The 65,135-nt window shown below is 42.9% G+C and overlaps 6 protein-coding genes across 6 annotated transcripts; 3 read left to right on the top strand and 3 right to left on the bottom strand.

Annotated features, from left to right (window-relative positions):
- Positions 1-1,423: 1,423 nt before the first annotated feature.
- Positions 1,424-3,175, bottom strand: LOC306712799 (parvalbumin, thymic-like; the record flags this gene model as incomplete). Its single annotated transcript, XM_079182220.1, has 4 exons — positions 1,424-1,488; positions 2,509-2,618; positions 2,810-2,942; positions 3,115-3,175. The coding sequence occupies 4 exons, from the start codon at positions 3,173-3,175 to the stop codon at positions 1,460-1,462; spliced, it is 333 nt and encodes a 110-aa protein (XP_079038346.1). The 3' UTR covers positions 1,424-1,459.
- A 9,794-nt stretch (positions 3,176-12,969) lies between these two features.
- Positions 12,970-17,024, top strand: LOC306713227 (serine/threonine-protein kinase LMTK2-like; the record flags this gene model as incomplete). The annotated part of the gene is made up of 4 exons (XM_079182875.1): positions 12,970-12,976; positions 15,503-15,738; positions 15,871-15,940; positions 16,633-17,024. 4 exons carry the CDS (start codon positions 12,970-12,972, stop codon positions 16,815-16,817), a joined length of 498 nt encoding a protein of 165 aa, XP_079039001.1. The 3' UTR covers positions 16,818-17,024.
- Positions 17,025-19,487: 2,463 nt separating this feature from the next.
- bhlha15 (basic helix-loop-helix family, member a15) lies at positions 19,488-20,985 on the top strand (the record flags this gene model as incomplete). Its single annotated transcript, XM_079182031.1, has 2 exons — positions 19,488-19,659; positions 20,359-20,985. Exon 2 carries the CDS (start codon positions 20,419-20,421, stop codon positions 20,983-20,985), a length of 567 nt encoding a protein of 188 aa, XP_079038157.1. The 5' UTR covers positions 19,488-19,659; positions 20,359-20,418.
- Positions 20,986-21,060: 75 nt separating this feature from the next.
- Positions 21,061-34,731, bottom strand: tecpr1a (tectonin beta-propeller repeat containing 1a). Its single transcript, XM_079182118.1, has 24 exons — positions 34,596-34,731; positions 33,200-33,439; positions 32,537-32,719; positions 32,307-32,429; positions 31,948-32,067; positions 31,180-31,354; positions 30,987-31,087; positions 30,755-30,856; positions 30,448-30,596; positions 29,023-29,630; positions 28,529-28,674; positions 28,258-28,413; positions 27,856-28,005; positions 27,418-27,575; positions 27,106-27,336; positions 26,738-26,834; positions 26,194-26,273; positions 26,013-26,069; positions 24,990-25,164; positions 24,551-24,686; positions 24,283-24,375; positions 24,079-24,185; positions 23,613-23,732; positions 21,061-23,365 (listed from the first exon to the last, which is right to left on the bottom strand). The coding sequence occupies exons 2-24, from the start codon at positions 33,422-33,424 to the stop codon at positions 23,225-23,227; spliced, it is 3,633 nt and encodes a 1,210-aa protein (XP_079038244.1). The 5' UTR covers positions 33,425-33,439; positions 34,596-34,731; the 3' UTR covers positions 21,061-23,224.
- Positions 34,732-35,691: 960 nt separating this feature from the next.
- Positions 35,692-58,598, bottom strand: baiap2l1a (BAR/IMD domain containing adaptor protein 2 like 1a). Its single transcript, XM_079182123.1, has 14 exons — positions 58,377-58,598; positions 56,797-56,872; positions 56,505-56,591; positions 47,530-47,591; positions 46,464-46,535; positions 46,106-46,240; positions 42,967-43,119; positions 42,736-42,879; positions 42,047-42,170; positions 41,549-41,762; positions 39,798-39,857; positions 39,568-39,715; positions 37,058-37,098; positions 35,692-36,909 (listed from the first exon to the last, which is right to left on the bottom strand). The coding sequence occupies exons 1-14, from the start codon at positions 58,425-58,427 to the stop codon at positions 36,837-36,839; spliced, it is 1,440 nt and encodes a 479-aa protein (XP_079038249.1). The 5' UTR covers positions 58,428-58,598; the 3' UTR covers positions 35,692-36,836.
- A 966-nt stretch (positions 58,599-59,564) lies between these two features.
- tmem130 (transmembrane protein 130) lies at positions 59,565-63,527 on the top strand (the record flags this gene model as incomplete). Its single annotated transcript, XM_079182874.1, has 7 exons — positions 59,565-59,811; positions 60,064-60,235; positions 60,317-60,462; positions 60,749-60,833; positions 61,118-61,320; positions 62,896-63,002; positions 63,387-63,527. 7 exons carry the CDS (start codon positions 59,565-59,567, stop codon positions 63,525-63,527), a joined length of 1,101 nt encoding a protein of 366 aa, XP_079039000.1.
- Between the last annotated feature and the right edge of the window lie 1,608 nt (positions 63,528-65,135).

Raw genomic sequence — 65,135 nt, 5'->3', positions numbered from 1 at the left:
AGACAGCAAAGGACCACCCCCCCCCCCCACCCCTCCTTCTTATTCTAAACTTTAGATTTGAAATGAGCATTTGAAAAAAGAGTTCAATATTTGAAAAGCTAAACCTCAACTTTTTGAGCGATCAACAACCAACGTGATCAGACTATCGCGCTGAGTAGCTCGAAGCTGCCGCGGATACTTATTTTGCACCTCCTGTGTGATCAAATGTTCCACCTGAGAGCAGGAGTTTGTTCCAGGAATAGAAGCGCCTATATATTCTCAGCCACCTGAGAGAAAGTTTCAAATAAATGTGCCTCACTGACAGAAGTCCTGCACAGAAACTCTATCCTGTCCCAGAGTTTCTCACTGCAAGCACTCCTTGGACCAGCACATCTGAGGCTCTGCCAGACACCCCAGTCCTCCCATCACAGAGCTACTTCTTTGTCTGCCAGAGCCTCTATTCCAGCTGTGTCAAAAATGCAAAATGGTTGAGCAACATATTTTGTGGTATTCTCCCCCATCTCTACTTGCTGTAGCACCATTTTGTGGTACTTGTACTTGATGTGAGTATTTCCATTTAATTCCACATTATCTTTTTTAATAGTATACATTATAGATATGTATGTGTGTATTTGATCGCTGCGGAAAGCAGTCAAAATGACCTCCATCTTAGCCAACTGTATGATAATGACCAAGATATTACACTGACAGGAGCTTTTCTGCATAATGAGAAGTTTTACTTTATTACTTTAAGTACTTTTTGTTGCTAATACTCCTGCACTTTTACTTTGCCGTAGTGCAATACAGTATTTCACATTGATGTACTCTTACTCCAGTAAATACTTCTTAGTTACAATAAATTAGCTATAAATAAATCATTTTCACAGTCAAATCTCAGAGCAAAGACATTGATGTCTGAGCTTGTTACAAATCAAATTCAGTCGGCAGAAGCAAAGTCTGAATTGATTTGGTTGTGGTGATGAATATCAAAGTCATCTTTCAATTGTCTTTAAGAACTATTTCGAAGAAAACAGTTGATATGTTGAGTTCATGTTGTCTAAGTGGAAACATTTAATTCATGCCAAATAACCCCGTCTAAGGTGTTGAGGTTGCCAGAATGACAAACATTCATTTGCTCCGTTAATTGGAGAAACCTAAGCCTCCCAGTGCTCGATATAACATCATAACACGAGGTACATGACAGGATTCTGCTCATGTCTGCGAGAGAGAAGAAACACACACTGCAACGTCTCACAGAGAAAAGTGCATTTATTTCATCACTTTTCTGGCAAGGGAAAGACACATAGCATGTTTTTAATTACTTTATTCCGTTACTTTCTGTTAAAACTACAACTTATTACTCCAAACACATAAAATCCCTGGATGACTCTGTGTAATTTACTGCAGCTAGTTAACATTACAAAAAGAGGTCCGCCCTGAGATTGTCAGCATACAACACATCATATGGGTCACGCATGTTTTATGAAGACTTGACCAGCGCAGAAAACTCTGAAAAAGAAGACGGACAGAAGACGTTTTTTTTTATTTGCTCTTTCACATTCACCAGGCAATCGTCACTTATTCATTTCATTAAAGCCCAACGACGACAAACACAAAACAGACTGAAGTGTTCAGCTCTGGCAGTGACACTTTGTATGAGGTCATTGTTGTAGCTGCACTCAAGCTGCCTAGCAACACAGTCAAAAACACCATCGGGATAAAAGAGTGACGACGGATAACAGAGTTTTTAAATTCAGTTTAGTTTTTTTACTATTGTGCTGATTGATTCTGCTCTTTTCTTATATGTATTTCAAATGGCTCACACTAGTATTTATCAAAGTGCTCAAAGTGAAAATTTGTAAAAGACAAAAAAGTAAAAAACTTTATTTTCACTCGTGCCGACAAATTTAAGATTAAAAATAAATGTCTATCACATCCTGCAGTACAGAAACAGAAGTGAGTACACACCTTCTGAGATATGTTTTGGAGTGACACATTATTTTTGCTCATGATGAATACACAACATGTATAATTCACAACGAGACACCTTTCCTGCAGTATCTGTTTTCGCTGATGAAGTGATGGTGTTGGTTTTCTTTTTGTTTCTATTTCTCTATTATTTCTTCAATTGTTTTTTATATTACTATTATTATCACAATTTAATTATCACTTGTTTTATATCATTCAACTTCATTTCCAGACACATGAGCCCATATAACCGTCTATTTATGCTGCATAACATATCACAGATTAAAATGTAAAGATAATGAACAATATGGTAGATGCAGGGTGAATCCTCGTATCTGATTGGCTATTTTTGCTCTCAGCATAAATATGAAAAATCACGTGATCACTCAGATTGCTCTCAAAGGTTACTCCTACACTTTATTGTGAGCAGTAATAAGTAGCTTGATAAATGTATGGTATTCTTCACTCTCAGCTTGAACTCATGGGATTCATGGAGTTAGTAAGAAATGCCGTGCTCCTCTTCCTCATGCCGTCTACTGTTACGTGCTCAGACCTTCTTACCTTCCCAGCCTATCTTCCCGTCTCCGTCCGCGTCGCCCTCTAGCAGGAAGCCTCTGGTCTCAGCTACGGTCAGGTGCCTCGCTCCTTTGGAGAAGTTCTGCAGGAACAGTCTGATGAACAGGGATGAAGCGCCACATTGAGAAGAAGAAAAAAAGACACCAAACACACGGGAACAGAATGTTATGAGACATTAAATGTGCTTAATTTGCGGAAAACTACCAACCGCCTGGTGAGATACATCAGCTCTACTTGTGAATTATAGATGGGACAGAATATATATTTTCTGTGTATAAAACTCAACTGTAACTCATCCTGTTCAATGAAGCCACTTTTGTCCTGGTCCAAAATCGTAAAGACCTTCTGAATCTCTGTCGGAGTTTTCTTGGATAGACCCACTGTCTTGAAAAACTCCTTCGTGCTAAAGGAATCCTTCGCTGAAAGTCAAACCACAGGTAAAACTCAATTAGACCCAAGCAGTTAAAATGATGATGTTACTTTGAGGTTTCAACAAACTACAGTGAACTGCAGAAACAAAGGCCTTACGTCCCGTGACAAAGAGCAAGACACGGGACATGCTCATCCTAATCTCCACGAGCATCTCCTCACCTTTACAAGCGTTAATAGCCGATGTGATGTCCGAGGCTGCGAGATAGTCGGTGATAGCCATGGCGGTGGAGACTCTGTTGTGGTGGATGTGGCAGCCTGGTGCAATATGTGACCACTGGCGAGCAGAAAGAAACTGCTGGTTACAAATGACTGGGTTTTCACCCCCACCTCCCCCCTACACCCAGTGTCAGAAACCACCAGTGTCCTTCTGTCCACTGTCATCTGCAGCTGACCACTTCAGCAAACAGTGTGTGTGCGTGTGTGTGTGTGTGTGTGTGTGTGTGTGTGTGTGTGTGTGTGTGTGTGTGTGTGTGTGAAAGGGAGGCTGAAAGACGGAGAATCTTGTCACTGCACAACTGTGCTTTCAAGAGAACTTTCTCGAGGGGTCAGAGGTCAATGTGGTAACATCTGTGTATACACAAGTCAGTGAGGTCATATTTGGTGCATCTGGGGGGTACCTGGCTGGCCTGCATTTCCTCGCTGCTCGCTGCCTGCTTGTGGACATCCCTGGCAGCGTTTCCACAGGCTGTAAACATCCTGTTATTATGGCCTCTGTCACTTTCAGGCTGCGCTCAATGGAGCTGTCTCCACTCACAGTCACCTTGTTCCCACATGCTACATTTAGCACACAAGCTCTCAAACGAGCAGGTGTTCATCTTAAGAAGATGCTAAACCTGCTACAGACATATCGTGACAGTCACGCTCACACACTGTGGATTCATTTGGGTAAAATAATATTAAAGTGCATAACAATTACCTATATGTACATTATTATTACATAACTTTTATCTAGGTTAAAAACTTACTTGATCAGGTTACACCATTAAGGAATGAAGTAAAGAGTGTGAATCAGACTAGAAAATATTCATAGCACCGTCCAATCGAAAGCAGTCAACCATGTGAACAGGAAGTCACAAGCTGCAGCAAACCTCCCAGAAATGACTGAAAACTGTGTTTTAGAGTTTGTATCGTTCATTTATTTAGATTATAATGAAGCTGTCGTTGGTGTGGAGCAACCAGATATATCATATGTTAGATGAAAACATTTTAATTACTGGTCTAATAAAGAGATTTCTTTTTAAAAGTATGAACTTTTCTATTCAATTTAAAGTTATTATCTGACTATCGGGGAGGTTTAAATGAAATTAAAACCTAAAATTACCTCATGGTGACCGCCTATTGTTGAGTCATGTTGCTGTGTGGGGCAGAGCCATATTTCTTTTATATTTTTCATTTTAACATTGAAACTGCAAACAAAAGACAGCAAACCCAAGTGGTATAGGTACATTTTTTGATTTGCAATAACGATGGAGTCTCTGGAAAACCACCTGCTGAGGAATTCCCACACTTGCAGATGGTTTGGCAGTTTGCAACTATTAAATATAGGAAATGGAGGGTGGTTGATTGGCAAAGTTATAAACTTTTGTTCTGGCAAAACACACGCCCTCCTCCCAGTATCTCTCCTCAGCACATTTGACCCCTTTTGTGTAACTGAAATGCACTCGTTGTGAATTTGTGTCGACCCTTCCTGCTTGCTAATGCCACCAGGATTTGAAAAGCAGTGTTTTCCTAAGTTTTAAACCCACATATGTCTTTACAGCTCCCATGTGTGAGGGGCTGCTGGAGCGCTGCAGCTGCTGCGTCAAACCGGCCGTAACAGGCAGCCCCGTTGGCTCAAGGCCTTGTTAGAGTGACGTGAGCCTGGTTTCCTCAGGATGGACTACAGTGAGGCCTGCAGCAACCAGAGGGGCAGAGGAACGACAAAAACATCCTCTGCTCGCCCTCACGTACCTGCCCCCCCTCAGCCTTGTCCCTTTCTACGCTCCAATACTTGTTTTCAGGAAGACCAGGCTTCCTGCGTGATGGAGCGTTGGATGAGAGGAGGAAGAGGGGGATGGGACAGAGAGGAAGAGACAGACACAGAGAGAGATGGATAGAGATGAGGGTGACGGTCCCGTGCATGTAGTGATGTGGTTTGTTGCATTGGCTGTAAGGAGTGTGAGAACCATGAACGGGGAAGACCACAGTCAAAATCTTGTGCCTTGTTAGACAACTTTTACTTTCTTTGTGTCTTGCACTTGAAGGGAGGTCTTGTCTTTTGCGAGCAAAGCGGGCAGGAAGCAACCTAATGCGCTTCTGTGCTTAATTTGAGGGAAAATAAATCCATTTAGTGTGCATATCGAAATCACGCAGGACCTGGAATTTTGTACTTTTACATGCCTGACATACAAACTGTCCTGTTTTATTCCATTTGTGTTGGGAAATAGTGAGCAATGGGACAATCCGCACACGGAAACCAGCAGAGGTAAGTATTACAAGAACAGAAGGTAGGTCGCAAATTTTACACAAATGAAAGAACTAGACAGTATTGAATACATTCTTGTTTTGCACTGAATTGGTTTGTACAAAGTCTGCCTATCTATAGAAACAAAGCTCATGTTATCATTGAGTGAGCTGGTAGACATTCAGTGTGTTGCCCAAGGACACTTTGACAGGATGTATCATGTATGAATTCACACATATTGACATATAAAGGAATTTATTATGTGGGATTTGGCTGGTTTTACCCCTGTAGCAACAGTCAACATTTTATCCTAAATTAACAAGTAGTCTATTATTATATCATGCATCATCTAGGTAAAAGCTACACTTGATTAATTACAAAGTTAGTTGAACAGCAGCAAATTGTTCACTGTAGAAAACAGCCTGTGGGTTTTATTTCTCACGCTATTCACCAGTATCTTTGCCCTTTTTGTCCTTCCCGTTCACCCCATCACACTTTAGGTGACTTTTGCAGATTGTGTTGCATCATTATAGCTCATGCCTTTACAACAGATGCAATGAACGCGGATCAAGTAGTTGAGGGGGTTGTCAAGTAATCAACTAACTAACTGTAGGTGTGGTTGTTTGAGCCCTGTCTCCTTCTGTCCATAAGTCAAAGTGAGCCTGACTAGACCAGCAACTTATGAAAGCTTCGCCACAGTCAGTAAGTGTGTGTTAACCCCATTAACCATTAAATCATTTTCACGAGTACTTTGAATATTTCTCAGTGAACCTTTTTATTTGATTGTGTCGTTGTGGTTGTTGATGTATATCCTGACAGGTTCAGTGACCTGTTCATAACCTTCACATATCTTTGCATTATGGGGAAAAAAAAAAAAATCTATTTTAATGAGACATTCATGAGAGAACGCATGATGTTTCCCTTGATGGTCACAGTGACCTCTGTGTGGAGAAATTCAATAATTAAGATATTTACAACTGCAGATTTCAAACGTCACTCTGTGTTTAATGCCTTCGGTAGAAGCAATTTCTCTTGTAAGCCCCCTTAATTCAGATGGATGATAATGTCATCAGGTTAAACATAATATCCTGCTGCATGCTGAACTAAATCTCTAAGTCCCCCTGCAACGACTGAAGCGTTTGACTTCTCAGACAGGGAGACTTGTTCATCCATACATGCGTCCCCGAGGAAAGTGGTTGCTCCTCCGTTTTCCTGGGCTCAGTTACGGCCTCTTCTATTTCTATCTACAGCTGTGTTGTGGGCATGCCAGTGACACTCTTAAATACAGCCAAGACGCCCCCCTCCAACACACATTCTAAGCTCCACCCTCGCTAACAGTTTATTCTCTCTCCTCTGTGTTGGCCTCAATCTTTCAATCTGTGTTGCTGTTGTCTGTGGCATTCAATGCGTCAGTGTCTGTTTGCATGTAACTCTCCTCACTGCTCTGTTTTGACATGAATCAATCAAGGCTGGATGTGTGAGAGTGTTGGCCTGTATATGCATTTATTTTGAGTATGTATACTGTCCCATGCATGTATCATGTGCATGTTGTTGCCTTTCAGTTGACGTCTGCTCCAGTATTTGGCTTTAATTAATTGACTGTTAAAATAAAAACGTAAAAAATAAATGTAAATCTAAAGTGGTCTTCACTTAATATGTAAAAATAACTCAAGTACTGTACAATATTTTGTGCTAAACTGCAAGTAAAAGTACAAGAGTAGTTTTTTGAGGAATGAATTTGATTGGCAGTTACTACCATGAAAAGGCCAATGGCAACGAAGCACTTAACCGTTTTAATAATCCAACAAGTCCCTATCCAATTCAGGTACGATCTGAAGCTTTCTCAGTCTTGAGGTAAATTTGGTCCAATGCAAGTTTGATTATCCTCCTGATTGGATAGTGTCTGATGACAACATCCCATTAATATTTTTATATATATATATATATATATATATATATATATATATATATATATACAAAAGAAGAAGAAGAAAAAAAACAGTTTGACTTTTTTGTGTCCTTGCCGGAGTTGACGATGAAGTGATCGAATCCAATCTCATATCTGTATGCTGATCATAAAGATACAGCTAGCAACCAGCTAGCTTAGCTTAGCACAGACTGCTAGCTTGGCTTTCTAGCCAAAGTGTAAAAACAACAACAATTTCTTGGCCAGGAGCAGTAACTTCCTGGTTGTCTTCCTGGTACTGGCCCATAAATAGTCTAGTAGCATACATAACACCCGCACCAGCTGTTTCCCTCTGTTTCCAGAATTAATGCGAAGCTACATTAGCCAGCTAGTAGCTTCATGTTTAGCGTACAGACGTGAGATCAGTATGAACCCTGCCAATAACAATATTTCCCTAAATGTCAAAGCTTTGCCAAGAAAAGACCTGCTTGTATGTTGCCGAGCTGGTGGGAGGCAGCAAGGATCTGGGTTTGTCCCGGTCTGTCACAGGCTGGAGGGAAGTTGATCCTCCTCTGCCTGGCAGATTAACTGCAAATATGAAATGCCTGTCAAATGCACAGAAGTGCAGCCATTTCTTACTTCTGCGTCCGGGCTGCTCTATTTCTCATCTGGTTGAGCTGTAGCTAAGGGACAATCCTGACTCATTACATTTTTGACTTAAATGTGGTCGCTGCTGTGCAACTGGATCAGGGCCCGACGAATACCAGCCAGCTTAGAATGCAAGCGATAGGATCTGCGTTCTGGGACAAGACAGGGTAACGAGGGTTGGTAGGTTTAGGCGGGGGGGAGATAGGGACTCCCTTGGGCATCTCTGAGGAGAGGAGTGGAGGTTGAGCTCTCAGCAAAGTGGTGTCAGGGAGAGAGAGGCATGGTCTTGATTTATAGCTGTGCTGGACACATGGATGTACGGGACACAGAAGCAATGACCTTCCCTGAAATGTATGCCCTCTAAACAACTTTTTCTCCATACGACAGGGGACAAGGGATCTACGAGCCCAAATAAGTCTCCATTTAAAAGTAAGGGTTTGACATGAAAGCCCGGTGTCCCGTTTCCTGTTCCTATAGTGTGAGGTAGTGTGATATACCCCCAGGCAGCACCTGATTCCCAAATAAAGATATGTATATTCCAATGTCACAGGCCTCTGTAAACCTCATCACATTTAAGATTAGCTGCTGAAACAGATCTGCTCTTATCTGCTCAGGATTGTGTGTGTGTGTCTGTAAATGAGAGCTCTGTCAACGAGCGCTCAAACTCAGCTCCTCCATAAACACTTTAAACCACTCGAGGAGCCCCACAGCTGTCCCGGCCCACTTGTGCTCAAGCATGTGTGCCTATGTGCGTGTGTGTGTGTGTGTGTGTGTGTGTGAGGTCAGAGGTTAGCAGTCCTGCCATTTCAAGCCAATTCCTCATCACTGGTGTGCGTGTGTCAACTTTATGTTATTGGTGAAATATCGCTTGGCCCTGCTTAGCTGCTACCTTAACTGCGGTTGATTACGGGGCGGGATGAGGTAAGTGTTTACATACATACACTCTTGCAGACATTGCTCAACCTTTCTAAAAGTGCAGAAGCAGAAATGGGCCCACATGAAGTGACAGACAGGCACAGGCCTTTCACCACTGCCACACTGATGCAATGGTTTCGTGTTAAAAGCGGTTCTCTTTCTGGCCATTCATTTGCTGCGTGTTCGGTATTAGGACTAGTGCGGCTGTGATTGGAGAATGGTAAAAGCAAAAAAAAGCAAAAGAAACAATTTTAAGTCTGATTATGGGGCATGTTTTTTTTTTAAAACATTACTATTGCTATGTCTTTATTTCTCCCAACAAGTTTCAGTTTGTGTGTGTGTGTGTGTGCTCCAGAAATCCTCAACCCGATACCCCACTTGGGAAAACTGCGACACTCTACTGCCTCCTCGTGGTAAAACACTGCAATGACATATGCTGTAGAAAAAGAGCTTTTTAATAACTGGAAAACAATATTTCTGATCTTACGTCATGTTGATAGATTAATAATATTTATAATAATTAATGAATACACGCAAACAGTGGAAAAAATAGAAAAAAAATCCATGCAAATGAGAGCTTTAGTGTGTGCACATTCATCGGTGACGTTCCTTAACTGAACGCAGTTTACACCAAGCAGAACTTAAATTCAGCGTGTTTCTTTACATTAGCATCACGGAGGGCACCTTTGCATATTAGCACTTTCATTTCGCTCTTCAGCAGGGTCTTGTTCCGCCGAGTCAGACACACTTTGTGTAAACAAGATATTTATTACTCCCTCCGTCATGAAATGTATTCTATATGGTGAATGATGAAATAAATGACTTCTCAGTAATCCATGGTCTCACAGCACCAGGAAATGAATAACGACACCAACACAGACCCACACCCTCCTCACTCACACAGCTCTCTCTCTCTCTCTCTCTCTCCCCTTCTGTCTCTCTACACCTTGTCATACAAACACCCCCCCCCCCCTCTCTTTACACTCACACACACCATTACACTTCTCCCAATATGGCAGTGCCCTTGGCAGCAGTGGTGCTAGTTCAGGGCAGGCAGAGCTCCCAGGTCTGGACTGAGGAAGAGCAGGTGTACTGCTGTCAACAGAGGCTCATAATTACTCTGCCAGGGATCTGAGATGGATTACACGTTTATGTCATCATATTAAAGACTCTGTCAGCAAACACGTTTAAGACCTTATAATCTCCTGCCTAAGAGAAATAAAAAGCATTGATAAATGTTTAAGGCACTGCTCACCACTATGCAGCACAACCAGTGCTGCTCTGCAACGAAAACCAAATGCAGAACTGGACCCCGGCTTCTGTCATTGAAGACATAAAGGCTGCAAAAAAGTGCTTACTCGAGAGGACATTACAATTTTATTACCTTAAACAAACATGTACACAACAAGTGACACGTTTACCACTCTGTATGCTGTTATTTTAGTGTCGCATTTCAACCAACCCCTCTCGACCCCTCTCCTCTGCAGCTGTAAGACCCTGCTGTGTCCAAATAAAGGCTGCAAACAGCACTACCGGCGTTCTGACTGGATGTTTCCCTTTTCCGTATTACCCATGGCGCTTTGCAGCGCCCCGTTCTATTGGTGGCGGACGGTGACTTCAGCTCCATGTGGGCCTCTTCAGGCCTCAAGCCTGGTGTATCCCGCGTGCTCAGAATAAGCCCAAAGATCTCCAATTACACTCCTCTCACGGATTGTTTGGTGTCACTCGCCGGCTGGATATGATGATTCTGCGCCTGCAGTGTAAAAGGATCGTTCCACAGTTCTGTTGGTGTTCACCCTGCCTGTTACGGCTCAATCGGAGCAGGGCGATATAGCGGGACCAAACCAATTAAGTAAAAATTCAAGCTGAGGTGTCACCTCGGTGCTTGGGCTTGTTCTCACTTTCCCTCTTTGGCAAAACATGCTACCTGCTGATGCCCCCGGTCAGGTTTCCCTGTATGCTGCAGGGAATTGTGGGATTGAGATACTGCTCTGTAGGCATGACGAGAGAGTTGGGCAGCTGAAACAGCGGGCTGGTTGTGAACCAAATTCGCCCCCCGCTTGATGGCTTTCAGCACACCTCTGGCTGAAAGAGCAAATACATCAGTGGCTAAATGCCATTGAGTGCTTTCTTCTGCTTAAATTAACCCACGGCAGATAATAACGTACAACTGTTCGGCTTCCTCAGCTTCCACCCGGTCAGTCAGAGGGCCTGAAACCAAAGAGGTGCCACTCATTCATCTGACATTTGGCTGCAGAAGTCGACGAGATATCGTATTATGAGCGACTCAGACTGCGCACATCAATCATTCCTCCAATGTGAAAATAGAATGTGCCGGAACAAGCTCACATTTTGTGCCAGTGAGAAAAAGCTTTCAGCTCCGGCGACTGTATCACGTCCTCACACGTACTGCAATGTCCAGTGAAAAAAAAAAAAAAAGAGTTGACTGCACTGAAACACTGTACTGTGAGCCGTCAGAGAGTGCACCTGCTGACCTGGTAGCCTTCCATGGCTGCAGGTTGCTGGGTGATGTGACGCCTCGGAGGACGACAGAACAGGGAAGTGACGGGAAGGAAGGGGGAGGGCGGCAGGAAGCGAAATGAGAGGGAAGGCAGGAAGGAGAAGAAGATAAATGCAATCACTCATTCTGAATGGAAACACCATCTGTCCGTCTCTGTGTCTCTTCTTGCTTCAGCACCCTTCTTTTCTCTGTCATTTCCCCTCTGTCGGGAAGCAGAGGTGGACTGAATGGTGACATTGTTGCCTCCTGGGAACAACATCCTGATGCTGTCTGGGTGGGAAAAGCAGAACTCCAGCATCAGTGATTTTGTTGCCAGGGGGAGGACCATACCAGCGGGGAACTTCCTAATAAATGATGTGGGCGCTTCGAGGTTCCATGATGATGAGGATCAACAGTACAGCTGAGCCACAGCAGCAGAAGTACAGGGGCCTGTACAGTAGCAGTAGGGATAATAACAGTAGTAGTGATGTAGCAGCATTAGCAGTTGAATATCTGTTTATATTAATAAAACCTTGTTATAGCTGCATCATTAACAGTAACACGAGCGGTTAAAAGTGTACATAGGGCTATGTATGTCATTACAATGTCATTATTTCATACTAATTGGCAATTTATATCTATCAGACAAATGTTTAAATCGTCATTACCTGGTAAGTTTTGTTTTTGGTGGGCAAAGCCTGAGAAACAAGCCTCAGTTGCAGTTCTCTTCTCTGCCTTTCTGCTGATAAAAACTGCCTGCTGTTCTGCTTTAAACCTCCAGAGGGAGCCAATGCTCACTGTTGCATCTGAGGAGAACATTCAGCAAAAACATCGACTAAGGGGAAAATAGTGAGGCCATGAATAATGTACTTCAATACAATGACAAATCAGAAAATGCACAGTTTCTACTGTTATGGAGTACGTACTGGAGTTTCAATTGTGTCATGGGACCATTTCACAATAAATTATAATTAGTTTATAGTAATCAGTTGTGACTTTTTGTGTGGAGCAGGTCCTGACAGAAACAGAGCTCCTTACACGACAACCTTGTGAAGCAAATATTATACAACAAACCAACAGAAAGCCTTCAACTAATTCTGAGTTCATAACCTGGAAACCATCAGATACGTCTGTTCTTAAATGAAATAGTACAACAGTTGCTCAATGTATGCATTGTAATATTATTAAGAAAAATGTAGAGCATCTCCTGTCCTGTGTCGCTGTGACATCCGCTCTGCTGCTGCTCTCATCCTTCAGGCAGGCAGTTGTGTTACATTAGACCAGATAACTTATCGATCCCCATCATGCACTCTGCTGCTGCAGAAAGGCCGGCAGCCTCCAGGGAGTGTGCTGTATATGTGAGCGCTTTGTCCTTTCATTGTCCTCATAGCCTTTCTCTTCCTCCTCATCACCTCCCTTCACTCTTCTTTCACCCCCACATACCACCCCCCCCTCATTCAGTCACCCTCTTTTCCATCCGATGCCTCCCTCCCCTCCTCTCTTTTCCTGTGCATCTCTCTCTCTCCTTTTCTCTCTCTGCCCATATGTTTAGCTTGTCTATTTCGGTGGCCCTGAATGAGGCGTCTGTGTGGGGCTCGCAGGATGCAAGGTAGGAAGAGAAATATGCTGGTGTCATGCGTGGTTGGGCGCAGAGAGATTAAAACGTGTTGCAACACATTGTGCAACGTCACGATGCAGCAGGATGCAATGCAGGGCAATGCACATCAGATGATAGACTTGTCCCTCTCTCTTTTTTACAGAGTTGAAATACTTCGGGGACGGAGCTACGTTGGTGATTTCACTGGATGGTTTGAATTGGATTTCTAAAAGGAGGTGCAGTGACAAAGGAATTAAGAAAAGGTATTATTTAGATCTATCACTGATGGAAGCTTTGGATGTTTTGTGGGGATTTGAGTGTGTATTGGTCGTTTGGAAGTGACTGTAATCTGTTTTTCCCCTGAGCCCCTCCACCTGTTACACAGCGAGGTGTTAATTTACCCGAAAAAAGGGCAGTTTACAGGCTTCACGGCCTACTGCATGTGTGTGTGAGACCATACAGCTGTGTGTGTGTGTGTGTGTGTGTGTGTGTGTCCTTTTACATCCTTTACGTCACAGCTGCTGTGAGTCAGCTCCTCTCTTCCTCTCCTGAGTCACTCATCCAGCGGTTGCTAGGTTACTGCAGAGCGTTGAAAGTTTCCTATTGCCTTTGTCTCCGCGGATGGATGGGTCCCCGATATTTATTCAGGCTCAGGAGTGAGTGGCCAAATAATGTGTGTGTGTGCGTGTGCGTGTTTGTGTGCGCGTTTCACAAAGGCTGACGAATCAGTTTGAGTACATCCTGTGGGGCGGCCTGTGCACTGCAGCTCACCTCTTAAAATGTCAAATGGATCAAAAAGAGAGAGAGAGAGAGAGAGAGAGAGAGAGAGAGAGAGAAAGAAGACATTGCCATGGAAATATGTTTGTTTGTTAAAGGAGATTATCTTCAGACAGAGACTATAATCTCAGGTCAAAGGGCCAGCCGATGCACACCAACCACAACCAAGAACCCTTCGGCCAGAAACTAAAACATGCAAGTGACTTTCAGTGTTGGGCATTAACCCCAAAAAGGTATATGCCACCAACAGTGTTGACTATTGGTACGACACAAAGACTCTCTTTGATATGTGCCACTTGCAAACAGCATGTCGTCGAGTGACAATTGCCACTTCTGCTGGTGCCATTTAAAACTAGCTTATGTTACTCTGATATTGATAACTACTCCTCAAATATAACCGTCAAATACATAATTCCCTACTGTAAGTTCTAACCAAGCTATCTAAACCCAGACCAGGCTAAAGATTAGTCCTCTACAGCTAACATAACCTGTGGAAGAGTCAAACTTAGACAAGGTGCGACCGAATCTCATCTGCATCTGGTTTCTGGCCAATTGTAAGCCCATTATTCACTCTCGTTTAGCTCTGTGTTTTTGGTCTCTACCCTCTCCTGAGGGACATTTCTGGATCTTTAGTTGCTAAATCCTCCGCTATGTTCACCAGCTATAGTCGCTGACTGTGTCAGTCTGCTGGGGATAGGTATTGTTCAGTGCGCTTTTAGAGCTTTCTTCATTGAAAACAGCTGCCGGCTGAGGCCAAAAATGACGCAAGAGTGAAACAAAAGTTTTGGACCATAGCTAAACATTTGATCCATTGTAAAAATATCCATTATAGCCGTTAAGTTGGTAACTGCCACATTATAACATAATGCCTTTAAAGTATAATTCTGCTCTATACAACATGGGTGTTATTTTTGTAGTTTTGTCCGTCACTGCTATCGGATATGACAATGTTGCACTCACCAGAAAGAAGTGTCTGTTTTCTGTCTAAAATATTATCAGAGGCCTTTTCCACAGCAGACATTTTGACTTTGTCACAGCAGGAAAAGCACAGGTGTTACTAACAACAGTAACGACAGCTCTGTACCGTTCAAGTGATTTAAATTAAATGCAGCTGTCGTTAATTTGATTACTTACACCTGTGCTTTTCCTAACGTGACATGTCAAAAATGTATTCAGTGAAAAGGGCCTTTTACCAGGAGGAACAATGGGCACTATTACAAAAATAAGTATTGGAATTACTCGCTAAGCTCCAAAAATGTCCTGTTGCAAGATGACGAACAGAACCAGTTGAAATAGCCCATAATACAAGTTGTGCATCATACAGGAATGAAGAGCTCCAGCTGTTGGTATCCTCGGGGGAGACGATCCAGGCCGATGAAGAGCTGCAGGCCGTCACCTGCGTCTTTGATCGAAGAGCAAGTGCAGCATCTCAGCTTTGGAGAAACAGTGGCTGCAGATCAAGCATGGCGACGCGACCGCCACCTTTCTCCACCTCCCCTCCCCTTTGCTGTCTTCCAGAGGAGCCGCGTCCTTCTACGCTCACTTCTTTAGCTTCTTACGTCTCAGAGCGCCCAAAGGAGGCCCCGTGGACGAGACTTGTTTTAAACCTGCAAGACATTTTTAGTTTTATCAAAAATAATTCAAACATTGTGACCGAGCAGGACAGTGTGAATGATAGGTTTATCATTTTCTGTGATGTGGACATACCGCTGCAACGTTTTGGTGATATTTGCTACACTGAGGATTGTAATCTGTCTGTAGGGGATACTGGTCGGCACATCAGTGATGACAGTGCGTTAAGTGCCGCCCACGGTCCAAACACCAGCAACTCTAACGGGAATCAACACGAACTTGTTATCAGAGACAATTTTCACGACCTCAGAAGTCGTCTGAAATCCTGTGACGCTCGAGGAGTGTTGCCTGGGAGTGACGCCAAAGTAAAAAAGAGGAAGAGCGTGTCCTTCGAGGATGACGTCATGGTCTACCTGTTCGATCAGGTACTATTTTTTTTCCTTTTGTCTGTTACACTATAGCTCGGTGGGTTTACTCACTGACCACTCTGTTGAGCCAAGCCAAGGCTATGACGCTTCCTTTGTTCCCTGTTTGATTCCCACTGCTACTGTTCTTAGGAGAGTCCCACCTTGGAGCTGCACTCTGAGGCCTACACATCTCTGCCAGACGTCACATTCGAAGACAGTGGTACTATTTTTAAGTGATTTTGCATGTTTTATCCCACGTTTAAACTTAACACGGCCGACCATTTTGCACTGTTGTAAAGCAACGAAGAACATTTACTCTTACTTAATGTAAGAAGAGTTTTAAGAATACGTGAGTATTTCCATCTCATACCACTTTATAGTATCTACAAGTCAGAGGGAAACTTTTTACTGGACATTTATCTCACAGCTATAGTGACCAGTTGCCTTAGAACTCAAGATTTTACAAACATAATATATATGATGAGCTCATGAAATATGATGCATCGTTATAGATCAAACTATCCAACAGTGTATAACATGCATACATTAATGACACAAGAATTTCCCTCATAATGGCGACAACAGTGTGTTATTGCAACTTTTACTGAAGTGAATATGGTATACCATTTTCTGAACTTTACATATATTTTCTGAAAATAAATACATTTGTTATTTATTGATAAAGAAGGTAACATCTCGACTCTCAAACTTGGCCTGCAATGTGGATTTTTCTCATTTAATTATTTGACTAACTACTTAAGTCTAAGAGGCCTCTGACTATATTGTTACCAGATCCGGGCGGGACACTACGATGGTTAACAAACTTTAGTGTGTGTAAATCCTGCTAATCCCAGATGCTGCAGGGCTATTGCCACTCGGTTGTTTCTAATTGTGTGTTTTTTTTGCCTGCAGGCTTGGAGTGGGACGATGACTTTTCAGCTTTGGAGAAGAACTGCCATTTTCAGTGTGTCGGACGCTCTCAGCAACACACCTCGTCCCTGCCGACACAGAGCAGCACTGCTCTGTCCCGGCGATTCTTTCTGTCCCAAACCTGCCTGTTCCTCACCCATGTCACTGAGTCAGACCTTGAGCTGTGAGATAAAGAGTCATCTACACAAACACACACACAGGTGTAGGTGCTGATTTTTAGGACACAGTGGTGGTCAAACGCAGCCTTTCCATCACACCGTCTGCTGTCAGCCAAAAGGCCACCTCACTGTCACCATGGCCTAACGTGACATCCACACTTGTTTTTCTTCCAGACAGCCAGCCTTGGCCTCATGGAAAAACTGACTAATCGACCAGATCTTCACCTCTAACTCATCTCCCCACCTCCCTCCTCTTTTATGATGAGTCACGGATTTTTAATGGCTTTTTTTTTTCTCTCTCTCTCTCTCTCTCTCTCCGCTCCAAATGGATTAAAAGCACCTGCCGTTCGTGACATCACAGCCACGCAGGACTGTGTGTCAGTGCATTCAGCTTTCACAGTTGTTGGTAAGAAAGGATCACATGGCTGTGGTGTGTTGCGTAACGGTGCTGGTACCATTCCAGCTGCAAACATCTTTGGAAGCTGCTTTTTGTGCCAGGTTGTGTCCTTGGACCTGAGCTGTTCCAGTCAATAAACTTTAAAACAAATTGTCATCTGTGTCTGGAATCACATTTCATCATTAAATTGTTGTTTTCAACAAGTTCCAGGTTGAATCAATACGAGGAGTATATGTTGTTTAGACAGTTTGTTTTGCTTAAACGGAGCATACTTGTGGAGGCCCTGTTTGCTTGCCTCATTACTGAAGTGTATTCAGCTCTGAATTTATCAGCAGCTGTGACTGAATAAACAGTGTAAGCCTGAGGGCCAATGGAGCCAGAAACTGAACAAACTAAAAGTAATAGATAGTGTTTCCACAGAGCCAGCATCAGCGAGGTTTGGTTGATTAGATACAGTGTACCTGAGGAGGAAATAGCGAACCTGGCAGGACCAGTCTTAGTTTTCACACACACACACACACACACACACACACACACACACACACACACACACACACACACACACACACAAGCTGTTCAAGGACACCAAAAGCTAACCATGTCTGGCTCTAAGAGCTGGGAGCGTCACACCTGTACATTATTGTTGTTGTTCCATGTTTGTGATATTCTCATATCAGCGTTAGGGTTATATTGACAATAGCTGAAAAGAGAACTTGCCACATTTCCCCCTAATTAATTCATAAAACATTTGACTTACTGTTGCTACACATTATATTTTCTTAGAAATCATAAAGGTGATGTGTATACATACGTAGAAAGAAGACCAATATTAGCAGCATTAGCATTCAAACCGTATTATTATTAAACCTATTTAAATGCATTTCTGAAACGTTTAAGAACTTTTAGTTAATTTATGATAGCAAATGGTCAACTATTGACCACAGCAACTTTTCTTGAAATGTGTTCGTACCATTTTCATTTTAAGTTACCTTAGTTGAAAAAAATATTTCAGAAACGGATGAATGGTCAGTCGGTATATCTCACTGCCATGACACCAGCCTGACTCACTCCACTATCTATCACAGCAGGAAAGGGCAAATAATCCAAACTGCCAGCAGTTGTGCTTGGGCCTCCAGGTCAAACGGACATTACCTCAGAGCACACATGCAAATGGCTGAGGGTTGTGTGGGTGACTATTTTAAGAAGATAATGTTACTTGTTTCCTGGGTTTACAGTAGTTGTATCTGTATTATGCTATAGGACAACCACAGTGCAGTCTCATACGTTTAAAACTGTTGGTCAGGTAAACAATGTGACAAAGTGTCAATGAGACCTGGCCCTGCTTCTGTACATTAAGGTGTAGCCTGGAGGACTGTATTCAAATGAAGCAGTGGAAGGCGATAAGCCACAATGGAAATTATGTTAACTGCTTCGAGTTAAAGGAGTCGACGAGAAAGCTAAATGTAGTGCTTCTGACTCTGTCGACTATATCTCATTAAACCCCTTACAATATGTGCCAAATAACGGCAATAATGTAAATGATTGAGTCTTTTAATGGAGTCTGTAACACTATGGTGCTGCTATGATAATATTAACCTTTGGAAGGAAAACACTGAATCTTTTAAAGTCTATGCTGATTATCTCCACAAAAGTAAGTAGCCAATAACAAGTAGCCTACTTTTGAGGCACTTGTGCTTTATTTCCATTTTATGCTGCTTCATACTTCTACTCCACTTCATTTCCGAGAGTATTATTGTAATATTTACACTACTACGTTTATTTAATAACTGTTTCTTTGGATTTTACACAAAACCATTTGATAAGATTGTTTATATGATGCATTGACACAGATTAAACTACCCAATATTAAAATAAGCTATACCTCGACCTAATACAACATTAAAGTGCTGCTTAATGCATTAATAGTAATGAGCATAAATCTTGTAATACAGGACTTTTACATGTATAATGTGTTCTTATAGTAAGTATTTTTTATTGTTCACTTATTCTTAGTGAATTATGTGAATACCTTTTCCACCACCGAGTGGTGTATTTGATTAAGTTCCTTTCTCTTCAATTGAATACAGCTCATTTTTTGTACACCGCAGTTCAAATGAAGAGTATTTATTGTAGTTTAGAGACATCGCGCAGAGGCAGCTCGGGACATTTGGGCAGCGCACAGAGCCGGAGGGAGTGGGCTCGCTCTCTGATTGGCTGAGCAGCGCGACGTGGACATCAGTCAGTTACAGGTAGCTCGCATGTGACAGTTATCTGCCCGCGTGTGTGTGTGTGTGTGTGTGCCTTGTGTGTTTGTGTGTGTCTGCTGCACGGCGACGCTCTGCTGCTCTCTCCGCTCTTTTTACTTTACATGATGGTGCGTTGAATGACCGGCTGCATGGTGACGATTTTTCTGTAAACACATTGAGGAGGAGGAAAGTTAGTTCAACTCCCAAGGTAAGGCTTTAACATGTTCTACTTAAGCTGTTTTATTCACTTTAATGGCTGCTGCTATCATTTACTACAGCGATGGAAACGGACTTTTGCCTGTTTAATCTCATATCAGTTACACTAATATGGGTCATATTGGTTTAGGAAAATAAAGAGAGGGATGTTGATGGAGATATAGCCTACTCTATGTCCCCCCTCTTTTTATTATGTGCACTAATCTATGTAAAACAGTTTGATCTGAACCGTTTGACCAGTTTCAGCACATTACCGTATTTGATAATATGGTTTAGACTTATACTGTGGAAAACACTCAACTAAAGCTATACAGCAAACACCACTGACTTCGAGAAGTTCATTCATCAATACCATCTACTGGGTATAATGAAGAGCGTTGGAGGTGAATTAGCTTCAGTGCTTGGCTGGTCTCTGTGTTTTTGTGAGTGTAACCTTGAAACGGGCATTATCGCAGGGCCGTGAGGATAAGAGAGGCGTAGATTAACAGACCAACATCATGGAGTTTTCTCACTGCAAGAGGCTGATTAGATACAACAGGATGCTGGGCCGTTTGACTTGGAGAGAGCTCTTATACAGGAATTGGGGATGACTTGCCGACTGGGAGAAGACTGTATGAAAATACTTGTTAAAATGCAGAAATATATTTCAAGAAACACAACGTTTTTCCCACATTCCCATCTTTTCTTCCAGGCCTGTTGAAGCTGTGAGAACTACACTGTCGCAGAGCGAAAGGTGAAGGAGGCCCACAGGATGAAGTCCAAAGGTAAGGCTGTGAAACCGACCAGGAGGACCTGGTCTGACCCTGAGCCAGATCTAGAACCGGACACAGAACCAGAACCGGGTTCCAGCGAGCAGGAGGGCTCGGAGGCCTCGGTCCGGATCGGTGGCTCCTGGAGGGGGTCGCTGAGGGGCGGGGACGGCAAGCGGAAAAGAGGTGGAGGCCGGCGGCGCAGGCAGCACGGCTCCAGCACCAAGGAGCGCAGCGCGCGGCGACTGGAGAGCAACGAGAGGGAGCGCCAGCGCATGCACAAACTCAACAACGCCTTCCAAGCGTTGCGCGAGGCCATCCCCCACGTCAACACCGACAAGAAGCTGTCCAAGATCGAGACACTGACCCTGGCGAAGAATTACATCAAAGCCTTAACCACCGTCGTCGTGGACATGTCGGGGGACTGCCTGCCAGCCGGCGGGGTCCCGTCAGAGGCCAGCGCCGCCAAGCTGCTCCAGTGCTACCAGCAGCACCTGGAGGAGGAGGAGGGGGAGGATGATCTCACCCAGTACCTCACCCACATGCACAGCTTCAGCCAGCGCAGCTAACAGTGGCTGCAAGGTGGTTCGGGAGACCAGGGGGGGGGGGGGGGGGGGGGGGGGGGGGGTCGTCTCCAAGGCAGAGAGAGGTGTGGGGTGCGCTTTAGGGCCAAATCTCGAACCATATCCAGGTCCTTGAGGTGCACTGCTCTGGGGTCTGCTCAGATGTGGTTCTTCTGCAGGAAGTGGGTGCTGTTCCAGATCATGGACCTCTGATATTGAACCCATACTTGACCATAGCCAGAGGTGGCCTGTCTAGACTAGAACTTCATGCAAAGCATGAAATGATTTGAGCACAATTCACCTCGCAGACAAAAAGACTGCAGACCAGGACGGTGAAGAGCAGATGGATTGTGGTGATGAAGACTTATCTGTTATTGTACTCAGGGCTAATCTTTCGCCATTCTGTCTCTCTAGTTCTCATCTTCTACGGTTTGAGCCAGGGCAGCAACTTGTTCTCTTTTGTGTTATCTTGTGATCGTCTGTGTGTTTTCTGTTGAGAAACCTGCTGAGCGCATATCGCCTCTAGTCACAACTGTCACATCGAGGAGGAAGAGGAAAGGCAAGCGGCAGGCCTGAATACTGACATGTCGAAGGTAGAAAGTGTGTTTGCTCACCAAGACAATCTACCAATTTCAGAACATGTGTCTTCTTGCAGGTTGCGCGCCCGTAGCTGGAGGGCAAAGACGATATTTAAAGTGTGTGTTAATGCGAATTCTTCGTGTCTCCTCGTGGTGAAAAAGATCAGCAGACGCTATTTGGGGAGTTATTATCAATAAACACATTTATTTATTGACAAGGACTGTTACTTTGACCAGGCACAACACTTGAGAAAAGTACTCCACCATGTCAATAGCACTGATGTGTTTGCACGCTACAGTAACATAGTGTTAGTTATACACAGATAAAAGAGACCGATCTCTGTACACTTTCAACATTTCCAAAGGCTGGATCATATTTAGACAGCGCATCATGAAATGAGGGAATTTAGCCGACCGTTAACATGAATGGATGCCTGAACGGCTGCATTTCACCATTGCAGCAACGAATATACTTATTGTATAATATGAATATCTTACAGACTTATAACAAAAATATAGTGGTTTTTTTTTTTCTTTTTTCTAATTGCTCAGTCATTCTACTACCATCAGGAAGTAGACAGCATGCACATATTCTCCTGAGAAAGAGGAAGGTTCAACCACAAGACTTTTACAAGTAATCCTCACGATTCCCTCATTTACATCGTTAACCATTGCACATACTCCAAGACGACAGACAAATTATAACATTTCTTTAGAAAATAACATTAAAATCCTTATAAAACATTAGTTCCCTGTTTGTATAAGGCAAGCAGCAACAACCACAGGTAAATAAAGCCAGTGCAGGTCTTGTTACAGCTGCTACACGCTGGCTCCAAAAAACACTCAAGAGTCCTTTGAAGTGGGAAAACCTTAAAATGTCCTGAAAAAATACAAAGTAACCCCCCCCCCCAAGATGTTAGGGTCTCAGTTACACCAATAAAACAGACATCAGCTTGCAGAAAACATATGTTTTGGGTTGCTTGCCTTGATTTCAGCCAGAACACATAGTTGGATTCTCTGGCTCGCAAACAATTGTCTGGATTGTTTGCGCGCATTAGAAACCAATGGGGGGGATACACAGATGCTGCAGTCCGTGGTATAAAATCATACACGTGTGTCAGATTAGCAGCCTGTGACGTCTGGATCAAAACATTGTCCTGCTTTGCTCTAGCCTGTTATCAATTCTTCAGAATAATCAGGCTTCACTCTAGCCCTGGAGCTGACAGTCTAGCAGCTAAGCAACTAAGTAAGTTAAGTACATAATTCATTTTAAAATACTTACATGAGGTACTCTATACACAGAAACCAACAGCCTGATAAATAAATAAGGAAATCCATTAAGACCATCAAGTTCAATGTCAGTGACGAAAAACTAAATTAGACAGAAATGCCCGTACAGCTTAGTAAAAAGTGATATTTGGGTCGATCGACTATAAATTGTCTTCGGAGAAAAGGACTCAACATTTAAGATTGTTCTGAAAGTCCAAAAGTCACAACTCTCTGTTGCACTGATTGCAGTGAAGACCGTCCTCTAGAGTCTGGAGCTGGATTATCATCGCTGCTGCTCCAGTGTTAAAAAGTAGAAGCACTAGAACTACAGACTACAAACTGCATATTACCACAAAGGTCATATGGTTTTAGGGAGGCTATGTACAGTACGAGTGTGTCTAACATCCCACAGCGTTGCCGTTGACCTCCGTGTTCCTGACGGGGAGGGGGCTCTGAGGAGCTGGGGCTGTCCGAGAGGGAAGATGGACGCGGGGCGGCTCCATGGAGTTTCCTCTCACTGTGATGTGGTCCCATCCACCCTAAAAAAAAGAGATTGTGTGTTTGTTGCAAGTAAACATATTCACTGTCTGGTTCTGAGCACAAAAGAAAGGATTGAACGTCCTCCTGCAGCCCAATCCGCTGCCTCAACATCTGCTGACAGCCTGCGATCTGCTACAAAACACTGTACACTAACATTACTGCCTACATCAGCCACAATACAATATTCAAGACTCTTTTGATTCCCTGACAACACAGTCACACAGCAGAGTTTCTTTGGTGCCTTACCCCAATGCCGTAGTCCCACGACTGTCCTTTAGGCTCCACAGGTTGGACCCCGAGTCGATGGCACACTGTTCCACAGCTCAGACTCTGGCTGCCCTGCACCTTGTCTGCTATGATCCACACCTACCCCAAAACAAGAAAACAACAACAATCTAAATCATTAAAGGGTTGTTTATGATCTCAAAGCAGCACATGTATTCTGAATCACTCGTCAAAGCCGCATACTTTCACGTAAGGAGTTCCAAATAATAAAAAGACGACTCACATTCAAGTCTGAACTTCAATGCCCCAAAAATGTCTTTCAACAGTCTTTCATACAACATAGAATATCAAATCAACAGATTGTGGCATCAGAAAAAAAAGGATCATGACTGCTGATATAGCTAATATAACGGCTGTCACATCCAACTCTATGGTTTACTGTGACAACAGGAGGTCAACAGTGAAAAGGCATTGTCCTGGTACTGACCTGGTCCAGAGGCCCTGCAGAGACCTTGCGTACATTATTAGAGATGTGTTCCCAGCTGGAGCCCTGAGGGTAGCTTGGGGTCACACCCTGGCGGTACCACAGGTTACCTGCACAGGAAATCCAAGAAACACAACTATCAGGTATCCACTTATTAATAATCAATGTTTGCATAAGCTCTAAATACCAATGCAATCGTTTTTTTACCATTTTCATCTACAGTGTAGACTGATGTCCTCCCAACAGACACCTGCTTCAACTTCTGTTTGGCCGGGGAGGGGATGTGGTACCAGGAGTCTCCTGCAGGGGGAGACACAACACTTAATACTGGAGAAGTCAAAAATCCTCTTTGTTTGCAGGTTTCAGAAGCCGACACATTTTAGCGTCCTTAACTCTGCTGATTTTTAAGCAAATCTTAATGTTTTAGATTCAAACCGGACAGATGCATGAATGACACACGGGTTCTCCTGCTGACCTGCTGGGCTCTGTGGAGACACAGATCCCCTGTAAAAGGCAGAACCGTCCTTGGCGATGACCCAAACCTGGCTGGCAGCCCCGATCGAGATGGACTTGAAAGGCTGGTCAGTTCCCACGTGGAGCCACGAGGATCCCTGAGTGAGCAACAAGGGGACGTTAGAACAATCCCCTCCCGAGTACTTTAAAAATGTTTTTCAAGAATCAGACATAAAAGATGTCCCACTGCACTCTTGTATCAGAGTCATGCACGATAAGCCTCCATTAGGACTAAAGGATATGATAAAAAAAGGATCCCAGACACAGTTAAAAGCAGGGAAGGACAATTTGGGACTGACCTGAGAACAGGGAAATGGCTGTGAATGTTTACGGGTGACTCACTAAATGGTGTTCGACCTGTTCATGTCTTTGTCTAGATTTGTGCCGTAAAGGTGACTCACAGCGGGTGTCAGTGTGGTGACTCCCAGTCTGCAGAGCACGTCTCCCTTGTTGCTGATCGCCCACAGAGGAACCACGTCCACGCTGCTCTGCGCTGCACAAGGCAGGATGGTCACATCGATCAGGGATATGGGCGGGACTTCTTGCCAGGGCCCTGTGGTGGTCAGCTTACTCTTCCTGTGCAGGAGGATAAAAAAAACACAAAGCTCACAGGTGCTCCTAATCGCAATATCCGTGTATGACATGTGCCAAAAAGAGCCATTCATTACTTCATCCAGGCAGAAGTTATTTTGAATTATAGTACACTCTCATTTGGAAAGTTGAAACCATGCGTTGCTGGTGTTATTTTGTTCTACATTGTGCTGCATTATGTTTCCACTCTTTCATCGCTGGTACACAGGTAGATGTTACCAGTAAATACAGTTCAACTGCGAGTGATGTTGGTGTACGATTGCTTGAGTTTCCCACAGGACGTGAGACTTTTCAGTGACACTTACGGAAATCTCCTAAAATGCAGCTTTAAATTACACCAACAATTTGTAGCAAAGTGAGTTCTGCAGTTAAACATTTAATACGTTTTTGAGTTCATTTTAAAGTCAAATTAAATGCCATATGTTCTGGCTCTGTTGGTCTTTTATTAACAGTCAGGATCTTTGAGTTTGTGTATTTCTGCTCACGGCATCTTATCTGTAAGGCTTAAAATGATGATGAGGCTTGTAAAGATGCTCCTTTAATTGTGTCCAGCACCTCTATATATATATTTCACATTAGTCACACATCCAATACTATCTAAAGATACATGTGATTAGCATGTGAATACATTTGTTATGTATTGTCTACAGATTGATCAGCAAATATATTTTTCCCACACTGACCTTTCTCTCTGCTCTACAAAATCGGTCTGCTCTGTGTTGACTTTTAAAAAAAGAATCGACAGACAGACAAAAACTGCAAATGTCGAGTGCGCTATCGACTGTCAAACTGCTGTGCAAATACGTATATGACAGAGTTGCTGTTTATAGTACCTGGCCCATCGCCTGCGACGCACAAAGTCCTTCAGTGTTTTATGGCCATGGTATGACCTGCACGGAGAGATGGGGAAGAGGAAAGAGCGGATTGTAGAACAAAAAAATTAATTCAAATCAAAACTATTAGGGCAGCATAGTTTGAAAAAACAACAACAGAGGAATGGCAAATGAAACCTACGCTGGAAAATCAGCTGCATACTGCCAGCCTTCTCTGTCTGTCCCGCCAGAGACACTGTAGTCAATGGCCCAGTCAGACACCTGTAAACAGCAAATACGGGAAGTGAAACACTGTGAACACATCAGTATTTCTGGCGACACACAATCTGTGAACCACAGGGAATTCAGTGCAGCGATTCTCAATGTTTTTTCAGCACAAAGGATCTCTCACAAGAATATACCAGGGAGTTAGTTATGTGAAGAACAAGAGTATAAATGTGTTAGATTGCGAAGGATATAATTTCAATTCTTTACACAGGAATACGTAACAGTACAGAAGCTAAAGACCTTAAATTAATAAATACTTTTCACGGACCCCACTTTAAGAATCCCTGTCCTACTGTGTGTGTGTGTGTGTGTGTGTGTGTGTGTGTGTGTGTGTGTGTGTGTGTGTGTGTGTGTGTGTGTGTGTGTGTGTGTGTGTGTGTGTGTGTGTGTGTGTGTGTGTGTGTGTGTGTGTGTGTGTGTGTGTGTGTGTGTGTGTGTGTGTGTGTAGCTGTACTTACCCATGTCCACTGAGGGGAGGGGGGTTTCATATTTGTTTTTGTGCACTCATGTAGTCCTGATGCATCACTCCACATGTAGCGGTCTGTAGGGAGCCCTCTAAAATAAAACACTTTAAATGAGTCATGCGTGACTTTGTATTTCAAATCAAACATTACAAAACAACATGCACTCTAGCTGTCTGCAATTTCCCCACGGTTCCTAAATGGGACCATTTTTGAGTCTCCCTGGTGTAAATGTAGACGCAGTCGGCTGTCTTAGCCTGGCTATTTCCAACAGTTTCTACTAATCAAAACATGTATTTCACAACTGCCAGTGGTTAAAGTACAAACTTCCCCTCTTGAAGATGAATCTCAGCGTTACACTCTACCTGTTGGTGTAGCCGGAGACAGGGTTCCACCTCTGGTTCTCATAGATGTAGACACTCTTGACATCCACCTGCGTGTAAATGTTATCTGTGCTGCTGGCCAGTCCCTGGGAGAAGCCTCCTCCATAGCCCCCCGTGTGGACCCAGGCAGTGTGGTCGTAGCCAATCCCCCACACGATGCCAACACTGTTGCACTCCACCACCCGTAGGTGACCTCCAACCTGCCGCCAGAACCTGCACAAAAAGGAATAAATGCTTCAGGAAGGCTGAGGGATTAGAGGGCAAATATTAAAACTGAGTGACTCTTATTCTTACATCTGGTCGCAGGGGGTGGGGTAAGGCATGGCCTCCAGACTAGGAGAGGGCTCACTGACAAAGATGTCTCCTTTACAGGTCACGGACCAGACGGCCTGCTTAGAGGGAGAACCCTGGATCCCTCTGGAGTTGCAGCAAGAGACACTCAACAACGCCAGCTTCAAATCGGGAACGAGGTGAAGGCAGACAGGTCGGGTCCGAAAGGAAGGAAGGAAGGAAGGAAGGAAGGAAGGAAGGAAGGAAGGAAGGAAGGAAGGAAGGAAAGAAAGAAAGAAAGAAAGAAAGAGAGAGAGAGAGATTAGAAGAGACAGAAAGAAGCCAATCAAAATCAAATGGTGGGCATGTGTGACATATGTGGGCATCTAGATCACCTAGCAGACTGGTATGCACCATTCTGGTTTTCTGGGATCATATATGCTGTGCAGTATTCATACGCACCCAGTCATGCATCTCCAGCTCTGTGGCCGCTGCCAGTCGGATTGGCCCCCTCCGTTTGGTCCGCTCGGGAGTGTAGACGGCAAAAGAGTGCTTGGAGTCATTTAGCACAGGAACCAGGATGGTGACCTCGTTGACGAAGGCATGCAGGTACTGGAGAGAAGTGACAGCAGAGGGAAGAAGAGACGACACAAGTAGATAGAAAGTTAAAAAAAAGAAGAAGAGAAAAGCAGTAGTTTTTCCAAAAAGGAACAGCAGTGCTGACTCATTTAAATGACTCATTCCATCGTGGAAGATCTCCGTTGCGTTAACAGATACAGTCAATGTGAAACTATCAAAACAACTAATTCCCCCGAGGAGGCTGATGAAACTGCCCCAGTGGTATTGATCGAATCGACCCCCCACCTTCTTCTCCTCGTGAAAGTTGTAATAGATGAAGAGGATGCCGTCCTTGTTGCCCTCTGGTCCTGAGAACTGCTCCAGGGCAAAATGAACATCTATCCACTTGTGTGGCTTCCAGTCTCTCCACCACTGCATGGTTCCCTTCTTCACCCACACAGACTGCACCCACACAAAGCCAGAGACAGAAATAAAAGCAGACGTTAGAAAAGACGAGTAAATATCCCGAAGATCCCGCTGTTGGGCAGGTCTCGTCTTCTCAACATATGGCAAGTACCTGTTCTATGGCTTGTTCATAATGTTGGAAATTATCCATCTCTCGTTTGGTCCTCTCGCTGAGTTGCTCAAAGATTTGTCTCCGCCAGGCTGCCGTCTGGGCTGGAGTGACAGAAAGACTCATGGACTGGACTGACTGGACCAAAGCTGGGAAGGACAGAAAGGACAAAAATCAAAAACTGAAAACAGAAAGGGAGACTAAATGGGCTAAATGCACCACGGGTGTCCTGCAGACATGGAATAAGATGTAGTCATGCTAGCCTTGGAGCTCAGATGTCACATGAATAGCCTCTCTTTGTGTGTTCTGGGGTTAATGATGTTATTGCATAATGATGTTACACCACCGTACATGAGCTGTAGTTTGTGTGTAATTAGATCTCTTTTTTACCTCCAGAACAGCCTCAATTCTTCAAAGCAATGATTCAATATTAAGCTGAAAAAATGTAGAGTCCAACAGCTTAATCATGTACTCGATAGCTATCTCATGCAACTCACATGAAGCGTTCGTAGAGCAGATAAACCAGTTGAGTTGGGAGTGACTGTCCACAGAGCAGCCGCCTCCACTGACCCACGCCCACAGAGGGTGCTCATCTGCCCCGTACTGGTCCTCTAGGGCCAGAGTGTACGTGGCCACCGACGACAAGCTGCATGTGTCAGCTGAGTCCGCCACCGCTCCAGTCTGGGCCTGCTGGCCCTGCGCCTCCTCCAGGTCAACGTTACTCCACTGGGGGTCAAGAGGCCCTCCGGACTGGCTGGAGGAGAGAGCTACACCAGCACAGGGGGCTTCCACCTCTTCTTCTCCGGGGATGGGTTCCTCCTCCAGAACAGCTGGACCCGGAGGACCGCCCTCCCTTGAGGTCTTTCCCGGTTCTCGGTCAGAGACGAGTTCAGAGATGAAGCTGTCGCTGGTGACTTTGGGAATGCGGGGTTTGGGGGCGTCTACAGGTTGGTCAGAGTGGTCTGTCGGGGCATCAACAAAGGACTCCGGGGAGACGGAGGCGGCGAGGCGGCTGGCTCCATCTATAGATCCTTTCTCTGTGTCCGATTCCACATCGCTCGCTACTGACTGAGCACGCACCTCACCACAGAAGTAACATCCAGCGCTGTGACATGGAGGGAGAGAAAGAGGAACCGCATGAATTTAATATTGCATACATATTGACATGGAAACGTATGTCTGTAACATAGACTGTATATAAGTGGATTATACTGGTTTATGGACCATGGTTTTGAAGCTTCAAGTTCAGCATTCTGCCCATGGCCTTCTTGTTTTTTTTTGCAACCAGAAGTGACACGAGAGGAGACCAAAATGTTATAATTCACTTTCATGAACTGAAAACACAAAGGGTTAAAGTTCTAGGACAAAAAAATGCAGACAACTTCCAGACCGGACAACGCTGTGGTAGCGACCTGTCAATCACAAGGCAGCCGCGCCCTTAAGCATACCCTGAATCCTAATCTCGAAATGGGACCATAATGCACTAAATGAACATCATGGTGTGTTAAAGAAGACTTGAATCGAGCGATTGAGACCATAAACATATTTTTTACAGGGTTTACTGAGGTAATAAATCAAGTGAGAAGTAGAGTGATTTTCTCATTGACTTCTATACAACCAGAGGAGTTGAAGGCACTTTCACATTGGATTCACTTTTCAGACCCGGAGGTTGCTGCCTTGTCTGTCGTCTACTATAATAATGCACTGTTTTACGAATTATATTAATTTAATGATAAATGTTTGATTTGTTATTAAACTGACTCTTTGAAAACAGTGAACATTGTGTGGCTCCCCTTATGTCAGCAGCCCACTCCCTAATGTCTAAAATCTGTTTGTATCTGTGTGTGTGTGTGTGTGTGTGTGTGTGTGTGTGTGTGTGTGTGTGTGTGTGTGTGTGTGTGTGTTCACTGAGGCCTCTCCACCTCTGCAGGCTGCTTGCGCTGGCGCTGGAGTGGGACCGGTCTCCGTCTCGGGGGACGTTGATGGCCCTCCAGGTTTTCCCACTCAGTTCGCTAGAAGTCACACCTTGTCGGAAGTACACCGCCCGATCCTCACAGCTGATAGCGAACACCTACACACGACAGCAATCGGTTAAAAATCTCCACATCCCATAACCTCGCACTAAGAGCCATGTGGTAATGGTAAAGCAACAAACAGAAAGGAAGGTACTTGATTTGCTACTTCCTTACAGTTTTACGCAAGATATGATGTCAAGTGGCTCATGGTCACCTGATCGTTGAGTCCTACGTTGATCATGATCATTTCTCCCACCATGTTGATCCAGCCGGAGCCACTGGGGTTGTGGGAGTTCACGCCGCGTCTGAACCACACCTGGCAAAGCAGGAGGATGGGGAGAAAGTGCTCTTTAGCTTTACACACATCTGTTAGTGTGAAAACAGTTGCACTTAATTAGGATAACCGTTTTATTGAAAGGTATATGTTCATTACAGAGTTTCCTTACTTTGTTGTCCTTGGTCAAAGCCCAAACAACGTTGACTCCCACGGCTACATGTGTGGCTCCCACATCAGGACTGGGAGAGTCCACCTCCGCCCAGGAGGTACCTGACATGCAAGAAAAACAATACGCTCAATACAGACAATAAACGCAATCACACACAAGCCGTCGTCGCCCTCCCACCAGTGAGCCTGTGTACCTTTGGGGCAGTCTCGGCTGATGCCCTCCCTGACAATGAGCTGCCCCTCCCACAGCACCGCCCAGATCAGATCCCCCGGGCCACAACTGATCTGGACCACCTCCCCGGGGAGAGGCATCTCCTCCCACAAAGAGCCCTCAGGGTTGTGGTGGCAGATTCCCTCTCTGAACCACACCTGGAGAAAAAAGGAGGATCAATAGCAGGACAGTAAGTGTGTGTGTGTGTGTGGGTGGTGTGTGGGTGTGTGTGTGTGATCTTGCTATGGGCACAAGGTCAAAAAATAACAAAACTGACATACTGTCATCCTTGGTATGTGTGTGTTTGTGTATATAACACAACATCTTAAATCCATGAGATTAGACAAACGAATTACATTAGATCGGTTAGTAAAGATCATTTTTTTTAAAGCATCACAGGTTTTATGAGCTGCATGACAGCAAAGGTTTAGGAGTACACGCTGCAAGATATGCTGACGTAGTTAACTAGCTTTTATTGGTTATGCTGTATTAGTGGAATACATCATTGATTGATGGCTATTGCTCTTTTACTGTGGTAAACACAAGAAAATGTGTCGTAGTGTGCATGAGACAACAGTAAACACTGTCACTGACAGTCCTGCAAATACCAAACTAATCAAGACTTGAAGTACATTGCCATGGACACCTAAGGCTGAGGTGGGTGTTGCATGTCTGTGTGTGTGTGTGTGTGTGTGTGTGTGTGTGTGTGTGTGTGTGTGTGTGTGTGTGTGTGTGTGTGTGTGAGCTGTACCTTGCCCTGCAGGGACACAGCCCACAGTGACAGCCGGCCCCTGGGCTCGTCACTGATCTCCCAACCTCCACAGCTGATGTCGCTGAAAGGATCTGGAAGAGTCGTCTGCTGCGAGGGGATCTGTTAGCACACACGCACACACACACACACACACACACACACACACACACACACACACACACACACACACACACACACACACACACACACACACACACACACGCACACGCACACGCACACACGCACACACGCACACACGCACACACACACGCAGGAAGAGAGGCCGCAGGTGAACAAACAGAAAGCTTTACTCACGCACACACACACACACGCACACACACACACACGGTATAACGCACCTTAGCCCAGGTGTCCATGGCTTTGTATCTCCTGTAGCGAAGCCATCGCCTGCGTCGGACGCAGGAGTTCCACTTCTTGTCTTTGGTGTAAGTGGCGGGAAAGTCCATGGAGTAGGTCCATCCCTGCAGATACAAACACCTCAATCGTTACAACAAGGCAAGAATCAAAAAGACAGAAACTGATGCAGGAAGTAGGGAGATGCCAGCAAAAATAATATCTGGACACACACCCCTTTCTCTGTGGGCTCTCCTTCCAGGTTTTCATCCGCGTGCCAGTCGCCCTCCCACTCCCAGCTGATGGAGGGAAGCCGGAAGTTGTCCAGAGGCTGGTGCTGCAGCCCCGTGACATCACTCCACTGCCAGCGATCGCTTGGCAACAAACGGTCCGAGAAACCATCAACTGGATTCCATCGCTGACAGAAAGACAGACGGAGGCGGCATGTTAGAGAACACACAGGGCGAAAACAAGCAACTGTTTTCACCTCGGTTGCACCTCGCAATCGAACCCAAGCGCCCCCTTTTCTCCCAATTTCACTGCGTTTGTGAAATACCAAAAGAGAACTTGTGGTGAGATGTTGTGGAGAGGAAGTCACAAGAACAGCCACCGTACAGTATCGACCTAATGTACACAGCGGTGTGACAACAACCTGATGGTCCCTTTCAGTTCAGCATACAGTACACTTTCACCGTGTGTGGTATTTTGCTTAAAAACTGGTTCACCGTACTTCTAATGTGCTTGTGAGCGCCACACAGCTGACAGTGTGCGTGCTGGAGTTAGCGACAGAGGAAGTGGGGCGCTGCTGTATGAGGATGTTACACTTGCTTTTTTAGTCACTCAATCACACATAACACATGTTCGATGGGGAACTCCACATTTTCGATTATACTATTACTTGATTCTCGTAGGTCTCCTCCTGGTAGCGCACCGGCAGGTCAGAAGCGTGCAGGTTTAGATAGATGTTGTTGTCACAGGCGATGCCCCAGCAGCACTGCTGAGCTGCCGTCACGCGCTTAAACTCCATCTGGGCATCGCGGCACTGCTCCCACACCTGCCCCGCCGTGGACAGGCTGTAGACCCGCCCGTACACGTCCACCGCCCACAGCAGAGAGACGGGCATGGTTGCACCGGGAACCTGGGGAACAGGAAGAAGAGAGTGGCTGAATGTAGATAATGTGGCTTTTAAAGTAACACAATGTTTTCGTTTCTCTACAATGAATGACAACATCAAGGATATAATCTGTATGTTTGTTGCAGTGTGTGATTGGAAATAATATTCATACCGAATACACCGTTTTTTTCTAAACTGCATCATTAAAGTATATCAAATTGTGGTTGTGGATGTGGTCATAAAATAACATACCCAAAAAAAAAAACATACATTTGAAGTGTGGGAGGAAAAATAAACACATTCAAACTAACTAATTTACTTATTTATCCTTTATTTAGACAGGAAGCTCCCATTCAGATAAAAAGGTCTCTACTTCCAGGGAGATCTCATGGGACATTAATGCACTCACTTCTACTGTACCACAGGAGGAGCACCGCTGTTATAAATAACATTGCCAACGATGACTGTGCTCTATTCAAGTGTCCCAGATAGCCGTGACTGAACCTGGACCCTGGTCATTGACACCTGTTTTCTATGTGCTCTCTGTGTTTGTTTTTCTTTTGTTTGTTTACACCACTTCTGCCCCTCTTCTCAGGCCACGACCCAAATCCATGTGTTCTACATCCTGGTCAGTGTGTGTCCTCACAACACGTAGGCCTGCATGGCAAACGTGAAACGACAACAGTAAACCATGCACGGACCGCTGAATGCTCGCTGGAACAGCTGGTCTCCGTGTCACAACATTGCGTAACTGGCAGGGATGCTGCTGCTAAAAGGCGTCTCCTCAGTCACCTATATTCTGAATATATGTGTATTCAGCTCATAATAATACTAATAATGATTATCAAAGAATACCTGGGCACTGAAAGTGAGGACACGTCGACGCTGCAAGCAAAATAAACAGCAATATGTGTATTTATTGGTGGTGTGTTACTGAATAATAACGTATGTAGCTGCATAGCAACGTGTCAACAACTCAAGCTACACATTAGCCGCACGACACCGCAGGTGTGAATGACAGAGGTGTGAAATGTAGCTCCGCTGTGAATGCTCCAAACACACGCTTACTGTACAATAAAACCAGCTTGAGGCTTGGACGCCAACACTCGCTGTCGGTGCAGGCTTACTGGGCGATAAGCCTCTGGAAATAGAAAATGAACGAGAGTTCAAACACACCAACCTTGAGCTTCCTCTCATAAACCGTGAACCGGCGCAGGAGTCACCGCTGCTCATTCAGCGGGGCGATAATGAATGAAAAGCTGTCTTAAATCATAATTGTTTCGCTCTGATAGTCACATCATAACGTCTGTCCGACGTGAAACAGGAAGTGTCGCTGTTTCTTCGCTCCCATTGGTTGTTTTCCCGGCAGCAGGTGTTTGTAGCTTCAGCATCCAGCAGGGGGCGCTGCTGGCCTCATAACCTGAATATATGCTCATGACAGTGGTGATAAGTAAGAGATAGAGAGATAGAGAGATAGAGAGATAGAGAGATAGAGAGATAGAGAGATAGAGAGATAGAGAGATAGATAGATGGATGGATAGATGGATAGATACTTTATTAATCCCGCAAGGGGAAATTTGCTCGCTACAGCAGCGTTATGATACAGGTACTACTGAACTGAAGTACAATTTCTGGGTACCAGTACTTTGATTGAGTATTTGAGTACTTAATACTCTACTACATTTGTCTGACAACACAATCAGCTTATAAAATATGATTCATTGATTAAAAGCCCTGCACTCACACACAGGTGATTTCATTTGTGTGGCTGATTAGGCCTGCCAAGGTTGGAGCTGTGCAAAGCTTAGCTGTGATTTACGTGAGGTCACTATAAGGATAAAGTTGGTACTTACCCTGCATCAAAATTAAGAGGAGAGCTCCTCAATATACCAAAACTAAACACCAGAGGTGGCAAAACGTTTTAGATTGTGAAATTAGTTTAATAATATTCATAAGCTTCTAAAATCACAGAGTAAAAACAGGTAGTCGCTTTCATCCCAGTATTCCACGAAAATATACCCGCAGTAAAGCGAACACTAATTATGCAAACTTTTGCTTTACCTTGTTTTATTGAGAAAAAAAAAGACTACATCGGTCAACACAGTGAGCAGGTACTCTGCAGAAAGCATGAAGCAATAACTACGATGGCTTCACTTACACACACGGGAGGGTCTATGAGGATCAATCAACTGTTTCAACCGTCACTTCCTCATCACACATTTACAATCTGTCAAGCAAAAACATGGCAACAAAAAAGTGTTTTACAAAACAGTTAATACTTTTAAACAATGACCCACTTTATTCGTACAATGCAAATGTCTACCAGGTACATTTTTATTTTGTATAAACTGTGCTTTGTACACAGAATCTACATTGAACAACAGTGAAACCATGAGGAGTGAAAACAAATTCCCTTCATCAAAAGGTCATTGCCCGTTTAAAGTACAGACCAGCAGTCAGATTAAAGTGATCTTGGGATCGTGAGCACGGTGGCTATCGTATTCAAAAGGGAACCTTCACAGAATGGGCTTCTGCACACATATTTTTTATTTAAATATCATCATACTTAAGTGTATATAAATAGCCTTCTCGTTTTAAACAGTGACATACTGTTTTGCCTTCACTCAAATGACAAACCGTTTTTCCCAACGCTGTCACTCTCTCTCTTCATTCTCACAACCTTTGTATATCATAACGCCTCTTAAGAAAACAAAAGACAAAAATAATTATAACAAAAACAGAAATGACAATATATTTTCGGGGTAGACGGCCTGGATGCATGGTCTTCCTTGTCAGCATCAAGTCGATCTGGATCTCTTCATTTTATATGAAAACACTGCACTGACTGCAGCACAAACAAGCCTTATGACACCGTCTAAGCATCTTCTTTGCATCTTAAAGGAACAGTTCACCCAAAATGAAGGTTCAAGTATCTCCTTGTTAGCATGTCACTAGAAACTAGAAAAGCCCCAATAGCTTTATTTTAGTCCCATTCAAAGTATTTACATTCAGTAATTACCTATCTACACACTATAGTAGTTTTTAAAATGTGTGGTGGAGTCCGCCATCCCTGTGCAGGATCTTGATCGCGTACATATTCTAAATTTTAGTTTTGGGGTGAATTCTTACTTTAACGCAAAATATTTGCGTTACCAAAAATCTTGGAATTCCTGCTTCTCCATGTGTTGATTATGCAATATTTCCCCGTTGCGGCTAATGTAAAACACACACTGGCACAGTCAACACACACTTGTGCCAAGAAACAATGGATTCCTTTAATAGAGCAGACCGGTACTGAGGGACACAAGCATGCAGGCCGGTGAGATGTCGGGTTGGGGTGATATTTAGTGTGTCGCAGGGGTCCAAATGTTGCATGATTCCCCTGAAGGCATGACAGCGGTGAAAATCCTCATCTTTTGTGTTAGACGTTTGGTGCTGATCTGTCATTCGTGACTGTTGGTCTCAGCTTGACTGTGGCGAATGGATTCCCTCCTCTGCAGGAAATTAATGGGGGAAAAAAAAAAATCATCAGGCTGATATAACGCCTTCAAATTCATCATTACGTGGTCATCAGCCAAAGTTTAATTACCAATGCACATCTGTGGAAACGTGAGTTTTGGTTAGTTGTGTTAGGTCACTCACCCTAGAAAGGGAGCCATTGCAGTCCCATTGACTAAAGAAACCTGTAGTGAAAAAAACACAGAAGAAAAGACCCTTCAAGATCCAGCGGACAAAGAAAACAACACACGTTCAACAAGAACCACCACAAATCCACACCCTCCCTCCGGCTGTGAAGAAAGTCAGTGTTGTCAGACTGGTTTATTAAGATTTCCCATCAACAGTACCCTCCCCCTCGCACCTTCCCAATCCGCACAGAGGAGCTTTGACATGTACTTAAACTACATGCTAAACTCAGACCTCACCAAGTCTGGAATCTGGACAATCTAGAAAGACTGCATGGCAAGAGACACACTCCTCTTTTTCTCTCACCTGTGGACAATAATAATCATTTCACCCTCCACACAGCCAAGTGAGCATGGGGACGATAAAGCTGGGGAACATAACGATTGTACTTGACCTTTGTGAGGCTACCATATTTGCTTTTAAAATACTGTAAATAAAGTTTAAAGAGGAGGCACAGCAGTTAATATATATTTCAACCCAAGACTTTAGTTAGTTAGTTTAGGATGTTGTTTTCATTTGAAATCAGATAGGAAGTATTTAAAGTAAGATTTTATCATTTATTCGTTAACTGTGCATGACGAGGGCTGATAAAGAGAGGTAACTCAACGTAGTAAACCGAATGGATTTTATTTTATGTTTCAAATGCAAATCTTTATCATTTACCTCTGTGAAGCTTATACGAATGGTTGCATTGCATTCATTACTAATTACAGAAAAAAACATGCATTACCCTGCTTTTCCATTAGAGAGCAGACAACAGCTGGAAGTCACTGAACGTGCAGCCTCATTTTGTACAGTTGTATGCCCTGAACTTTGCCTTTCAGGAAGTACCTCTCTTGTTGTTGTAGTGTACTGCCCTCACCAAACTCTTACATTCATCATTTAGGAATAAATTACAAACATGATAACATTTCAACTTGTTTTTTTTTTCCTCTGGCTCAAAATATTACCAGCATTTTGATTTGTCTTTTCTTCAGGGACACAGATATTTTAAGTCAAATTGACAGAAATATTGAATAAACGTTATTCAGAAATGAAAAACTATTATAAATAAGACATGTTTTCAATGCACAAAAACGTTTTAGGATTCAGGAGAAGGGATTTGATTTGAATGCTGCCCGAGAGGCTTCACTCGGGGAACTAAAATCCTCCGAGCAATGGTGACAAGTTCCACCTCTGCCCCACAGTCACAATAACAAACCCAGCCAGCCTTCAGCCCTCTGGACACGTTGTCAAAGGTAGAGCAATGATTTATTTTTGTGTGTGGCCTTATCAATGCTGGGCTAAGTTTTTACAAAATGTTGAATCATATGAGGATGAGATGATCAAAGGAAAAATTAAAAAAGAGCACTGGGATCCTTACTGTTGGAAAGGTACATCCCTCACTGTGCTTTATTTCACGGTAAAGCCCTGAGGCAGCAGATACAAAGGACACTGAGTACAGGCAGAGCAGCGAGGAAGGTGATGATGAGGGAGAAAGAAGTGTGCCTGTGCTCGTCTGCTGGCTGGACAGCTACTAGTTCATTCTCAATCAGCGGACACAGTGTAGGGCACGAAATTAAATTGTGTCTGTACCCTCTTGTCCTTTATGTAACGCTCTCTCCTCTCCTCTAACCTCTCCCTTCCTCAACGCAACCTGGCAAAACCTGGCTGGGAGCATTTTTCAGATGTCTCTTTCTGGTCTGTTTCACACTTGTCTTTTGTGCCTCGGATTCATTTACTTAAGGATACATGACAGCTTTAGGGCTCACACATCATTTGGGGGAAATAGTCATCTAGATAAATACTGTACATGTTTCCTCAAACTGGTGAGAGGAATTGAGGCGTGTATCTGGCTGTGCTCCCTCTCAAGGGTGTGGTGGCAATTACTAGGCAACGAGGAGATGTTGATAAGACACGATTAGTCAGACTAATAGTTGGAAATGTGTGTTGGCATTTTGTGGCGCGGTCAAAGAGTCTGTGATTAATTCGGCAAGGCAGTAGAGATATCCTATCAGGGAGCATAAGACTTTTTCTAGAACGTGGGACGTGGCCCACCTCATAGACATTCAAACATGGCTGCTGTCGAGCACAACCACAGTCCTCTACTGTTAGCCTCGCAACCAGAGCTAACTAGCTAGCAAGCAAAAACGTGCCTATTTACATATCCAGCAGGTACGAACACACATTAGCATTATTTCTAAGTAATAATCAGGCAACCTGGTGATGGTAAATCCAATCCAAATCCAATATTCTCCTCTCTGTTTTCAAAATATCACACTTGACGAAGCACGTTTTTTTCATTGCATCCTATGGTAGAGTGCTTCCACATTACTAAAAACAACGACCATTCTCATTTCTAAGAGTGACAAACGGTGGATTAATGGAATAACCAATGTCTAGTTAATCACATCCACACAAAGATGTATTTAATAAATACAACAGAGGACATGTGGTCAGCAGATGCTCATTGAGGTGCTGGTATTGACCTTGTTCTGTGGCGAGGGCGTTGAAGAGACCGCTGGGCTAGAAGAAGTGTGGTCGCTGTAGTCGGGCGGCGGCAGCAACACGGGCTCCTCCTCCTCCTGCTCCAGCAGACTGGCCACGCTCAGACTACGCACCGGCGTGCCAAGATTGCTGCCGACACACATGACACAAAGGTTCAGCTGTAAAAACAAATCATTGATTCACTTCCCGGCACGTTGTAATGTTTTCTCACCTGTTTGATAGCACTGCTTCACTATAAGGTCTGCAGTAAGATGAGGGAAACCAGCCCCGCCTAACAAGGAAGACAAACACACCATCATGTCATGAAACAATTTCAAATAAGCAGTCATATAAAATCTTTATTGTTCAATAAATACTTGGATATCCATCAAGTGTTATCTTCTCTGGAGGCCATGTCGTATAAGACGTGGGAGAGGTATCGATCTCATCAAGTGTTTTTCTTAAATCTTCAAGCTATTCCTTAAGACAATATTACAACCAAACATTTGATTTACAACAACACCATTAACCAGAACGAGTGGCCACAATGTGCCAGATTCTAGTGGCAAACCTATACATAACAATCAGGCCACTACAGTTAATGATTTTTGAGTATCAGATGATGTTCTGTACTTTTTTTTAATTAGTATTCATGATAATATACAACAGACGAGTTGGCTGCTACAGACAACACACTTGTATGAGATGTACATATATAATCCATGTCAGGCAGACAGTTTTCGTTCACTGACACCCAGAAGTTGACTCCAAGTCATGTTTGGAGAAAAATATGTCTTATCAGACCACTGCACTGGATTTGTTGCTAAGAGACAGAATGTAATGTGATTTACAAATAGTCGACACAAGCCTGCATTATGAGGCCTAATTGATCTAGCGAGTAGTTGAAGATGACTGTAATTACACAGGCTGCTTTATGGATTTGTGCTGCTGCGGCTACAGATACAACCGTTCCTTGTCGTACGTAAACAGTTGCCAAGCTGATGATTTGAGTAGACAAGACACACAAAGCTAACAGGTGCCATAAGTGTTTGCGTCGGAGAATATAAAGCAGGGGAGAATTTGCTGAAGCGATTGGAAATATGTTCCCCTCTCTGCCGTCTGGAGGTGAGATTAAGTCAACGCTGCTGTTCAAAGGAGTGATTTCATCTTAATTGCATTTTTTGGCTTGACATATTAATTTAATTCACTCGTCATCGTGTGCCAGGGTGAGGGAAAATTAGAGAAAAGGGAAAATCAGTTAGGGTAATGTACAACACACCTGGATGTTGGCATGTGTGTGTGTGGTGTTTTTAGGCCGGACAAGAGAGCGAGAGAGAGCGAGAGAGAGTGAGAGAGAGTGAGAGAGAGCGAGAGAGAGCAAGAGAGAGCTTTAAGGCTGTCATGTGGAACATACCTGAGATACTCTGTGTTCCTAAGCTCTGATGTATTGGCACGACTAAATATTAACAAACACAAAGCGGGCAACAAGTACTGCTAACTTAAGTTATGTGAAAAATGTGAGTGTCAGAGCTGCTGAGTACATTTCCTCGTGTGGGTGTGTTAAAGGTTTGGGAGGATTTTCACAATAAAAGTTCCTATTCCACAGTTCAGGTTTGTCTTAATTTTGTAACAAGTCACGTCCGACTGAAAAGCCCAATATTCTGTCCAGGTTTTAAGATTAAAGGATAACACTGTCATAGTTTTATATCTTTGTTATCGTCAACAAGTCACATGAAAAGACCAAAGCCAACAATGTTTTAGTATGTGTCACAGTACTTTCAGACTTCCCCAGATTGTCTGGCAGATTATTGCACATTTGGTGGATTAAGGAGTATTTGTTGTATTTACAGCAGCAGGGCTGTGTATGTGGGATCAAATCAAAATAAACTACAGTGGGTGTGTTAATGGCAATGAAGAATCATGTTGGACAACAATGGTCCTTTTTTACTTTTTAGGAATATAAGAAACTAGTGGAAAACTTACTGTTGTGTCTTCTCCAGCTCTCCGTACAACCAACCGTCCTTCTCCTCTTGGATGAACAGAGCGATGACGTCGCCGTCGTCGAAGCTGAGGAGCGTGTTGTTGTTGCCTGCCGTGTGGGGAAAGATGGTCCTAACTCTGTGCTTCCTGCCCACATTGAGACCGGACGACTGGGATGTCGACCGCGACAGACTGTCCCCTCCAAGGCTGCCCTGGTCTGGAGGAGATTAGAGATGGGATCATGTCAGTTATCTGTCAGAACTTGAAATCAAAAAGGTAATTTAATATTTAAGCAGTAAGTAGTTTGACATTTTGGGAAAGGTCTCTTTGGACAGAGGCTATTTGTTTCCCCCTGTTTCAAGTCTCTGTGCAAAGCTAAGCTAACGTGCTGCTAGCTTCCGTTTACCACACAGATATGAGAGTCAAATTTTCTTTTTTTAAATGTTTATTTGTGGGGGGACAGGTACATTTATGTTTGTGTATCAGAGAAGCCATCCGTACCTGAGTTGTGGTCTGACGGGGGGGTGAAAGGAATCCTGGGCTCTGGGTTGAACATGTTGGCTAGCGGACTGATCTGCGCCTTCAGTTGCGGCGCTGGAGGAGGCACCCCTGACTCCACGTTGTTCTGAGGAGATGAAGAAGAATTTAATGAGCAGATGCAAAATGTGACAAACTAGGAGACGGGCATAATGAAATTGAAAACAAGCATTTTCTCTGAATGACCAGGGTAAAGTCCGTGTCAAGGCAAAGATATTTAAACAGCCATTATCGTAGTTGAAACTGAATGTCTTCCTCCTACGAGGCAATAAATTACCACAGAAAAACACAATCAGGGGACTTTACAAGAACAACAAGAGCACGTGCAGGGTTTCTCATGGCTGATGGCCAGATAACGATAACCAACCACTTTACACAACCTCAATCTGATACAACAGATGTCAGCACCATTGCAAGATAAAAATACAAGCAACAACACTGCAGGGCCAGTCTTGTCTACACGGTTTATCCTCGTGTAATATTTGGGATGCTTCTATCCACAGCTTTTATCTGAGGCATCTTGCAGCTAAGATGAGTGTTAAAGATAGGGATGAAAAGCAACACATGTTAAGAGAATAAAGCTCATGACATGATATCCGCAAATGTATCCGGATATCATATCACGAATCCAAACAGGACCAGCTAATACTCACCCTGTTGTAATGTTCAAGCACAGGCGATTGTTTTGGAGTGGGGGACATCTCCTCTATCATGGTGGTCACCGTGTCCGGCGCCTTGGTGATGTCGCTGCACTTTTCCTGCCAGCTGGGGAGCTGCACGGCCAGCATCTCTCTGGCCTGGAAACACCAGAGAAAGGAAGGTGTCAAACTGTCCTTTAGCGTAGGGGTCTGACTATGCAGGATTACCTCTCTGTCCATGCTTACTTTCTCATGGAAGTTGCTAATTTGATAGGAGAACATGCAATGTTTGTCCGCCAGGAAGCAGAAGCGTCTCTTTTCTTCTAGTAAGGCCTCTCTGCAGCCATCAGCCATGAACTTCTGCATGTCCATCTGGCGCGACGAAATGGTTTCCAAATACTGCAGACAGGGTCAGAGGACATCAAGGAGGTCATGGTACTGGTTTAATAACTAGTCAGGTTTCAAATGAGCAACAAATGAGGGAGAGATTGTATTTGTACTATATTGTTTGGAGAAGTGACCACAAAGACAATGAACAAAACAATAAAACTGAGAGCAAGGTGTTCCTCTCAGCGCTTCATCAGGATCATAAGAAGGTAGAATGGGCCTCAATCAGTTAGTGAAAAAAACATAATAGCAATAAAATAATGATAGAGAATTACAAAATATTTAACATAAAATACATGCAATTGAAACAAACAAATAAGTAAACAATAAAAGAAAATACCAAGGAAAAAAATAGAAAAATATAAATTACAGAAAAATGATAGAAATAAATAAAGAATTTTATTTTAAATACAATAGAAGAGAGCCATACAAAAAAGAAATATGAAAAGTTATTTAATTTCTTATGTGTTTTTAATAAAGTCTTTTTTATTTTACTACATGTACATCTTTCAGTCCCCACAACCTCCAGCTGTGAACCTCCCGGGTGAAGCAGTTAGGATTGTAAACGTGTTGCTTTAACACCAATGTGGGAAACTGGCTCTTTCTCCCTCTGAGTAAAAGTTAACTCTGTGGCCGCAACTTAATGCTTGTGTGCTCGCCTCGGGTCAGAGTCACAAATCGAGGCACTAACGAGCCTTGAAATCAAAGTCTCTGCACTTAGCGACGAGTTTATTTGGGCCTCCTGCTGCTGGTGGATTGATCTCAGCACAGCGGTAAACGCAGAGCAGATGGGCGACTGGACCTCATATAAGGCATATAAACTCTTTACAATTACTTCTCAACCCACTCCTCTGTTACTTTATTCTACACCCACTCCCTTTACACGATCTCTGCCGTTTCCCCAGGTTGTCATGGTGCCGGTTAAAGCTGCCTGTCTCTTGAGGGCTCTGTCAAAGACCCTCCTCTGCTGTCTGGTCTCTTTCTCTCTCCACCATAGCCTGTCAGACGCTGAAGCAAGGCTCTCGAGTACCCACTTTCACAGCAAACAGCCGTCCAAACTCTCAGCGAGAGGTGGGGGAGCACAAAGACAGGACTGAGCTCATCACTGGCACATGATTATGAGAAAGCTAGGTCCGTTAGCCTTGTCTCTTTTGTAGTCCACCGGTGTTTAATCACATAATGGAAAAAGACTCTTCTGAGAGAGAAGGGATCCCAGATAGGACGACTTACTGTATGAGTGTCTTTTAAAACTTGCCATTCGAGTGCAAGGATAAACAGGAGACTGATTCTGATGTTAGCAGCAGAGAACCCAAAAAAAAACAGCACTTTCGCAACCTACAATCACCGCAAGTTCTGTTTAACAATTCTGTCGAAGCAAACCAGGCCCACACACCATCCATCATCAAAGTGAGGACATGAAAACAGTCAATACATTAAAACAAGAGACAGACAGGAATTATTGCTCTGGCTTTTGCAGTCTCGACTTCATCTCACCGCATTGATTTACGAAGCAAATTGCTGTCTGAGGTGTTACGGTCGCCTGTTGGTAGCGGACAGCAGGACGTAAACAACCGACTATATGTGCACCACTCATTTGGAGGCATACACTTCAAACAATATTCTCAGGGTCAATGCACAGCACACAACAGACCTCCTCAAGCAATGGTGACGGCAACACTTGACTAAATCTTCAAGGCCAAGTGTGTGTGCTACTATCCACTTGGCAGTGATTGCAAAATGTGTGTGTGATGCAAAAGAATATGTTACTCCACACTGCTGTTTGTCTGCTTGGGAATATTTCTTATGCATTTCCTGTGCATTGAACACTGCTGAAGGTACAATTCTACCTATTGATGGGTTAAAATGAAAGTTGTTTTCTGGAGAATATTTCCAAATGTTGATTTTAATATTGTATGTTGTGTATTTATGGTCCATTATATTTGTCATGTAAAGGTCTGTATCCACTGGGACAAACATTTTATGTTCGTTAAGAGCTAAATGCTAACGCCAGAATGCTAATATGCTCACCGTCAAAAGCCGGTATAATGTAACTACGATCGCCATCTAGCATAAGCTAGCATGCTGACACGCTAGCCTGTCAGCATGCTAGCTTTTGCTAATTAGACCTAAATGGCTGTTAGGAACCTGTTTTGGCTGTTGCTCTTCAGCTTCAATTAATTCCTCCACGGGCAGAGAAGTGTACACACCAAACGACGTTTGATTTTGAGCAAGGTCAATCTGGAAGGATTGGATTTTTCTCTTGCAGCCCTATCAGCTCTGTTTGGCATACAACACACGTCATTGGATGATATAACTATCTAGTTGCACTGAAAGTCGATCTGACATTTCATGATAAACTACATTCTTGGTTTCCAGGAATGAACCATTTGGTTACGATTACCCCAACTTGTCGCGTCCAATACAACCTGGGGCTCAGCGTGGTCTGGAACTGTGTGTCTGCATACATTTAAGTATTCACGCATGCGTTTGTGCAAATTTGGGTGTGTACGCCTCCAATAGAAACGCAATGATCCGTCTACATTTGAACGCAGTGAGCCGGGGCATAATGGTCTCATTCTGCTGCGTGCAAAAACAGAGAATATGCAAACAGCTATAGGCGCGGTGGCACCTTTGATGGTCCTATTCCTTTGTCCTATCCAATAAAAAAGTGCTTTTTAAAGGTATTGAGTGATTTAAACACACATCTCAAAGTAATTATGAAGTATAACCGGAAAGCAAAACCTGCAATTTCAGTCCCACAAAGTCCCACACCTCTTTCTTTCTCCTTCACACTGGTATGTGATTATCATGACAACTATCTTGGCCACATCTCTTCGCCCCGTCACATAAATTCTACACTCGTCATATTCTTTTCTTGGGCACAGCGTGAGCACGCAACAGCACTCTGCTTGGAGAGCGGTGCAAAGTATCAGGCAGGCTCTGTTTTGAAGGGAAGGAAAAAACTAATTTGGGGCGTCGGTGTTGGTTTCACTCTCACCTCGTTCTCTCTGATCTCATACTTGGATGAGTGCTTTCCCTGGCTTTTCCTCCTGAGCTTCTTCAGGTCTGTCTGAGAGCGCTCCAGGGAGTCCTGCTTCACCTTGTGCTCTGACTGGTAGCGCTTGAAGGTGGCCTACAGGACGTTTGACAAGAGAGGGATGAGACAAGTGAGCAGGTTTACAGTTTTCATGATGCAAATGTTCCTCGGAAACAAAGAAGCTAAAATAATCTTGCGATTCACAGAACCTAAGAGCCAGTCTAATTGGCCAATCTAAGCTCTGCGTTCATGAAATAGGTTTGCATTAGAAGTTCTACAAACAATGGAAAGAGGCACGTGTGTATATGATTACGCTTACATTCATGTATTTCACGTCCATCTCTGTCTTCTTCTCCAGCTCAATAATAATCTCCCTGTGGAACGTCTTGAACTGCAGAGAGAAAACAACACACACACACACACCTTAAATTCAATGCAACACACTTCAAGCTGCATGCACGCTCTTCTAAACACAATGTACAGTTCAGTCACATGGCTCAATGGAGACGCAGCGATAAGAGTGGAGTGACCTGGTGGAGTGCATGATAATGGGTTTCTGAGAGGATGAGATTCCGACCATCAGGGATGTCTTATCAGCTTGTTATGGTTAAAGATTTACAACTTTCCCCTCTCGCAGATACATTAGGATCAGTCCAGGGTAGGCACAGGCAGACACGAGAGCCATTCACGCAGCACGTCATTTGCTTTTCTACTTAAGAGATTGGGCTTATTTCCAAAAAGAATCAGACAACAAGACTGAGAGTGTTGGGTTTCAGTTTTCGCCGTGTTCAAACCGACGACACTTGACTCTAATTTACTTGTTGTCACTAGCAGGTATTTGGGGCATTTCACCCCGAGGCAGCAGTGTCAGGAAGGATTCTGTTGGGTTTTCCACTCTCAACGAACTCTCTTTCACCTTTTGTTACAACGAGTTAAAACTCTCTAAAATGTAGAGAATAAGCACAAAAGGTTGAAGAGGCTACGTGTTCGGAAAAGGCACTGTAGTAAATGGCAAATCTCTGTCTGTTATGTGAAGAGAAGCCGAGTGTTGGTGGCCACAGGGTACTCCTAAAAAGGCACAAAATTGTTTTAATGACATAATTGCAGCAACGGCAAGGCTTTGTCTCGTTTCATTCTTCAGATCCATTATGTTGCTTTCATTCTTCTGATTCAGGGCCTGACAGAATGAAACAAAGACTAAAGGAGCAACTTACGCTAAAGCTGTGAGCTTGACTGAGAAAATCAGAGCTGGCCATATTCTACGTTTTTCGTTTTGTCAACGAATCCCATGAAAAGACCAAAATGTCTTTCTATTTTTACCAAACGCTACTCAAGCATCAGTAAATTGTGCATTTGTTGGGGATTATTTTTTTAAGGATACTCACGTTCTCCTCCAGTTCATTGTAGACCTTCCTGTGGGCGTCTGAGATCTCCATCAGAACCACACCTAGAGAGACGTCAGGAACATTTGTTAGTATTTCAGAGATCAATGGCCCATTGACTTTGTATTCTGACCAGAGACAATTCTATAGCTTTCTTGTTGTGAGTTAGCTCATAGTTAAACCATGAAGTGGTTTGATTTATTTGCACATTTCATATATGCATTTGCAGATATAATGTGTTAATTTAGGAGCTTCAGGAGGTGCTGCCTGGTGCGTGGTTTTGTTTCTTTGAGACGGAGCTAGCTGTTTCCCCCTGTTTCCAGTCGTTGTGCTAAGCTAAGCTAACTGACTGTTGGTGGTAGCCTCATATTTACTGTGCAGACATGAGAGTGGTACCAATCCTCTCACTCTTACTCCCGGCAAGAAAGTGCATTTCTCAATAATAAGTATTCCTTGAAGCAAGGCAGGTGACAGCGAGCATATGTAAACCAGACACCTCACATACACATCCACCACACACAAACAGTGTATAACCAGATGCAGATTCAGGAGAAAATGTTATTTATGAATACTTTCCATAATAAACTATCAAAGCCTGTTTTCATCAGGCATTGCATACATCTTTAAAACCCATATTTTATAGACGACTTATCTCCTTTCAATATTTGAACAGCAGTCAATAAGTAATCTCTATGAAACGTTCTGGTATCGTGCGGTCAGATACAGAACAGTCTCCATTCACAGACAGGCTACAGCATAGATAGAGCAGCATATGACACAAGACAATGGGAGTGAGTCAATACTGTAAACAGAAGTGGACAATCGTAGCTAAGCAGTTTATAGTGCTAGCTCTATCACAATGGGGTGAAATCTAGACTCAAGGTTTACTATAGGACACCGCGTTTCAGGTGCAACCTGTAAAAAAACAATATGGGACATCATATCTGGACATGTGACAGTGTCACCACTAGGGAAAAGAGAACAACTTGCTCGAATTTCAACACCTTCAGGAACAGGTGTCAGGTTCACTTTGGGATTTTTATGTGAAAAATCTCTTAAAGCTGCCCATGTCGGCACACTCTACCTAAACACACATTGGACCAAACACCTGACATTCCTCCCCGCACGCCTCCACTCAGGGCAAACAAACGTAATGACCCACTGATACAGAGCTGTACTCCCGTGATCCAGCAGGCAGCGTCCAGCTACAACAACATTGCCCTCTGAAGGTCACCAGAACGTACTGGTAAATGCTTGCCTTTGTGCTTCGACAGGGAGGGGTGGCGCGGGGCTCAGGGGCTGTTTGTACAGCCCCAACAACGGACTGCGAGGGGTGGAAGGGGGAGGCTGAGAAAAGGCCGGGAGGGGGTTCAAAGAGGCCGTTGTACACCTGCAGGTTTCACCTTTGGGGTTAACAAGGTGTGAAAGCCTGCGAGAGGGAGGGTAAATGCTACAGAGCGTTACCACAGCTTGGTACAGACTGTACGGTGAATCGTGAATCTGTCACACGAGAGTGGAGCAAAAGTACAATGTTGCAAAAAAGCAAGATAACGGATGCTTGCTTTCTCTCCGTGGAATTAAGGTGTGAGAGTTGAGGTGTAAAAAGTACAAAAATGGATTCTCTCTAACTAAAGTGTGAATAAAAAACTAAAGGAAGTACCTGGCAACACAAAGTGTTTAGCATCTACTGGGCTGAACTGCTATTCAAGCCTTTCTGACTTTATCTAATCTCAGATCTCGATCTGTTGCAGGCTATTTGGTCCCTTTTGAGTACCAAGATAATCTAATCTTGCGTCGACGATTTGCACCACGTGCACGCGGATTTTTACGCATACAGGGTTGATAAGAGATCCCTGTGGAAAACTGAACTATCCATGATTGACTCATATGACTTATGAGTAATGAACACGCCTGTTCTCTCCTACCCTTGTATACACTCAAATTTGTCATGCCAACTGATTCAGATACTGTAGCTTACAACTAACAAATAACTTTGAAGCATGTAGTTTGGTCGTCGGAGCTTTAAGTTAAGCCTGGCTGAAGTTGGTCATTTAAAACCTGGTGCAGCTAACATACAATTTGTATGGAATCTTTGCGACCAGCATCAAATGCCTGTTTTACAAGGCAGCAGAGCGTTCGACATTCTCAACAGGTGATGCCATTTATGTGCTGGGAGTGCCCTGTGCCAACCCCTGACTATGTGGTGTTAGATAAGCAAGCTGTACAACATGAGATGACGCTGGCAGGGCAAACACTCGTAGCTGAGCCGGTGGCACCTTTCCTCAACCTCGCCTTTGTTTCGCCACTTTATCTGAAAGGAAATCTTTCCTTTATTGAGTTTACTCCTCTATCCAAGCGCAAGCAACATCTGAGATAGCGCTGAACTTGGCAGCGCCTGTATTGGTCATGGTCTTGTGGAGCGGTTTTATCATGCGATGCATCACTGGGCTTGTCCTCGCAGATTTGCGGTGTGTGTGTCTGACGAAATGTAGCCACCTCCTTTGTGACTCAGGATCAAGTGGTGTCTCAACTGCACACATTCCTGTGCAGGTGGGGTGAGACACTTTTTCGAAAGTTGTCATCGATGAGCTACTCCCTTCCTCGTTATCATCATGATGTCACTGTGTTAAATGCTGAATACACTGTCGTGGAAACACATGGGAAGGTGGCTGTGGTTAAACGCTGGACTCTGGACTTACTGTATAAACAACCACCCAGAACCAACAAACACTGCATAAGGTAGATCATGTTGAAAGCTCAAAGATCAGCTTATAAATGGCCCCTGAGGTGAGACCGTCTTGTAAAAGGCTGTTTTCAAGTAAAAAAATGAACTGAAACTCAACTTTGAATCCAACATGGACAAAAAAATGTACTGTATCTACAAACTGGGCAAACCCTCTCTGCTAATAAAGATCATGTAATATGAAAAAAAGAAAGCTCAGGAGTGGCTTATTAATGGACCCTGAGGTGAGATTGTTTTGTCAACAAAACTGCATGAACTCAAACATGCAAACTGAAGGCTGCATTGCTCAGTTTAGTCCCTCTATAAAGTTTGGGAGACACGCAACCTGATTAATCTGTCCTATTTTATTTAAAATGTCAAACAATGGTGAAAAAAAATCCCATCACAACTTAAATAATTTGCCATTTTATTACTACTTTTACCATTAAAACACCAAAGACCGTCGATCGACTATTCAATTAATCGATTTATTTAATCATTTCAGCTCTACCACTAATAAATAAGTGTACGTGATTAGAGCCCTGCAGTTATTACCAATATAAGATGCCATCATGAATATAGATCACCAGTTTCTCACCCTACTGATGATCAATAGCCATCTGTTTTTGGGGTTGTATTCATTTATTATTGTTTAGTGATTGGAGCATCTACTGCCATTCAGCATGTCTACTGTGTGCTCCAGATCAGTAGCTGTGACAGCTTCCTTAACACAGAGCGATGACCTGCAGCCACACGCGGCACATAACATCATTTATTACTAGAACACATAAAACTAACTGCAGCCTCGAGCATCAATATAAATCTCTCTTTACATAATACAACAAACTGAAGGCAAACCTCATAACTTTAAAAAAAAAATGCTTTATGTTGTTTATAGAGAGAGATTTTCTCTAAATAATGGTTCAAATCTATAATAGCCGATAAGCGACTTCAGATGCAGAGTGAGCGACGGAGGGACTCATGGGATATTTTTGTGAAAGGACTGAAGTGTGACGTTTTTTTTTAGATGCTCCGACATCATGGTTTATTGAGCGGAAAGTGAGTGTCTGGTCTCTTTGGAGGTCCCTTGGAGGAAACTCCCGGTGTACTGGAAGCCTTTACTTTATTAGCAGATGCAGAAGGAGGTTGTGTTTGAGATCTGGGATCATTAGGGACCTGTTGAGCGCGACGACAGGAGTCATAACTGACTGAACAATGAGTGGACTCTGAAACAACCTCCACCCTCCTTTATTTATTTTCAACAGTCTAGGCCTGGTTTGGGAAAACAATCTGTGTCTGTGTGACTGACCTGGATATTTTGGTGGCACAGATACATTTATGCCATATGGTCCGGATGATTGTCCTAAGCAGCTGCCCATACTTCTATCACGAGCATGAGAACACATACCACTTTTTAAAGGTTTTAAAGTAATAGTTCAAAATCTTTGCGAACTACTTACTTACTCACTTTCCTGCTAAGAGTTAAATGAGAAGATCGATACCACTTTGATGTCTGTATACTAAGTTGGCCTATGCGGCTGGAGCCAAGAGACCGTTAGCTTATCTTGGCTTAAAGACAGGAAGTAGGAGGACACAGCTAGCCTGCCGCTGTCCAAGAGTAAAAATAATCCTGACTAATTTCAAACCGAGAAACAAACAAGATATGACCTGTTAATAATTTAAAGGGGTTGGTTTGCAGATACCTTTCGGACAGACCCAGACTTGCTGTACTTTAAGTCTTCATGCTAAGCTAAGCTAGGCTAAGCTAAGCATCTCCTGGCTGGTGCATCACATTTGTTGAACGTGCAGATATCTCATCTAACTCTTGGCAAGAAAACCAATAAGTGTATTTCCCAAAATGTTCAAATTAAACGTTGGCGAATGTTGCATGTCATTAGTCTTATAGCTTAAGGTGAGGCCTAAAATTACTTATGTCACATTTATCATCTGAGATAAGATCAAAATACACAGAAATTATGCATCTCATTAATTATAAGAAAAGCGCTGCCAACACTTTTAAACCCAACTGGCACAAAGGGACGACTATTAAAGTTCTTGACGAGGAGACAAATTCTTAGATGGTTAACACATAAACTGCATTATTTGTGATGGAGACATGCATTGTTATTAATGGTGAGCCTGACCACTTTATCAAGTTTACCCGCTCTTGCCAAGAAGAAGGCTTTAGAAGTTCTTGGACTAACTTTGCACCAGACAAGTTTTTTGGAGCCAAGACAAATGAGTCTGCTCCAGGTGCTCTCAGACACAAACTAAGAAATGAAGGGAGATGAACCTTCACTGACTTTTAGGAACAATTTATGGTTCCCTGATGCTTCTGGTGATGTTGTGTCTGTAGAAAAAGATAAATTGCCCATCATGTACTGATGTCTCGGGCAAAACTGTTTGTTGTGTCTAGAGAGCAAAATGGTCCCATGATATAGCTCTAAGCCAGGTGTTTGAAATGTCACAATCTTTTATTATCTATACCATCAACCTCCCCATAGAATGAATAGTTCCTCTCAAAAGCAGAGACCTGTTACAGAAGCTATCGGTAGGAAACACTCAGCGGTTTCCCCGCTCTAAATCCTCATTCTCTGGGGAGAATAAAATAGCTTTGGCTGACATTACCATTTTTCTCATGCTGACAGTGTACTTCAATATTTCAAAAAACAATTTTGGCTCAGCAAACGAAGAAAAGGTGGAAGGGGTGGGGATGTGGCTATTCTTTCTCCTGTAACATTTTCAGTCCCTGAATACCTGTTGCCTTTCAGAGTGGAATGGCAACTCCCTGTGGAGTCCAGTCATGGCCTCATGCACAGGAAGTTTCTAATTGTACACCCACTGAAAACTATGACTTTTAAATATGGCAAACCAGCTGCGCTGCCATGGCACTTTATTATACATGAATGACAACAAAAATATGTTCTGATGCCAAGCTATAATCATTTAGTATTTCACCTCAAAAACTGATGGCACATTGATTTTCCAAATCAATGTGTTGATTTTTTTTTACTTCTTTTTACTTCAGTGAAAAAAGTCCAATGCTAAATGGTACCCTACTAAAATATAGCACAAGTAGAGACGAGCAATAAAGTCAGCAAACTGACTCAGTATGTTACTAACAGCAATATCTTTCTTATGTTAGCTAACATTAGCATCATTAGCCACACAGCAATATAAGTTAGCTAACATTAGCATCATTAGCCACACAGCAATATAAGTTAGCTAACATTAGCATCATTAGCCACACAGCAATATAAGTTAGCTAACATTAGCATCATTAGACACACAGCAATATGTTAGCTAACATTAGCATCATTAGCCACACAGCAATATAAGTTAGCTAACATTAGCATCATTAGCCACACAGCAATATAAGTTAGCTAACATTAGCGACCATGGTGGAGTGTATTGACATTTTTTTACTTTTAAAAGTTCTTAAATATTTGGGGTCATTGGTAGTGGTTAGAACTGGTCGCAGCCCATTAAAGGATCAGCGATGGAAGAGCAGGAAAGATGGTTATTTAAAGTAGGACATGGGAGAAAATCCCATCTCAGGGTTTGCCTTTCTTGGTTTTAGTGCGCTGTATCACTAAATCACATTCCTGTGACCATTGTGGCCAACATTTGGCAAATAAAGCGATTCTGATAAAGTAACTACGCTGTTGGGATTTTTAAGTCATAAATAAGGAGATCAGACAGCACAGGTTATAGGTTTTCACTCATTGTCTTCAGGCAGTTGTGACTTGTATAGCTATAATTTGAAAGACAAAATGTGGACAAACTGTAGCCAAGGAAAACAAGCCCCGCTTGGTATGAAGTAAAAGCCTCAGGTAACTTTCTGCAAATGCCTGCCAACCACAGTGACGCAAGTGCTTTCTACACCACAGAGGGAGGGGAAAAAAACTGAACTCTGAAATCACACCAGAGACAAAAATCCATACAGGTGCCTGCAGTGGAGATCTAGTCGTAACAACACAGTAATGCATTTGGTTTGTCATTCTTGACAGTGGTGCGGTTTAAAAGGAAATTATGCTCAATTCTTGGACTTTTATGACTAAATGAAAGATCCTACTGTCAGAGAGCGAATGAATGATTAAAGATTCACTTAAGGCAATAAGAAGCAATCGTAAATCCTGTTGAAGTATTTACGAGGACTGAAGGTAAAGAACAGTCTGTACATTCTAACACGTCTATCATTGTTTAACTCTGTCTTATGACTTTTGTTTTAATATATACAGCGCCAATATAAAAAAAAGTAGATGTTTGTCTCTTTCCATACAGTTTGAGCCTCCCCCGGCCTCCGCAGACAGACGGTAAAGACCGGCGTTTTGGTGAGGCAGATGGAGGAACAGGGAATGAGGAGGATCAGGGCTGGGAAGACAGTCTCCTCTGTCTTTACTGTTTGTTCAGCGTGTTTGCTACTCTGCTCGCTGCAATGTGTGAGAGAATTCACACTGCCTCAATGCCGTCCATTCTAGGCAGAGCTGAGGGTTCAAGACTTTCAAGCACCTTTTTACTAGAAGCCATTTTAATGTTTTCTATGGATTCTGCTGCCAAATAATGTCACTCCCTATAAATAAACCCTTTTTTATTAGTTTTGACTGTTCTTTAAAGTGTTATTGTTCTACTCAAATATGCTGGAGATGCACATATGCAATGCTGCAATCAACGTTAAGGCTGTAAACTTTCCTATAAATATTCTAAAGTAAAGGTGGCCTTTGTGAAGCTATTCCACCTCGTTGTTTTTGGCTTGCAGTGAAAATGTCACCGGCAAACCGTGTAGCGTGAACATACTTTTTAATGAAGCAATGAAGTACTTGCATTGTTAACTGACAGGTGCGGCCCGACAAACGTGGCCAACATTGCCTGATAGCAGAGTGCGGAGATTGTTTCGCTAATTGGCACCAAGAGGGATTTTATACATTTAGCCTGTCGGGATAATAATGTGTAATAAGAAAGCTTTTTTTTAATGTCACTAATTAAAAATCTAGAAGACGATCTTTCTGACTGACAGGAGAAAGGTGGTATTTGGGATCCGTATTTTCTGTCGGTTGAGCATTATGAAACGTATTCTTCACCATGGTTTCATTTTCAGACGCTGACACTCCGCCAATTGTCAGCTACGCTGCCTTGTTTGCGAACTTCCTTAATCCTTTTTCTAAATGTTCACCAAACGTGACACACACGCTTCATCTTGTCTCTTTCACACAATGGCTGCTCTGTGAAAATCACCTCGCCTAGTCTGACATTTCATGAAATTTTGTTTATGACTGGAAGCAATGCAAATGCCATCGAAAAAACAAGAGAACCTAGTCAATGCGTGTTGTTCACTGTGGTAAAAGACCCAGCGCTGAATGACGGAGCATTATTTATCCATTTTTACTGCCTTACTCTGATTCTCTGCATGTCACATCAACTTGAGCTTACAAGAGGGCCACTTTGTTGCCCCTGCATTAAGGAGTGACACAGAATAATAAAATAAAATAAACTTGATGAATCGTAATAGCCCCAAATTACAACCCCTGGATGAAGTGGGTCAGCTCCACATTTGAGCGATAATAGAATAATTGGAGATGAGTCACATGATGGATGAAAAACAACCTGTTCAGGCTTTTTGGCAGCCTCCGAGAACAGTCAGAGGAAGCACTTCAATCAGATCGAGCGTGAGAGCAGACTGTAGTGAAATGATGCTACTGTGCCACAAGGGTTCATTCAATGTTATTTCCAGATGTTTGCATAATTGACTTGCACACAGGCAAAAAAAAGGCATATGGTGGTGATGTGAAAAGTCCCTTTGATATATTCATGGAGACTTTAAGGAATCAGTTCGACTTTTTGGGAAATGCACTTCTTCGCTTTCTTGGCAAGAGTTAGATGAGATGATTGGAACCACTCTTGTGTCTCTACGAGACACACGAGGCTACAGTCAATTAGCTTAGCTTAGCATAAAGTCTGGAAACAGCCAGACTCTAATGCGCCTACCAGCACCTCCAAACCTCACTAATTAACACATACCAGTATACAGATTGTGTTACATTCGAAGAGATCCAGGCTAGCGGTTTCCACCTGTTTCATTTATGCTAAGCTAAGATAACCGGCTGCTAGCTGTTGATTTATATGTATACTATACTATATTTCTATTTATACTTTTTCAAGCTTTACCACACAGACATTTGGATATGGCTGTCAGGCAGACCCCCTTGAGATTTCACTCTCTGAAGGTAGATTTGACCTGGAGTCGCATGACACTCACCAAGCTCTCTGGAGACTGGAGACACTGTAGCATTCTCTCCGACCTTTGAGACTGCATCAAAATAGGCCTTCCCAGCCATAGTCATCGCTGCATGGGAGAGACAGACAAAACATCATCCAGTTAGCAGCTGAGAAACTTGCCGGAGCATTTTGTGTTCTGGTGAAAGTTTACTCAAACCCAGCTCTTTGGTTAGTGGGGATACCGCTGACACTGAGGTCAAATTCAAAGTTCACGTTAAGACGTATAGATCATCAGGTGACATCCTATTTTGAGGGGCGAAAGCTGTGTTTACCTGTGACTGATTTCTCGTAGCTCTTCCCGAGGTTGACCAGATTCCTCAGGCCTGGGTTGAACTGCTCCATCACATTCTGGGGAAAAGAGCAGAGATTGAGGTGTTATGGAGGAAAAACAAATATTTTAATCCTGATCTAGAAACAGTTTCACACAATATGGTAACTAATTTTTTTTTTTAAAGGATAATAAAACGTGTGAGGCTATTTTTGTGGGAGTGGGTGGAGAACAGAAACACATGAAAACAAGAGCAAGTGTGTGCGCTTTTGCTCTAAAAATATCACCATGTCAGAACAATAAAACTTTCAATCTTTAACTTGACCCCTCACACATGCTTTACAACTCCCTCATAAGAGCGAAGTCCCGTACAAAGTGGCAGCTATTTGCAGTATGAACCTCATCACTCTCCCCTCCCAACCCCTGCCCCCCTTCTCTCTCTCTCTCTCTCTCTCTCTCTCTCTCTCTCTCTCTCTCTCTCTCTCTCTCTCTCTCTCTCTCTCTTTCTCATTGAAATGCCTCAACAATCAAGTGCTGTTCACCTCCCTGCCTCTATTCCCCTGGCACGCCCTCAGCAGAACAATGAAGTGGTAGGTATGACTTTACAGCAAGAAAAAAACAGCAGAAGAGGACAGGGAAAAAGGGAAACAGGTTCTTTGCTTTCTTTTTCTCTCTCTCTCTCTCTCCCAGCTAAAACTGTGGCACACAGTTAACTACAGGTATGACTTTCTCTGTGTGTGTCTCTCTCTCGCTCTCAAACCCACATACACAAAGATACACAAAACACACACACTGTATTGCTAATTACATTACATTGCATTCCACTAAATAATCAAATTTAAACCTAATTATACTATTAAATGTAAAACTTAAAACCACACAATAAAATAACCTTTTAACCTCTAGTCCAAACTCTCTTCTTTGGGATTCTGAAGACATTTGGTCCTCACAGAGACATAAGAACCGCCCCACACACCCAGACACACTCTCACCTGCATATCACATGTGGGATCAGTGTAAACTTGATTAGATTACTCTAAGCCGACAAGATGAATGCCTTTTGATCAAATCACTTAATGTCCATTGACAAGCTAGAGCAGTTTGATTGATGAGAGAAATGTTTGTCTCACTCATCACATGCCAGACAGGCAGGTTGGCTCATGGTGGTTTGACGTGTTTGAATAATAAAATATTCACTTTTGTTCTTGTTGTTGGACATTACACCCACTGAAAACTATGACTTTTAAGTATGGCAAACCAGCTGTTATAAGGTAAAAACAACAACTTTATTCCCCTTGTAAACAGAGAGTTTCAGATGAGTTCAACAGAATGGGTCCTTTATACAAAAGGTGAAAACGGAAGAAAACGGCCCCAATAAAATAAAAGCAGACACACTATAACTGTCTCCAACTCATTTATAGTGATGTTATATATTTGACGTATTGTCGGGGTTAAAATGCAACAAAAATGAGTTATAACATAACTAATAAAAACCCGCTTCCTCCCCTCTAAACCCTCATCACAAACCAGAGATAATATCCATCAATCATAAATGATGATATCGTTATTTGCCAAAAGACTTACCTTGTATGTACTTTCAGTAAGCTTGCTCACATCATCTGGAGCCCGAGACATGATGGCAGGTTGTTTTTTTTCAAGCCCAGAAGTCGGAAAAAGTAAGAAATGAGGAAAAACACAAATGTGGCGTTTGGTAATCCAGGTGTAATAAATCCCACAGCCGGTCCTGCTGCCTGTCTGCACCCTCACTGCGCGCGTGTGGACAGAGAGACGCTCAGCGGGCGGGCGGAGGACGCACTGACTGACGGACTGACTGGCACACAGAGAGAGAGACTTCCCCCGTCAGTTTAGGGCTCACGAGGGGCGGAGCGCGAGGGAGGGCGCCGTGACGTCACGATAGATGTTATACAAATTCTCGCGTGATGAAAAGAAAAAGTTAGGACTCTCGATGTCTCTTGTAAAAAATAAAGGTGTGACTTAATTTGGCACTGGTATGGTGTTAAAATACAACGCTCCAGTTGGCCTGAAGAGGGCGCTGTAATGCAAACAGTCGCACAATAAACTGATCCATGTAGTGGTAGAAGTCAGACAGTGTACTCAGATCCTTTATTGAAGTAAAAGTAGCGATGCTGCGATACAAAAATACTCCATTACAAGACATTGAAAGCACTGATATGTAAGCATTTATAAAGTAAAATGACTCATGCAGAATGGCCCCTATCCTCGGTTTTATTATCCCACGCGATTATCAATGATGCATAGTCGAGATGGTACCAGATTTAATCACATTATAAACTGCGGTTAAGTTGTTTACTCAAAGAACATTGCACATTATCATAATAAATCTATAAAGTCACGAAGTGTAACAGTTTCCTTCTGAAATGCAGTGGAGTAGAAGGAGAAAGCATCACAATATGGATCCACAGCAACCTTAATAATTGTACAGTACTTGTTCTTTCCACTGAGTCCATGATAAAGTCACACCTGGAGGGGCCACATATTGTTTTTCACCTGTGAAATACAGTTTTTGGACTACCTGATGAGATATTAACATGTATCATTTAGGCCAACAAGAAGTGTTAATAATATTTATATTATATGTACTTCATCTAGATATCATTTAAAAATAGTCACTCTGCATAACCTGTTTTTTGGTTGAGCCTTGAGTTGTTAGCACCACCATGTGGATATCAATACACCTCCACATGTCCTTATGAAACTAGGTGTTTTTTCAAAGGGCCACATCTTAGAAAGATGCCCCCACATCTCCGACCCGGCCTGAGCCGCCTTCACAAAAGCCGATTGTTGCTCCAGAGCCCCATGATCGAAACGCATGGCGACAATTTCAAGCCTTTACAGCTCTCGTTGGCATGCTCTGAGTCTCACAGGCAGTCAGGAGGAGCCACATTACCCCTCGACTGCCCCATGTCCAACCGCTCTGCTCCCAGGATTCACTTTACTTCTACTCGAGGTCCTCCTGAGGACCAGCAGATATGGACAGGTAAATCTAACATCCCTTAAATTTAAGACATTTGACATTATTGATCTCTTTTTTTTAAACTGTGGGATTATATGCTTGCAGAAAGAATGTTGCCTGGATCTTGATGCTCCTTCCTGTGGTCGGCCTGGGTGTGGCAGAGACCACAGAGCCTTTGACAGATTTGGGTCGGCTAGCTAACAATTCCCATTTATACTTTTCTCACAGGCATTGTGGCTTCATAACTAAGAATATTCAATTTTCTTTTTTAAACAGAAAACATCGCTGGGAAGTTGGTTTTCTATCAGATGGAGGGAAATGCCACCTACGTGAGGGACACGGGAGAACTGGCTTCAGATGTTCCCACTAAGACCATGTTTGAACTCTTCGATCCGCAAAAGAATTTCAGCACGGCAAAGTTCTCCTATACGTGGGACTTAGGGAACGGGTATGAGAACTTTTACAACTTTAAATATTAAAAAAAAGGTGGGATGCTTTTCTTTTTCTTTCACTACTTCTTTTGATGCAGAGAGGTGATCCAAGGGACCGAGCCAGTTGTCCGCTATCATTACACTCAGTCAGGGAACTACACACTGCGGCTGAAAGTAGGAGTGAATGTGACCAAATATTCACCTGCAATCAGTGACGTCTACTCCACGGATGTCCAGGTCCTCGGTTTGTAGTTTTATGCTTTAGTTTATGTGCAGTTTACAAAAAAATAAAAGCTTCATATTCAGCCTTATAGCCTTATAAAATGATCGGATGATGAGGTGCAGTTTCAGCAAATCTCAATAAAACAAGGCAGATAGAGGCGAGTAACGTCAGTATTTTGGAAACTTTGATCTAACTGTCAAAGTGGATTGATACAGAGGTGCATGCTGTATTTTTGTCAAGTAAAGTTGAGCCTAAACTAGTCCTAGAAAAAGTGACAAAATGACTAATAACTGAAACTCATTTGTAGATGCCATTAAAAACATCGAGCTGAAGGGGCCCATGGATTACGAGGTGTCTCAGAACACAAGTTTGGCTTTTCATGTTGATGGAAGGTAGGCTGCATTTTTTTTATTTCATGTTTATTGCAATTAAAAACAGGTTATCCTTTGAATTTTACATATTTAATGCGTTGTGATCAATGCAAGTTGCAATGATAATTATCCGTATGAAAAAGAATATCCCCTTATTTGTTTACTCTTTCATTTTTAAGATTTAAATTAGAATTTGATATGCTTGACCAATGCAGGTAAAATATCAGGACACCTCTCTCCTGTATGTGTGTGTGTGTGTGTGTGTGTGTGTGTGTGTGTGTGTGTGTGTGTGTGTGTGTCTTTAGTCCTCCCATGTGGGTGTGCTGGCGTTTCCTGGCCAACTGTGTGCCGGACATGACGGCGAGCTGCACGCTGACCATGCTGTATGAAAACACCCTGCGACTGAACCACACCTTCACCTCTGCCGGCGTCCACTGCCTTGACATCAGCATCCGCAATGACGTCAGCAAGATGCAGACCTCCTTCAGCCTCTATGTCAGGAGAAACAGTGAGCGGTGACACACACACACACACACACAGACACACACACACACACACGCACAACCACTGGCTAACAGGCTACTTTTTATTTTTATGTATTAAGTTACACAACAAAGCGGAGGCTCTACTTTCATGTAGATTCTTCTCATTCATCCACTTGACTTTACTAAAACTGCATTTGTAGAGTTGGATCAGATCCATCCAGTTTACAACCACAGTGACAACTCTCACATGACGGACATTTAACCTCAGCGACCCCTCAGCCGCTCTCATGTACTCAACTCTCGTGACGTCATGCTGTGAACTCTGAGACTGGATCTTCAACTCCTCACCTGCAAACTATGATGCAGCACTTTCACTTTAACTTGACAACATTTAACACTTTCAAGGATAGAAGAGAAATGCCTTACAGTGACAACACATAATCCATACGAAGTCTGTCAAAATGATGAATGAATGGAGGACCTAGAGAACCTTGCAAAAAGCTTGTTGATGATGAATCAAAACGTTAAAACAGAGAGAAGAGGATACAAACCAGTTGGCATATTCTTAAAAATACAAATTATACTATTTGTTTTAATTCAATTAATAATTTATTTGATGTTATTATTTAGTATTTTAAGTCCTCTCCTTTTTAACAACTGATATACAGCACAAATATCAAATTGATATATATGTATGTATTTATTTATTCTAATTATTCATGAATCTATGTCCCTTTTCAATAGAGCAGGTGATTGGTGAACTGGGTTATTTTATTTGCAAAATCTTATTATCATCAAATAAACCCATACCATTATTTATTGTATAAATGTATTCCTTTGGTTACCCTTTGCCCTAAATATAAATCTATTAATAACGTTAAGGTCATAATGTGCTCGGCTCTCTTATCTCTCTGATCCCGCTGCTTTGATGCAGTTTGAATGAATCAAAATCAGTGACACTTTCCATTGATTCATCAATTCACAATGGATTCGGTGCATGCAGACAGTTAATTATTTCTAAAAGTGAATTGACAATTAATCATTTCATCGTTCTCTTCTGGATGGTCTTCCACCAGTCAAGGAAGGTTCTTGAATCTAAGGGAAGCTGTGTTGTGTCATGTGGTGTTTCAGATAACACTTACCATGTGCCGATAAGCCGCGTTAGTTCCACAGACGGAGGGGGAACGGTGAAAATGGAGGAATCAGGGCCGGCTCACAGAGCGGGCTGACTGCTCGGCACATGTCCGCTGTGTTCAATTGATTCGTTGCTGTTGTGATGAGACTTTAATATGGTTAAAGTCTCCTTCAGTATTCATGTTTTTATATGGCACACTTTAATTCACATGTACTGCACTTTGATAAAAACAACAGAACAAAGTGAAGTGTTTTATTAACATTCTGATAGCAATAAGAACAGTCGAACGGACGATGAAAACTTCTGTTTTTTTTAGCTCTCAACGTGATTGTCTATCCAGTTTCAAATGGAGCTACGTCAACACAAGACATTGTGTAAATGTTGTTTCACTGTGACTTTGATTCTAAAAGGACCACACTCACAAGCAACACTTTTTTTTTTCTTTCCTCTGTTTGACTTGCAGATAACACCCACCTGATCTTCATCCTGTCATGTGCTGCCATTCTTGTAGCAACCTTCTCCTTCATCACGGTCATCGCCTGCCGCCCTCGTCACCACAACATATCTCAGGTTCTGAGAACTGAACATCTTACAAAGACAACTTATATTGTAGAAAGTATTCTTTTATATTCTAATGTAACCAAGGGTTAAGTTTCAGTCAAACGATGGTAAAATGCTGCATCAGGTTCAGCAGTAAACATTCCCTGATGTGTGTTTGTCTTCATTAACTCTGATGAATAGAGTCCAAACCCTCATAAAGAGCCTCAGTGATTGCAGTTTATGACCACAAGGAGGCTGTCTGTGCCCACGAATGAATTATGCCTGAGCAACAAATTGTGTGTGGCACAAAGAAAAACAAGAAATGTCTTTAAAGTGTGTGTGTAGTTTAATCTAATACGTTGAAACAAACATATGTTTTACAACATTTGCCTCGGCACATTTGATTTTTTACAGATTGCCACTTCCAGCAACGCTATATTCCTGAAGAACCAAGACTCTGAAGGTCAAAGCACAATTGTTTTTAACTTCTCCAACGTGGAGGGGGGAGAGAAGGAGCCACTTCTCCTGCAGTATGGGACACACTACTGCTCTTAACCATCACACTGCTCCTCTGTCTGTGCTCCGGCACACTGCACATGAAGACAGAAGAACATGCACAGCTATGGCGTCACAGAACAATTCTCATCCTGCATGCGCTGTAGATACATAGCCAATTCTGTGAATGATTTGTGCACAACACATTTTGATGAATACAGTTGCACAAGCAGTGCCTGTTTCGAAATGTTCAGTCAGCAAGTAGTTGATGCACCTTCTGTGTTATAATGGGTGATCAATGAACGAGTCGCAGACCTTTGGCTGACATTCAAATGAACTCATAATAAATTAATAGCACAATTGCCGGTCATGTTTAAACAATGAGTGTTCCTTTAAGGATGCTGTGAATGTGAATCATTTATTTATGTTTTTTTTCCTATATTGATTATTATATTGATTTAATACTAACAGGCGATGAGGATGCAAGCGAAACAAAGATGTCAATCCAACTGTAACTACTGCCAGGTACTTTCGTAAGAACTTCATAAAGAGAAAACATAACTGATTATTTGTTGTTATTTAATACTTATTTAATACTTTGAAGCTGTTTCACCCACAATTCATGTACATTTGTTTCCTCCATTTCCATTATGCATTGCATTGTGGGAGAATAGTATGAATCAACAGCACAGTCATTAGGATTCATCCTCCTTTTTTCATGGCATTCCATCCAAAAGCTTCCGAAATATTTGAGTCTGGACCAAAGTGGTGGGCTGATATTGCCACATATGGAGCAATATAGTATTCTATATAAACACACAATATAGAAAACGTATTGCGTTACAAAGTACAAGCTACTTCGTGAAAAACGTGTAAAAGGTCAGCGTGTCAGGAGAGAAAGAGTTGAATAAAATCCTTGAATCTTTCCAACTGCGCTGACGTCAGTCAGATTGTTTTTCACGCCGTTGAGTACCTTGCTGGTGTTTAATAATTGCCCGTCCTCTGTTAGAGATGTCACAACATTATTAATTGTGAGTCTCCTGATGAATGCCAGCTGTCAGAGGCGCTGTGGGAAGCTGCCGGTGCTGAAGATGAATACGTCACTTCCATCAGAGGATCGACCTTGAGCTGAAACACCGCTGTGGTTAAAGTCTGCAGCCTTTCACAGTTTGTGGAAGAAGATCATTTAACGAACTTCTACTGAGGCTGTGTCATGTGAGAAAATGTTATTCACAAACAATAAATCTAAAAATATATGCTACATCATCTATCGCTGGTGGGTAGTTGTTAATATTAAAATAGCCTTCTATGGCTAACAAAGTTAAAGCAGCATATTTAGAGCTTTAAAGCCTTAAGCTGATGTGAAGAACATGTGAGCAAACAGGTGCCTATTTACACATTCAGCAGATCTAAGGCTGCATTGTTGATATAGAAATATTGATTAGTGCAGCTTTACGTAACATGGTGCCAATAGAGTCACTGAAAATACAGTGAATGCTGCCTTTACAGCCATTCAAACAAAAATCCTTTTCCATTTAATTAGTTATCAAATGACTTGTTGTTGTCACACCTTTTCACCTGGTTGTCATGCTAAGTTTTTTTGTGTAGGTACAAGGTAATATACTTAATTACGCTTCTTTGTTTCTCATCATTTTTCTATGACTTTTA

Source organism: Pholis gunnellus (assembly GCF_910591455.1).
Source record: "Pholis gunnellus genome assembly, chromosome: 21".
NCBI lineage: Eukaryota > Metazoa > Chordata > Actinopteri > Perciformes > Pholidae > Pholis > Pholis gunnellus.
The sequence above is the reverse complement of the archived record's forward strand: the minus strand, read 5'-3'. Positions and strand labels throughout refer to the sequence as shown.

Coding starts and splice junctions, on each gene's coding strand:
- tecpr1a (XM_079182118.1), bottom strand. CDS start 33,424: ATGCCCGTCTCTCTGCTGTGGGCGGTGGACGTGTACGGGCGGGTCTAC. Junction 24,376..24,550: donor GTCTCCACAGAGCCCAGCAG/GTCAGCAGGAGA, acceptor CTCCCCCTGCAG/GAGACTCCTGGTACCACATC. Junction 23,733..24,078: donor CTGCAGGGCCTCTGGACCAG/GTCAGTACCAGG, acceptor GTTTTGGGGTAG/GTGTGGATCATAGCAGACAA.
- baiap2l1a (XM_079182123.1), bottom strand. CDS start 58,427: ATGTCTCGGGCTCCAGATGATGTGAGCAAGCTTACTGAAAGTACATAC. Junction 43,120..46,105: donor ATGAGATCAGAGAGAACGAG/GTGAGAGTGAAA, acceptor CCCTGTCTGCAG/TATTTGGAAACCATTTCGTC. Junction 41,763..42,046: donor CCCGTCAGACCACAACTCAG/GTACGGATGGCT, acceptor AATCTCCTCCAG/ACCAGGGCAGCCTTGGAGGG.